The sequence below is a fragment of the Rattus norvegicus genome, chromosome 14, assembly GCF_021556685.1.
Source record: "Rattus norvegicus strain SHRSP/BbbUtx chromosome 14, alternate assembly SHRSP_T2T, whole genome shotgun sequence".
Lineage (NCBI taxonomy): Eukaryota > Metazoa > Chordata > Mammalia > Rodentia > Muridae > Rattus > Rattus norvegicus.
The window spans coordinates 20948797-21009744 of record NC_141547.1 but is presented as its reverse complement, the minus strand read 5'-3'; the positions used below and the strand labels follow the sequence as shown (position 1 = coordinate 21009744).

General features: G+C 37.5%; 1 protein-coding gene and 1 pseudogene across 1 annotated transcript; both read right to left on the bottom strand.

Moving 5' to 3' along the window:
* Positions 1-470: 470 nt before the first annotated feature.
* LOC148001273 (UDP-glucuronosyltransferase 2B2-like) lies at positions 471-22179 on the bottom strand. The gene is made up of 6 exons (XM_087584533.1): positions 21384-22179; positions 16945-17093; positions 15774-15905; positions 4965-5052; positions 2152-2371; positions 471-1099 (listed from the first exon to the last, which is right to left on the bottom strand). Exons 1-6 carry the CDS (start codon positions 22144-22146, stop codon positions 820-822), a joined length of 1632 nt encoding a protein of 543 aa, XP_087440659.1. The 5' UTR covers positions 22147-22179; the 3' UTR covers positions 471-819.
* A 15735-nt stretch (positions 22180-37914) lies between these two features.
* On the bottom strand, positions 37915-44364 carry LOC148001272 (kelch repeat and BTB domain-containing protein 8-like; annotated as a pseudogene).
* Between the last annotated feature and the right edge of the window lie 16584 nt (positions 44365-60948).

Sequence of the window (60948 nt, the reverse complement as noted above, 5' to 3'; positions counted from 1 at the left end):
AGAATGATTTCCTGTTATTGGTTTGAATGTAAAATGTTTCAGATAGGTTTATAAACTTGAGCACATTTTCCAAAATTTGTAGTGCAGATTGAGGTTATGGAATCTTAATTAAAGTGGTTAAAGCTTTTTGGATGAAGTACGTCACTGGACTAAGCTTTGAAAGTTCATAGCTTAGCCCTACTTCTTGCTCACTCTCTGCTTTCCATATATGGTTGAGATGTGACAAGTGAGCTTCCTCCTCTGGATGACTCCTGCCCTGCCTTCCCCGCTACTCTACATTCTAAGGAACTGTGGTCACAACTCCAAATAAACTGTTCTGCTTTTCCCTTGAGATGCTCTATGTTAGCATATTATGTAAGAGGAACAGAAGAGCCAACAGATTCCTTTAAAAGTGATATCCAAACTAACCACACTTTATCCCAGACAACAAGTAATTAGGTCTATTACAGAAAAAAAATTACATGCCAGTATTTATCGTGTACAAGTTATCTACATTTTATTGTATGAAAGCTACAGATTCAGTATTAGACAAAGAAGCTAATGGACACTATTCAAATATTTTAAGGTTAATACTTTGATTATTTGGACTCTATCAAGAATAATTTTATTCTGCACATTTTTCTACAATGTAACTTTTACATTAGGTGGTTTTAAAATTTAGAAATGATGGATTTTTGAGTACATATCAGTATTCACGGAGTTATATGTCTTCTTACAAAGGTTATCTACCTTGATAAAAAAATTAGTAATTTTTAGAAGGTGGTTCATAAATTAGAATGACGCTGAAATTTCATTCCTGTAGTGCATTGTCAATGAGCTCTACTCATTCTTCATTTTCTTTTCCTTCTTTACAAAGAATCGGTACATGAACAAGAGACATTTTACAGTAAGAGCTGCAATGACTGCAAAACAGGTGAGCAGGAATCCAATCACATCCAGAGAGTGGTACTGGTACCAGGGAAGGTTATGTCCAAGTGGTCTCAGGTGCTTGGCCCCTTTGTGGCGCATGATAAACTCAATCCAGAAGACAGCTCTGTCCAGGGGCTTCATAGGCTGGTCATGGTGAATGGTTGACAACAACATAACATTTTTTTTATAGCTATAAGTGATAAAATGGTCATCAATGGATGGAATGAATACTACAAAAAACCCTGCTCTTACCCATTGAGCCTAATTTTTGATATTATTGCTGACCTTCAATTTTTGTTAACATTCTGACTCTAGAAAAGTTGATGGAATTTCACAAAGAAGCATGATGCAAGTGCATTTGACTCTACTGTTGAAATAATTATTGATGGGTACACAAGTAGAGGGTGACATAGAGGCCTGAGTTACCACTCCTAAATATCAGTTTGATGTAGAAAAACAGGTAAGAATTACAATGGTTTTAATTTCAAAGCACAGGAGCAAAACTGTGTCTTTCTTCTCATTAAAACATCCTCATTCATTAGTATTCATATTACAGTCATTTACAATTTAAGATTCAACTTATCTCTTAGAAGAATATGAAGAGTAGAAAGTCCTCAGAGACTGGGAAGGGGTGTAAATAGAGAAGACTGTGTGAATAGGGTTAAGGGAGATAGCAGATTTTGAGGGATCTAATTAGGGAATTGGGAAGAGGAGAAGAGGAGAGAAATAGAGACAATAACAACAGGAATGTATGACAAAAAAAAAGAATTAAACTATTAGCTACTTATACCTTACATTCTATTCCAGGTCTATGTACATATATAATTTTAATGAACTTTGCTCATCTAACCGGATGGTTCTCCTTCCAATAACCATGGAATTCTTAATAAAAAAAAACCCACACAAGAAATGAAAGATTTCTTTTGGGGTATTGTCCAGGGGTGTCAAAAATACTTCTTGGCCAAGTAGTGTGGAAGGTAAAGCAGAAGGGTTGCACACTTAAGACTACCATGATTTAAATAGCAAAATAACATAAGGCCTTACAAGGAATTTAAAAACAATGAGTAAAGGAGAGTATAATGTTTGTACTGAATCGTGCCCTAATATATGTCGGTTCATATCAGTATAATTCTCGTTTGTTTGTCTTTGGTAAGAAAACAATGAACGTATATATATGAATAAGCAAGTGATTGACTGATTGATTGAATGAATGAATGAATGATTATAGAAAGTTATACTCACAACGGATTGTCTATGACTTCCTCCAGTGCACTGAGCAAATCTGACTTTGACATTGTCCTGATATTCAATGAAACAGCTGCTCCTTTGGCCACCATGTGGGCAATATTATCAGGTTGATCTCCAAACAGAGGAATGCCAATCATAGGGATTCCATGATAGATTGCCTCATAGAGGCCATTGGCTCCACCATGAGTTACAAAGGCTTTGGTTTTTGGGTGACCTACAAGAAGATAAATTCAGATTAACATTGATTAGCAGTTTTGGACTTGGAAAGAGATATGTATACTAAGAGGAACTGAAAGGAGATGTTTTTACATAAAGATTCATAAAATCATAAGATCTCTAAAATATTTTTCTTTCTCAGAGCAAGAAGAAACTAAATTTCTGGAGAAGTATTTTTGCAAATTTGAATGTGGCTTGAGACTTGAGGTATGAAAAACCCTTTTTTGGTTGAACATATGAAGTCCCTAGTAGATAAAAATAGTGAGTGAAAAAATGGAATCCCACAGATTGTCAAAAGATCTTTACCAAAACTATCCAATAGAGGGGTAACATGCAAAATATACAAAGAACTAAAAAGCTTGGCTCCAGAGAACAAAATAACCCCATTTAAAAATGGGGTATAAAACTAAGCAGAATTATTAACTAAGGAAGATTGAGTGGGTGAGAAGCCCTTAAAGAAATGTTCAACATCCTCAGTCGTCAGGAAAATGCAAATCAAAATGACCCTAAGATTCCACCTCACACCAGTCCCAGTGATTAAGATCAAAAACTCGGGTGACAGCAGTTTCTGGTAAGGATATGGAGAAAGAGGAACAGTCCTCCAATGCTGGTGGGACTGCCAACTGGTACAACCATTCTGGAAGTCAATTTCGTGGTTCCTCAGAAAATATGACATAGTGCTACCTGAGCATACAGCTATACCACTCCTGGGCATATACCCAAAATATGTCTCAACATATAACAAAAAACTGTGCTCCACTATGTTCATAGCAGCTTTATTTAAAATAGCCAGAAGATGATAACAACCCAGATGTCCCTGAACAGACGAGTGCATACAGAAAATGTGGCACATTTACACAATGGAATATTACTCAGCTGTTAAAAAAATGACTTCTTGAAATTTGAAGGGAAGTGGAAGGAACTAGAAAATCTCATCCTGAGTGAGGTAACCCAGGCACAAAAGAACACACATTGTATGTACTCACTGATTAGTGGTTATAAGACATAGAAAGCTCAAAATTCTAATGACACATCTCACAGACCATGTGAAGTTCAAGAAGACAAATGTGGATGTTTCAGTCATACTCAAATGGAGTAGAAAATAATCAAAATAAGTAGAGGGTAGGAGGGATCTTGGAGCAGGAAAGGAGAGGAAGGGAAAGATTCTATGGCATTTCAGATATAGGAGGATATAAGGGAGATGTACAGAGGGCCAGGAATTTGAATTGAGGTGTGTAGATGCAACTAGTGAAAGACATTAGAAAGCACCAGGTTCCAGGGACTCAAGAGGTTTCTAGGAACAAACAGGGAGGACATTAGCTGAAATAACCAACAAAGGGGAGAGAAAGTCTGCAGAGACCATATTCAATGGATAGCCAAGGCCTCTGTTTGAGGGATGGGGCCAACCACCCACGTCAAAAATCTTAAACCAGAATTCCTCCTGTCAAAAGGAAAAGCAGGGACAATGAGTAGAGCAGAAACTGAAAGAAAGGGCATCCAGAGTCTGCTCCACCAAGGGATCCATCCCCTCAGCAGACAACAAACCCAGGTACCATTGATATGACAAGAACCTGATATAGCTATCCCCTAGAAGGCTTTTCCAGAGCCTGACCAATACGGATATGGATACTTGCAGTCAACTATCAGAGTGAGCTTGATGACCCCTATGGAAAAGTTAGGGCAAAGAGTGAGGGAGCTGAAGGGGTTTACATCCCCATAGGAAGAACAACAATATCTACCAACCAGACCTTCATAAATTCTCAGGGACTAAACCACCAACCAAAGATACAAACAGAGTGTTCCATGGCTCCAGCTGAATATTTGAGAAAGGATGCCCTTATCTGGCATCAGTTGGAGGGAATCCCATTGAGTCTGTGGAGGCTTGATGACTCAAGATAGGGGAAAACTAGGCCGCTGAGCCAGTAGTATTTGAGGAGATGTGGGAGCACCCACATAGAGGTATGAAAAAAAAATCAGGGAATAGTGGTTTTGTGGAAGGGAACATGGGAAGGGGAATAACACTTTAAATGTAAATAAATAAAATAACCAATTTAACAATGTTTTAAAGTTGACCTTGGTTGCTCTGAGTGGATTAAGAATCATTCTGTTGTAAACCGAGGGAGTTATTTAACCTTAACAATCTGCATGTTGAGAGTTAGGCACTGGTAAACACATGTTTATGCAAAATGATTAAAATGTAAAGTCAGAAGGAGAAAGAAAAAGGAAGTGGTGTTAGGATTGAGTCTTTTAACAGAAAATAAGGTATGGGACTGTAACCTCTTAGAAACTTATGTGTATGCCAACATATTTCATTATAAAGTTGTTGTGCAGAAATCAGAGTTTTGATATTTGTTTCTAGTTAACAATAATTAATTAGAATAAAATCCCCTTGACTTAAAAAAAGAGAAAGATAGGAATAAGAAAAGGAAGAAAGAAATGAGGGATAAAAAGACCAAATCCATGTCAGAACTTGTTATCTTAAATAAATAATCCATGAAGTATGTGTGATACGAAGAGTTTGAAGTTAAAAGAAATAGCTACAGTAATCAGTCACTCAGTCATGATGTTGCATTTGATTTCCAGAGACTTACCCAGGATGTCATTCTGGGGGAGCCACTTGTAGACTCTGGTATTGGGTCCTAATGTTGCTGGGGTTTTGCCATCAAATTTCCAAAGAACCTGTTAAATGTTAGACAATTTTGTTGGTGCAGTCATATTTAACATTATAAAGACAGAGCAGGATATATTTAGGAATATAAGTGTAGAGACATAAATATGTGTATGTAACAAGTAATGGAAAACAGAGCTCGGTGTATTTGAAAAAGACCAAGGGGGCACGTTTATGGGAGTGTTTGAAAGGAGGAATGGAAAGGCAGAAATGATATAATTATAATTTCTAAAAGAGAAACAATTTTAAAATGTAGCATTTTTTTAAGGATAGAGAAAACTGCTCTGAATACCTCCCATGGGATAGATGAGAGGGTCAGAAGCAGTAAGTACTGAGAACTCAGAAGACTCACACAATAGTGTTAGCATTTTTTGTGTTACACTCGCACAGGTAACCATAATCTCCACTTTTGAGGAAGAAATGTTTAGACAAATGAGACAGTTAATGATACAGGAAAATATTAGTACGTTGCCATGGTGACATAATTCATCTGCAAAGAGTATTGGCAAATTTTTAATAATTTATTTCATCTAAATGATTTTGACATCTCTAATATTCCAGTCTTAATATTGTAATAAAACTACATTTTAAACACTGTGGAGTTTTATATTTGTTCACTTATTTTATGTAATCTTATTGAATTTCAATTTTTTTGTCATTGATTGTGTGTCATTGATTTTTGTTTCCCATTCAGAAATCTCTTTGCCCATGAGTACTTCGAATTAATAGCCAACGTGTTGGATCATAGGACTATGGAGTCATCTAACTCATCTGGAAGAACCCTTCCATATTGTAGTGTTGGAATGGTCCAGGAATGGAGTTGTGTGAGTAGAATTCTTAGAGCATTGAGAATACTCTGAGAAAACAGGACAAGAGTCTTGCTACCATGTTTCTTTGAAATAAGATTTCTCTTGTTATGTGTCTGTGCCATCTTCCTATGTGCACCAGATAGGAGTTGAGTCTATATATTAGTATCCTGACTGGTCCTTGTGATTGTATACAGCTTGAAGACCTATGATCTTTACTCATATGACATTTCTTAAGCCTCAGAGTATGCATTGTTTGAGGTTGTGAATAAAGTTGGCTATTTCATGAGAAGTTACTCTGATTCACATATCAGCTCCATTGTACCTAGTCTCACTCTACTCTTGAGCTATGACAAGTGGTACTGAATGGGGATTTAAAGTTGGGTTCATATCAGGAAATTGGGCACACTCACAGTAAGAGTTGAATCAGCATATCAGGGCAGAATACATAGAGATCTATACTTGATATTGGTCTTAGGGACATTGATTTAGACTGTTATCAAAATACTTTCTTTACAAAGATTAGGTTAGTAATCACCAAGAAGTGATGCCCAAGTTCTTCCATGAATATAAACATGACAACAATGTTTTAAAAAAAATTTTTTTAAAGTTCATGTGGCAGAGGATGGTCTAGTTGGGCACCAATGGGAGGAGAAGCCCTTGATCCTAGCAAGGCTAGACTCACTAGTGTAGTGCAATGTCAGGACAGGGAGGCGGGAAGGTGTGTGTTGGGTCAGGGAACACCCTCATAGAAGGGGGGGATGTGATAGGTGGTTTATTGACTGGAAACTGGAAAGGAGATAACATTTGAAATTTAAATAAACTTAAATAAAAAATATTAAAAAAAGATCAGGAGCAGATTTCCCAGTGCAGACAAAATACAAAGGAAAATAGCACTACTGGGAACTGCACAGGTGATCAAATCCTGAAATATTTCCCTGTTTAAAGAGGATTTAGGAGAGCCTATGGACAAAGCTATTACTGCATCCTAGGCAAGCTCAGACAATTCAAGGGAAAGAAATTCATCCATCCATTCCTCTCGAACCTTGTTAGTGGTTCCTAGTAAAGTTTCAATAAAATCAAAATGTTTATCAGGAATTAGATATGGATATTGTGAAAGATTTTAAATGGGCCTGTGCTTCCTATGGACCTATTGCTCGATACCACTGTGACTAACTTTGGTTGGGGCAATGTGGCAAAAACTCTGCCTTATGGTTTTCATTTAATTGCTAAAATACTTCTTAGCACATTTCAATTTCCTCACTGGTAGGTATGGCTTGAAGGTAAAGCCCATTAAAACATTCAGCAGTTAGGACTGAGGGATAATCCCAGAAATATCATAGATAAAGGCTGACAAGGATTTTTATCAACAAATTACAAGTTGTAAGATATACCTCCTTCAGTCCCCTCACATTAGATATGCTACTATGGCTACCTGCATGAAAACTAATATGGAATCAGACTTAGTATCTTGAAATATAGAAATATGTAAGATACCTCTGCACCTTATGCCAATTTCAGAGGGAGATTCAGAGATGCTATTGAAAAATAAGTAAAGGTAAAATAAATTCTAGAGTTCTTAAAGAGTTACTTCAGATAATTACAATGATGATTGGCAAAGTTTAATTAAGTTTCAAAGAGAGAATGTTATCGACTTTCTGAAGTTATGAAGCTCTGTACGGACTTACAAACCTAGAGGGAAATCACCTGTTTGAGGAAAGTTTGTTCTACAAAAATTGACATTGTTAAAGTGACCACTTTAAGAATCAAAGTAAGTTGCCCTTATAACAGTTCAGTGCTCAGAATCAAGAAGACCTGGCTTATACTCTGTATGCAAAAAGGACAAACATTAGGATAAGGAATGATGAAAGAAATATGGTGAGTATGGCAATACATTGCTTGGCAAAAAAAAAGAAAAACAATGCCAGCCTTATGAGGGAATCCTAAGACTAGACAATGTGAGGATTTAAATCTAAAGAATATAAAATTTCTGCCAGCTTCAGAGTATACCCAATCTATTATTTTATTACAAGCTACTACTCAAGCAAGTGCTGCACTGGATAGTCCTTGTACTAAAGTATTGCCATTTCCCATCTCCAATGCCCTATTAATTGACAGACAGGTTATTGGGGAACGAATCTGCCTGGAATAGTTGTATTACTTTTGGAGTCACAGTAGTTTATCATGGTTTGTAACTTCCAAATATGATAAACAGAATGCTTAGTTGACTTGTGAAATCTTAATGCTGCCATGTGGTCTATTTGAGCTTTACAGCCATTACCTACACTGACACCTATTAGTAAAGATTGGTCTTCAATTGTTATGAATTTGAAAAACTGCTTTTACACTATACCTATTCATCTTAATAATAAGGTATGTTTAGCCTTTTCTGTTTCTTCACTCAACCCTTAAGAACCACAGCTGTAATATCAATGTCCTTTATTACCTCAGAGGATGGCAAAATGCACTCTGATGCCTCAATTTTACGCTGTAATGGTTATAGACCTATGAGGCATGCCTTCTCTTATGGTTATATTATTCATTATATCGATGATTTTCTGATAATCACCTCCAAACCAAAAGACCTACAATATGTACATGGCAAGGTTCAGAATGTGCTACATAAATATGGAATAATTATTACTCCTGTCATGGTACAAAGGTCAGACATTGTAATATCTAGGTCAACTAGTAACAAGAATGATTGTTGGTAACCATGAAAAGAACAATTTAAAAACATTGAACAACTTTCAAAATTATTAGAGAGTATTTATCACCTACATACTATATTTGAGAATACCTAATTGTATTCTTTAAATAGAATTGTATAATTCTATTTAACTCTGGCTGATGGCATTAGAAAATCCATGATTTCATTTTCAGAGTCAAAATTATTACATCTATTTGAATCAAAGTAAAAAGGCATTTATTTATATTGTGGAATCCTCACTGCCTTTACACTTATTTTTTTCCACTAAATTTTCTCCTATATGTATTAAACAACAAAATGAATAAGCCTTTGGAATGGATCCATCTACTTTATAATGGCCATAATATTTTACTTGCCTTTCTCTTCTTGGTCAATTGGTATATCATGGGAGGAACTATTGTCAATACCATATCACACATAGAAAAGTTATACAAATTTTACAAGAATATACTATTTATTATCCATTTTGATATCATATTCATAAAGCAAGAGTTGACAAAAAAGATAAAAATAAGGAATTAGAGAAAATAGATGCAATTCACTATGCTCTTCTCTCTTGGATGTGTACCTGCATATGTGCATTGATATACATTCTAAATTTCTTTTGGTTCTACCACTATACTCAGACAATTCTTTTGCAATGTACATTTTCTTATCTAAACTTTTGAAGATAAGGAGTGCCTACATTAATAGAAACTGACAGTGGACTAGGCTGTAGCAGAAAAAATTAAAACTTCTGTAAATGATGGAATATACATCATATTTTAAGAATTCTTTATGACCATCATGGCCAGGGTATAATTGAGAGAACACATGGAATGTTAAAATAACATTTTTTTTTCTTTTTTGTCATCTTTAGTAACCTGGCTATTTTTTTTACTTTTTTTTTCTTTTCTTTTTTTCGGAGCTGGGGACTGAACCCAGGGCCTTGTGCTTGCTAGGCAAGCGCTCTACCACTGAGCTAAATCCCCAACCCACATGGGTATTTCTTATTTGCATTTAGATTGTTATTCCCTTTCCCGGTTTCCAGGCCAACATCCCCTTAAACTCTCCCCCTCCCTTTCTTTAAGGGTGTTCCCCTCCCCATCCTCCCACCATCCCCGTCAACAATCTCGCTCACTGGATTTCAGTCTTGGCAGGACCAAGGGCTTCCCCTTCCACTAGTGCTGTTACTAGGCTATTCATGGCTACCTATGAGGTTGGAGCCCAGGGTCAGTCCATATATAGTCTTTGGGTAGTGGCTAGAAGATCTGGCCTTAGGTCCTAGAAGATCTGGTTGGTTGGCATTGTTGTTCATATGGGGTCTCGAGCACCTTCAAGCTCTTTCAGTCCCTTTTAACATTCCTACAACGGGGGTCCCTTTCTCAGGTCTGTAGTTTAATGATGGTATTCGCCTATGTATTTGCTGTATTCTGGCTGTGTCTCTCAGTAGAGATCTACATCTGGTTCCTGTAGAAAGATATTGTGTAAATTTGGTTTTGTCATGGACTATCTTGGTATCTCCATCTATGTTAATTGAGAGTTTTGCAGGATACAAAGTAACCTGGGCTGGCATTTGTGTTCTCTTAGGGTCTGTATGACATCTGTCCAGGATCTTCTGGCTTTCATAGTCTCTGGTGAGAAGTCTGGTGTGATTCTGATAGGTCTGCCTTTATATGTTACTTGACCTTTTTCCCTTACTGCTTTTAATATTCTTTCTTTGTTTTGTGCATTTGGTGTTTTGACTATTATGTGATGGGAGGAGTTTCTTTTCTGGTCCAATCTATTTGGAGTTCTGTAGGCTTCTTGTATGATTATAGACATCTCTTTCTTTAAGTTTGGGAAGTTTTCTTCTATGATTTTGCTGAAGATATTTACTGGTCCTTTTAGCTGGCAGTCTTCCCTCTCTTCTATACCTATTGTCCTTTGGTTTGATCTTTACATTGAGTACTGGATTTCCTGTATATTTTGGACCAGCAGCTTTTTACATTTTACATTATCTTTGACCGTTGTGTCGATGATTCTATGGAATCTTCTGCTCCTGAGATTCTCTCTTCTTTCTCTTGTATTCTGATGGTGATGATTGTATCTACGGCTCCTTGTCTCTTCCTTTGGTTTTCTATATCCAGGGTTGTCTCACTTTGTGCTTTCTTAATTGCTTCTACTTCCATAAAATAACAATTATTAAAAATATATCATCATGGAGGACAGCAAGAGATCTCCTTGAACTTTCCTAATATATGCTCATTTTTAAATTTACCTGAAGGTGATAAATATTCAGGAACACAAATTATTTCTCTACATAGTATTCTGGATTTCCTTTAGACAGGCCTAGGTGATTACAACTACTTTCACCTTGGGAGGCCAACTGTCTCAAGGTTTGGCAAAGGATATGTATCTGCCATTGCAGATGTTCCAATGAAACAATTTGGATTTCTCTCAGGCTCCTCTAGGCCTGAGTCATGAAGGACAAAAGTGCAGGTGAGAAGATAGTGGCAGTCATGATGAAGATAGAAATCCTCCAGCTAAAAGGTAAAAAGATTCATTGACTCTGCCACCAGAAGTAAAGTCTATCTACATTGGCCTATTAAGAACTATATGTATCAAACAAGAAGTTAACTGTTGTCATTTTCTCTCCTCACCTGAGGATTTCTGGTGAGTCCATCTGTTTATTCCCATGAATCTGGGGATATTCATGCATCCAAATATAACTAAATTTGAATGCATATTAAAATCTCTCTGGATATTCTGTGCTTAAAAATGTCAGAAATGAAGAGATGTGAGAAAAGACTCTGAACATAGAGGAAATTTTTCAGTGCTTGTGAAAACATTCTAAGAAAACTAGACAAGGGTCATTGACCATAGTTTCTTCAAACCCAGAAGTTACTCTTGGATTGTGATTTGGCCCTCTTCTCAGCTCTAGCAGAGAAGAGTGGGTCTGCTTCAGGTTAACCACTTCAACTTCCTACTGTATGCCAGGCAGTGTTTAAGCTGTCCTTCATGTTTCTTTTGACAAAACCTTGGTTTTATCATATACATCTCATTTTATGATTGAACGAAGCTGGAAATCATGTGCTATGGACTCATATGACCTTTTGTGACCCTCAGAGTGTTATTCTCTGAATAAAGTTGGCTAATGCCTCTGGCTTCCACCTTTCTATGAAATGGTGACAGTGTAGGACTCAAACACAGGTATTAAACCTTCTGTACCAAATTCAACCGAGTAGACATATAGGATGATGTCACAGGTGAGGCAGGTACAGGATAGAAGGAGGCCTGTCATTGGAGGAGAAGGAAGGATGGGTGGGAGAGAAGTTTGAAGGAAGAGGAGGAGACTAAGGGAGAGAGGAGGAGAAGAGGAGACGGAGAGAGGGGAGAAGCCATGGCAGGTGATGTTATGATTCTGCTCTGTGTATTTACAGGTTGTTATTAATGTTCTCAAGGGATGGATGGTACTGGGCTTTGTATGTTTAAGTGGGCAATTATATCTTACCAACTGGATCTAAGATTATTGTGTTGTGTGTTCTTTTATGTGGGGGTTTGAGTGTAGGAAAGTGTGGCTGGGATGTGTTTCCGCCAAAATATCTAGCAAATATCTTGGGACACTGTGGCGTGGGCCTAGCGGGGTAAAAGACAACTATACTCTTTATTATTTTTATATTATTACAACAACAGATGGCACACTAATGTGATGGGCAAGAATGCACTAGTAATCCTGAGAGTTGAGAGAAAGTTTTTATTTTCTAAGTAAGAGGAGGCTGGTGCCATGTTAAGTCATGTGATATCTTAAGAGCAGGAATTCAAACAAAGAAAGGCGAAGCCACCTGGACTGGCAGGCTGTTGGTCCCCTCCTGTGTGATAAGTAATGGCAGATCAGAGAGTCAGAGATTAAAAGCTGCTTTTTAAAGAAAGTTGTTTAGAAATTCTTTCAGGATACTCATATTCTTTTTAACGTGGACTCCACGGGAATTTTGGGTTGAAATCCTAGTTAGACAAGCTATTTCTTAATTACAGGTATTATTAAAAGGGGATTGAGTCTGTTTTTAGAAAGAAAAGAGTAAAGAGATTACCTGAATCAGGTGGGGATTTTCATCCATGGTTCAGAATTTAGATAGGGAAAAATTAGTCACTAACTCCAAGTAGAGAGTTGTGATGAAATGTCTGTAACACCAAGGAGAGTGAATGCAAGCATATATTTTAGAAGTTATTAAGGTTAAAGAAAAATCTGTGACTCCGGGTAGAGAGCTTAACAGATGGATATATTTTGGGTTAAATTCCTGATCTCATAGAGGACAAAAGCCTATCAGACTCATTGTTTAGCTTACTTCCTTTTTAAAAAATTGTTTAATTTTCATAATGGGTGTGACTTTGAGTTTTATAATTATATTATTACTCTGGGAGAGAGTGCAAGATACAAGCTTTTCTGGTTTCAGTCTAAGGAACACAGTATTTTGGGAGAAAGATTTTGTCTTTATATTTTTAAAACCTGTGATTAGGCTCTGGAAACCTCACAGAGTCATACTGATCAGATTTGATAGAGGTAGACCGCCTGAAAATTTTATTCAGGAGAATCAAACAAAAAGATATCTCGATTCTAAACCTTTGTCTTCAGAGCTGTATTTTACAGAGTGTGCCTATTTGGAATCCTGGTCACAAGGATTTCAGCTGAGTCCAGTCAGGACACATCAGCTACAGCATTTGCTTCATTCTTCCTACCCCCTACCCCTAAGGATATCTCAACACCCATGTACAGCTTGAAGACGTTATAGAGGAGTCGTCGCCACAATTCCCTGGACTTTGGGAGGCTGAAAGTGTTTTTTCTAAAATTGTTTTTATGAGGTACTTAAAATTGGTTGTAATTTAACAGGGAGGAATTAGCTAGATTGAATTGTACAGTCATAATCTCATTTGGTAACTAAGCCGAAATCATATCTTTGCTTTGGTATAGAATTTATTTGTCAAAAGAGTTTAAAAGTACAAGGTTTAGGGCCAGTCCTTCTATTGATGTCATTACAAACATCTGAGTTGATTACACATGTGAGGTAAGGGCCAAATAGCAAACATATTACTGACTTTGTGAGAGAACTTTCAAGATATTATTTAGATATAAAGACAAGAGTACATATTGTCTTATATAAGTAGATGGTTTTAAAAAATGTCAGAAATCCACAAAATTGAGATTTAAAGTTATTTATCTTTTGCTGAGACATATCTGCTCCTAACAGTTCCCCTTTGGTGGATTTAATGAAGAATGTGAACATCTCTACCTCCAGGTGATGCAATACTTTGTGGCTAGGCAGCCACTACACAAAACTGCCTGTTTCATCTGCAGACTAATACTGTCCAGAAATGGACAAATTATGCAAATAGTTGACTGATAAACTCTGCCAAGACAGGGTGATCAGCCCTTTAAAATCTGCATTTCTAGAGTCTGTCAGTTGATTTTGGGCCAGAAGGCTTGTGCTCACATGTTGCTAACAGGGGACTGTGCTAGTGGAGATTTGTCTCTACAACCTCTCAGTTCTGGAAGCCGTGTTAGGCTTCCTATGTGTATAGATATTTGGTCATTCCCAGATTTCTGACAGGGTTGAAGACATAGTCTCATAGCCTATCAGGCTGTTTAACGCTAAATATACATATTTTATTGGATAGTTATCAGGTAGTATACAAGCTAGCCAAGATATAATACAGATTTTAAGCTTTTCTCAAGCTGGAATGGATAACTAAATGTTCTGTTTAACTGATATAGTGTTGGACTGGGTGTTAGATATATTTTATGCTCTTAATTACAAAATGATAGTAGTTGTGCTCAGCTTATATTTGAGAGAAAAGTTTTTTTTAATTAGACAAAAGGGTGAAATATAGGATGATGACACAGGTGAGGCAGGTACAGGATAGAAGGAGGCCTGTCATTGGAGGAGAAGGAAGGATGGGCGGGAGAGAAGTTTGAAGGAAGAGGAGGAGACTAAGGGAGAGAGGAGGAGAAGAGGAGATGGAGAGAGGGGAGAAGCCATGGCAGGTGATGTTATGATTCTGCTCTGTGTATTTACAGGTTGTTATTAATGTTCTCAAGGGATGGATGGTACTGGGCTTTGTATGTTTAAGTGGGCAATTATATCTTACCAATTGGATCTAAGATTATTGTGTTGTGTGTTCTTTTATGTGGGGGTTTGAGTGTAGGAAAGTGTGGCTGGGATGTGTTTCCACCAAAATATCTAGAAGATATCGTGGGGCACCGTGGTGCGGTTCAAGCAGGGTAAAAGACAATTACCGTTTTATTTTTATATTTTTACAATAACATAGACATGCAACCCTTTGAAGAGCAGTTGCTGTGGACCAAGGGTTCAGAGCATGTTGGCATCATCTGCACACCTGAACTCCATATAATGACTAGGACCACACATTTACATTGATATCTCTTTTTTCATTTCCCTAAGAGTTTCATATAATGTTTTTTTCTTATTCATCCCTCCTTACCCCAATCTTCACTAAATCACCCTCTTCCTTACCCACCCTACTACTTAAGTTCTTAAAAATCATCTATCTTCCTACCTCAGGAGTCTGAGGAATGGGGATTTCCGGCTATTGAAGCCACTAACCTGAGTTGCAGTATGAAAGTGTGTCAAGTCACAGTCTCTGGGAAGCAGCTCCACAAGGGTTTGTGTTAAATACTCCAATAAATTGCCAGTGCATTGTGAAAGGCCAATGTATTAATTTGACCTGTGCAGTATTAACTATGTATGCTTTTATCATCAAAATTAAAATCAAACAACAAATTTTAAGGAGCCATTTGTCCTCTCCAAATATTTTCCCATGAGTGGTCATCCACTAGTGAAGGGTTGTCTTAGATTTGTTGTGTTTTCAGTTGCACAAGTTCTGTACATGTTGGTTTTGGTTCACAAGAACTAACAATGGCTGCAACTATTATCATTTCATGAGAAATCAAGAAGAATTTTCTATATCAACCTATGCCCTTCACAGTCATGACCCTTGTCATCAGAATGCCACCATTTCAGAATGTACCTACAGAAATCACAAGATTGATATTCAAGGCACTTGTAGTCAAAAATATCCTCTGTATTGTGACATCTCTTGTGTGTTTCTGTTTGTAATTTGGCTTGGTAAATTAGACATTAGCTAAACCTTTAGGTTTCACACAATCACTGTTAGAATCAGACTTTCTGAGTACTTTTACAGTCTCAGTTTACAGTCACCTCCCATGGGCACTTTATCTCACCTTTTGTGGAATCTGGGCAAGGGCCCATGCAATTGCGTTGGCCTTTTCTTCTGTCATGTTGCTGACCATTGACCCCAGAGAAAACACCACCACACCGTGCTCTCCAGAGCTCTGGACAAATTCTTCCATATCCTGTGAATAAATCACTTTCTCGGTCACACAATAGCAATTGTAGAACAATCACTTATGAAAGCTTTACAAAAGAACTCTAGGAAAATAAAAATTGAAGTATTCTTAGGAATGTATAGAATCATACAAAACATTTTAAAACATACAAAAGACAGAACTGGCATGGAGAAACACAGGCAGCAGTATGTAGTATACTCATACTTGTTCAACAAATGTTCTCAATGTTTTCCTCTGGTGAATTGAAAGCTAACGAATGCAAATATATTGTGTGAACTATTGGTAAATTTGTAACTGAATTACATTTTTCATCCAACAGAATTCACAAATGTCGCATTACTGTTCAGTTTTCTCCTATAATGGCTGATTTAATACTCTTAGCTAGAGTTTAATTAAATGATATCTATGCTGTGGTATGTACACATGTGACAGTTAATGCACATTTCCTTCTATGATAAATAAAATGTTTTGACTCTTTATAAAATAATCATAACTGTAATAAACAATCACATAGTATGTAATAATTTTTGATATTGTTATTAATGAGCATATTTTCTTAATTTCTCCAAATTCCCTGCATTTGTTTTAGCTAATGAAGGCCATGATAAAATCAGAAGTTCTACTCTATTAACTTTAACATATTATTTCTGAGATTGTCTCTCATTGAACATGAATCTCACTATTTTAACAGGTTAGTATCCTCAGTTTTAACCTGATTCTGCAACTCAGTACTAAAGTCATACATGCTGTGCCAGAATACTCAACTCTGTATATGGGCACTGGAATTCAAACTCATTTTCTTATGGTTGCTTGATAAAGAACTTTACCCAATTGCTAATCACTCTAATAGCCTACATGACTTAACTCACTGATATATTTTTCATGTCTGTCATCCTCTTTTCTGGGTTTATTTAGCTCCCATTTAGCAGGACTTTTAATTCCACTTCCCACATATCTCTATTATTGGGAGAAAAATGTAATGAAAGATGTAGAACATTTCATCCGAAATGATATGAAATGAAAAACACAAAAAGAATGTATTTACCTTAGGCAAGGGTTTAGCAGGTTTGCAATGGAGTCCTCCAATATAGTCAACATTTGGTAATGTTGGGTGGGGAAATTTCAAATCCCAATAGGATCTAATAAGCCATATTTCTACTTTGCTCATTGTCTCATCTACGGTGGTGGGTCTTCCTAGATAGGGAAAATGAGCAAATGAGACAGAGAAAATTTGACAGAACTGTCTGCTGAGTATGAAATCTATTTCCTTAAAATGTTGGAAGAATTTATGTTTTATGTAGAACATGTGCATGTAAAATGTAATATTTTAATGTATAATATAACTTATATCAAAAACTGATTTATAGATCATATAAATACATGGTAACTTGTATTTATTTTTAAATTAATCTGTAAGTCTTATTTTATGCTTCCTCAATAATATAAAACCATAAATATATACAGGAAATAAACCTCTTGGCCAATATGTGAATATGCAATCAGTGTTTTCTCTCCAACACTTCAAAAAAAAAACCTAAGTAAATATAAGCAGACACTCCACGTCAAAACTTTCATCTTGATGTGCACCCTAGCCAGTGTATTCAGTGTCCTGATAGTTTGTAAGTAGTCTTTATTCCTTATATGGAATTATAATGATTATAAATGGCTAAATCTATGACTAATGCATCTAGTCTTGTTTAATTTTAGTATGTTTAAAGCATTTATATTATAAAAGAATCAATATGTTCAGAATTATAAGAATAGGAATTTTGTTCATCTGGAATAACAAAAAACCCAGGATAGCTAAAGCTATCCTCAACAATAAAAGGACTTCAGGGGGAATCACTATCCCTGAACTCAAGCAGTATTACAGAGCAATAGTGATAAAAACTGCATGGTATTGGTACAGAGACAGACAGATAGACCAATGGAATAGAATTGAAGACCCAGAAATGAACCCACACACCTATGGTCACTTGATTTTTGACAAAGGAGCCAAAACCATCAAATGGAAAAAAGATAGCATTTTCAGCAAATGGTGCTGGTTCAACTGGAGGGCAACATGTAGAAGAATGCAGATCGATCCATGCTTATCACCCTGTACAAAGCTTAAGTCCAAGTGGATCAAGGACCTCCACATCAAACCAGACACACTCAAACTAATAGGAGAAAAACTAGGGAAGCATCTGGAACACATGGGCACTGGAAAAAATTTCCTAAACAAAACACCAATGGCTTACGCTCTAAGATCAAGAATCGACAAATGGGATCTCATAAAACTGCAAAGCTTCTGTAAGGCAAAGGACACTGTGGTTAGGACAAAACAGCAACCAACAGATTGGGAAAAGATCTTTACCAATCCTAAAACAGATAGAGGCCTTATATCCAAAATATACAAAGAACTCAAGATGTTAGACCGCAGGGAAACAAATAACCTTATTAAAAAATGAAATTCGTAGGCAAATGGTTGGAACTGGAAAGTATCATCCTTAGTGAGCTAACCCAATCACAGAAAGACATACATGGTATGCACTCATTGATAAGTGGCTATTAGCCCAAATGCTTGAATTACCCTAGATCCCTAGAACAAACGAAACTCAAGACGGATGATCAAAATGTGAATGCTTCACTCCTTCTTTAAATGAGGAAAAAGAATACTCTTGGCAGGGAAGGGAGAGGCAAAGATTAAAACAGAGACTGAAGGAACACCCATTCAGAGCCTGCCCCACATGTGGCCCATACATATACAGCCACCCAATTAGACAAGATGGATGAAGCAAAGAAGTGCAGACCGACAGGAGCCGGATGTAGATCGCTCCTGAGAGACACAGCCAGAATACAGCAAATATAGAGGCGAATGCCAGCAGCAAACCACTGAACTGAGAATAGGTCCCCTATTGAAGGAATCAGAGAAAGAACTGGAAGAGCTTGAAGGGGCTCGAGACCCCAAAAGTACAACAATGCCAAGCAACCAGAGCTTCCAGGGACTAAGCCACTACCTAAAGACTATACATGGACTGACCCTGGACTCTGACCCCATAGGTAGCAATGAATATCCTAGTAAGAGCACCAGTGGAAGGGGAAGCCCTGGGTCCTGCTAAGACTGAACCCCCAGTGAACTAGTCTATGGGGGGAGGGCGGCAATGGGGGGAGGGTTGGGAGGGGAACACCCATAAGGAAGGGGAGGAGGGAGGGGGATGTTTGCCCGGAAACCGGGAAAGGGAATAACACTCGAAATGTATATAAGAAATACTCAAGTTAATAAAAAAAAAATCAAAAAAAAATGGGGTTCAGAGCTAACAAAGAATTCACAGCTGAGGAATGCCAAATGGCTGAGAAACACCTAAAGAAATGTTCAACATCTTTAGTCATAAGGGAAATGCAAATCAAAACAACCCTGAGATTTCACCTCACACCAGTGAGAATGGCTATGATCAAAAACTCAGGGGACAACAGATGCTGGCGAGGATGTGGAGAAAGAGGAACACTCCTCCATTGTTGGTGGGATTGCAAACTGGTACAACCATTCTGGAAATCAGTCTGGAGGATCCTCAGAAAATTGGACATTGAACTGCCTGAGGATCCAGCTATACCTCTCTTGGGCGTATACCCAAAAGATGCCCCAACATATAAAAAAGACACGTGCTCAACTATGTTCATTGCAGCCTTATTTATAATATCCAGAGCTGGAAAGAACCCAGATGCCCTTCAACAGAGGAATGGATACAGAAAATGTGGTACATCTACACAATGGAATATTACTCAGCTATCAAAAACAACGACTTTATGAAATTCGTAGGCAAATGGTTGGAACTGGAAAACATCATCCTGAGTGAGCTAACCCAATCACAGAAAGACATACATGGTATGCACTCATTGATAAGTGGCTATTAGCCCAAATGCTTGAATTACCCTAGATGCCTAGAACAAATGAAACTCAAGATGGATGATCAAAATGTGAATGCTTCACTCCTTCTTTAAAAGGGGAACAAGAATACCCTTGGCAGGGAAGAGAGAGGCAAAGATTAAAACAGAGACTGAAGGAACACCCATTCAGAGCCTGCCCCACATGTGGCCCATACATATACAGCCACCCAATTAGACAAGATGGATGAAGCAAAGAAGTGCAGACCGACAGGAGCCGGATGTAGATCGCTCCTGAGAGACACAGCCAGAATACAGCAAATACAGAGGCGAATGCCAGCAGCAAACCACTGAACTGAGAATAGGACCCCCGTTGAAGGAATCAGAGAAAGAACTGGAAGATCTTGAAGGGGCTCGAGACCCCATATGTACAACAATGCTAAGCAACCAGAGCTTCCAGGGACTAAGCCGCTACCTAAAGACTATACATGGACTGACCCTGGACTCTGACCTCATAGGTAGCAATGAATATCCTAGTAAGAGCACCAGTGGCAGGAGAAGCCCTGGGTCCTGCTAAGACTGAACCCCCAGTGAACTAGAGTGGTGGAGGGAGGGCGGCAAAGGGGGGAGGGTCGGGAGGGGAACACCCATAAGGAAGGGGAGGGGGGAGGGGGATGTTTGCCCGGAAACCGGGAAAGGGAATAACACTCAAAATGTATATAAGAAATACTCAAGTTAATAATAATAAAAAAAATAGTAATTTTGGGCTAGTTTAGCTGTCAGATATTTTCAAGAGAAATAAGGACATGACTTCAAAACTTCAGCACGTGTGTCCATGCTTCTGTTGAATTTAGCCATTTGCAATCGAATTTTGGAAGGGACTCAAAAAAGAAATGTGGGACTGGTAGAAACATCAGTGGCACTTCTAAACTTGGGAAATACCAAAATAGCTTCCAAGATTAGGGAAATTTTAAAAAAATAAATAAAGAAAATATTTTATGATCTATCTTTTATTTGTATGCATATCTGCAGGAGCATAGGTTAAGTTTAAACCAGTGCCTGTGGATCATCAAAGGGCAGCATTTCTCTTGAAACTGAAGTTATAGGCAGGTTTCTGCCATTGGAAATGAGTGATACTGGGAAGAGAGCTCAGGTACTAAACTGTATAGAAACAATCTCAACCCTTTGTCCATGTTTTCGGACCCTACATTTTCATTTTAAATGAAGACACTGGCCTAGGCAAAAGAAAATAATTTCTTCAATGTTATATATACATATTGATACTGTGAAATATATCATTCTTGAATCTTCATGAAACAAGATTTTCTAACTGCTTAGAAACTTATTAAAATACAGGATGAGTAAAGAATCACCCAGAGACCATCTAGTTTCATCTCTATGCAACGGTATAGCTAACCAAAATGTCTTGTATGAGAAGAGTTACCTTCTTCCATTTGATGAATTATATGAGCTTTTACAAGAGTTTGTGACTTGGATGGCTGCTATCATTATACATTTGATCACCTATAAAAGATTACTTCACATTGTATTTCATGGACATAAGTCTTACACACATGTGAAACTTAGGTTTTCAGTCTACTGAGCAAAAATGTAACTTACCCAAAATCTCACTGTAAAACGTGTCCCATTCCTTGTGTCTAAGTCTCTCGAACCAAAAGTCGAAATAAAGCATACATATCATATTTTTTACCCTGTCTATGAATGTCATTTTGCCAGCCAGTCCCGACAAAATTACAGGCACATAAGATGGAGGGAGTATAAATTTTCCAATGGATTTTTCAAGTTTGTGGCCTGGAGAGAAGCTAAGACTGTACAGAAAAGGAATGTGGAGCAGTTCAGCTATCAGATCCCCACAGGAAGCCACAGGATCTGCGAAAAGAACATCAAACTTGGATTCCTGTAGTTTTGTCATGAGCTGCTTGTTTGAAACAGCGTCTTTACAAATACTTAGATAAAAATAAGAAAATTCATAAGCTATATTTTGAAGGATAGGAGAATATGACAAACATGTATCTCTTGGCAACTCATAAGTCCACACATCCAAAACTTTTATGAAATGATTTTGCAGCTCATCTTTACTGATAGATGTAGGAAAAATGTCAAACTTAAGGTCAGACGATTTTTTCGGATCAAGAAAAAAGTAAGCAGAAGGTTTCAGAACAGTGACTTCATGGCCCCTCTGTACAAGTTCTTCGAGGATTATTTTTATATTCATCCAGTGACTAAAGTCCATCGGCCACACCAACACCTTCCCACAGTGCCCAGATTTGAAACAGTAACTTATCTGTAGCAGGAACAGAGCAGAAATCCACTTTCTGGGCATTTTGAACATCAAAGTCCTTCTGGTCACAGTGTGTTCCATTCTGTCACTGCTTGATCTTTTATCCGAAAAGCTTTATACAAGAGGTTAAAATATAACTTGCATTGCTCAAAGCTGGTAATAACAGATACCATGGTGATAGGAAAAAGAAATAATGACTTTTTTCTTTGTCTTTATTAATTTGGGTATTTCTTATTTACAATTATTATTCCCTTTCCCGGTTTCCTGGCCAACATCCCCCTAACCCTTCCCTCTCCCCTTCTATATGTGTGTAACCCTCCCCATCCTCCCACCATTACTGCTCTCCCCGCAACAATCTCGTTCACTGGATTTCAGTCTTGGCAGGACCAAGGGCTTCCCCTTCCACTGGTGCTCTTACTAGGCTATTCATTGCTACCTATGAGGTTGGAGCCCAGGGTCAGCCCATGTATAGTCTTTGGGTAGTGGCTTAGTCCCTGGAAGCTCTGGTTGCTTGGCATTGTTGTTCATATGGGGTCTCGAGCCCCTTCAAGCTCTTTCAGTCCTTTCTCTGATTCCTTCAACGGGGGTCCCATTCTCATTTTCATGGTTTGCTGCTGGCATTTGCCTAAGTATTTGCCATATTTGGCTCTGTCTCTCAGGAGAGATTTACATCCGGATCCTGTCAGCCTGCACTTTCTTCATCCATCTTATCTAGTTTGGTGGCTGTATATGTATGGGCCACATGTGGGGCAGGCTCTGAATGGGCATTACTTCAGTCTCTGTTCTAAATATTGACTCCCTATCCCCTCCCAAGAGTATTCCTGTTCCTCTTTTAAAGGAGTGAAGCATCTGCATTTTGTCATTTTTCTTGAGTTTCATGTGTTCTGTACATTCAAGCTAATTTGAGAATTTGGGCTAATATCCGCTTATCAATGAGTGCATACCATGTGAGTTTTTCTGTAATTGGGTTACTTCACTCAGGATGATATTTTCCAGTTCCATCCATTTGCCTATGAATTTCATAAAGTCATTATATTTGATAGATGTGTAATATTCCATTGTGTAGATATACCATATTTACTGTATCCATTCCTCTTTTGAAGGGCATCTGGGTTCTTTCCAGCTTCTGACTATTATAAATAAGGCTGCTATGAACATAGTGGAGCATGTGTCTTTGTTGCATGTTGGGGCATCTTTTGGGTATATGCCCAAGAGAGGTATAGCTGGGTCCTCAGGTAGTTCAATGTCCAATTTTCTGAGGAACCTCCAGACTGATTTTCAGAATGGTTGTACCAGTCTGCAATCCCACCAACAACTGAGGAGTGTTCCTCTATCTCCACATTCTCTCCAGCGTCTGCTGTTTCCGGAGTTTTTGATCTTAGCCATTCTCACTGGTGCGAGGTGGAATTCCAGGGTTGCTTTTGATTTGCATTTCCCTTATGACTAAAGATGTTGAACATTTCTTTAGGTGCTTCTCAGCCATTTGGCATCCCTCAGCTGTGAATTTTTTGTTTAGATTTGTCCCCCATTTTTAATTGGGTCATTTTTCTCCCTGCAGTCTAACTTAATGAGTTCTTTTTATGTTTTGGATATGAGCCCTCTATCAGTTGTAGCATTGGTAAAGATCTTTTCCCAATCTGTTGGTTGCCTAACAACAGTGTCCTTTGCCTTACAGAAGCTTTGTAGTTTTATGAGATCCCATTTGTCGATTCTTGATCGTACAGCATAAGCTGTTATTTTGTTCAGGAAATTTTCTCCAGTGCCCATGTGTTCAAGAATCTTCCCTACTTTTCTTCTATTAGTTTGAGTGTATCTGGTTTGATGTGGAGGTCCTTGATCCACTTGGACTTAAGCTTTGTACAAGGTGATAAGAATGGATCGATCTGCATTCTTATACATGCTGACATCCAGTTGAACCAGTACCATTTGTTAAAAATGGTCTTTGTCACATTGGATTGTTTTAGCTCCTTTGTCAAAAATCAAGTGACCATAGGTGTGTGGGTTCATTTCTGCGTCTTCAATTCTATTCCACTGGTCTATCTGCCTGTCTCTGTACCAATGCCATACCGTTTTTATCACTATTGCTCTGTAATACTGCTTGAGTTCAGGGATACTCATTCCCCCAGAAGTCCTTTTATTGTTGAGGATAGTTCTAGCTGTCCTAGCTTTTTTGTTATTCCAGATGAATTTGCAAATTGTTCTGTCTAAATCTTTGAAGAATTGAATTGGAAATTTTAATGGTGTTGCATTGAATCTATAGATTGCTTTTGGTAAAATGGCCATTATTACCATATTAATCCTGATAATCCATGAGCATGGGAGATCTTTCCCTAATCTGAGATGTTCTTCGATTTCTTTCTTCAGAGGCTTGAAGTTCTTATTTTACAGATTTTTACGTGCTAGGTTAAAGTAAAACCGAGGTACTTTATATTATTTGGGACTATTATGAAGGGTGTCGTTTCCCTAATTTCTTTCTTGGCTTGTTTCTCTTTTGTGTAGAGGAAGGCTACTGATTTATTTGAGTTAATTTTATACCCAGCCACTTTGCTGAAGGTGTTTATCAGGTTTAGTAGTTCTCTGGTGGAACTTTTGGGGTCACTTAAATGTACAATCATATCATCTGCAAATAGTGATATTTTGACTTGTTCCTTTCCAATGTATATCCCTTTGATCTCCTTTAGTTGTCTGATTGCTCTGGCTAGGTCTAGTCCCTGATTTAGTGGGATTGCTTCAAGTTTCTCTCCATTTAGTTTAATATTAGCTATTGGTTTGCTGTACATGGATTTTTACTATTTTTAGGTATGGGCCCTGAATTCTTGTTCTTTCCATGAAGTGGTGTTGTATTTTGTCAAATGTTTTCTCAGCATCTAATGAAATGATCATGTGGTTTTTATCTTTCAGTTCTTTATATAGTGGATTACATTGATGGTTTTCCATATATTAAACCATCCCTGCATGCCTGGGATGAAGCCTACTTGATCATGATGAATGATTGTTTTGAGGTGCTCTTGGATTTGGGTTGCCAGAATTTTATTGAGTATTTTTGCATCGATATTCATAAGGGAAATTGTTCTGAAGTTCCCTTTCTTTGTTGGGTCTTTGTGTGGTTTAGGTATAAGAGTAATTGTGGCTTCATAGAAGGAATTTGGTAGAGCTCCATCTTTTCAATTTTGTGGAATAGTTTAAGTAGTACAGGTATGAGGTCTTCTATGAAGGTCTGATAGAATTCTGCACTGAACCCATCTGGACCCGGGCTCTTTTTGGTTGGGAGACCTTTTAAGATTGCTTCTATTTCTTTAGGAGTTATGGGGTTGTTTAAATGATTTATCTGTTCCTGATTTAACTTCAGTACCTGCTGTCTGTCTAGGAAATTTTCCATTTCCTCCAGATTTTTAAGTTTTGTTGAATATAGATTTTTGTAGAAGGATCTGATGATTTTTGAATATTCTCTGATTTTGCTGTTATATCTCCCTTTTTATATCTGATTTTGATAATTGGGATACCTTCTCTGTGTCTTCTGGTTTGTCAGGCTAAGGGTTTATCTATCTTGTTGATTTTCTGAAAGAATCAGCTTTGGGTTCTGTTGATTTTTTTTATAGTCTTTTTTTTTCTATTTCATTGATTTCAGCTCTGAGTTTATTTCCTGCGTTCTACTCCTCCTGAGTGTATTTATTTCTTTTTGTTCTAGAGCTTTTAGGTGTGCTGTCAAGTTGCTGATATATTCTCTCTCTCCTGTTTCTTTCTGCAGGCACTCAGAGCTATGCGTTTTCATCTTAGCACAGCTTTCATTGTGTCCCATAAGTTTTGGTATGTTGTACCTTCATTTCTATTAAATTTTAAGAAGCCTTTAATTTCTTTCATTATTTCTTCTTTGACCAGGTTATCATTGAGTAGAGCATTGTTCAACTTCCATGTATATGTGGGCGTTATTTTCTTATTATTATTGAAAACCAGCTTTAGCCCGTGGTGTTTTGATAGGATGCATGGGATTATTTCTATCCCTCTGTATCTGTTGAGGCCTGTTTTATGACCGATTATATGGTCAATTTTGGAGAAAATACCATGAGTTGGTGAGAAAAAGGTATTCCTTCACCTTTTTGTGTTTTCCTGTAATTCTTTCAAGTATTTTTTCATTTCATCTCTATATGCTTCTGCTTGTTTATTTGTGTTTTCCTGCATTTCTCTAAGGGAGTTCTCTATGTCTTTGTTGAAGTCCTCCATCTTCATGATCTAATGTGATTTTAAATCTAGATCTTGCTTTTCTGGCATGTTTGGGTATTCGGTTTTTGCTTTGGTGGGAGAATTGGACTACGATGATGCCATGCGGTCTTGGTTTCTGTTGCTTGGATTCCTGTGCTTGCCTCTTGCCATCAGGTTGTCTCTGGTGTTACCTTATTCTGCTATTTTTGACAGTGGCTAGACCATCCTATACGCCTGTGTGTCAGGAGTCTGTAGACCTGTTTTCCTGTTTTCTTTCAGCCAGTTATGGGGACAGAGTGTTCTGCTTTTGAACGTGTAGTTGTTCTTGTCTAGTGGTCTCCCGTTGTTCTTGAGGGCATGTGTCCTGAGTCCACCAAGCAGGTCACTTGGAGGAGAATAGTTGGTCTTACCTCTGGTCTCAGGCTTGAAGTGGCTCCTCTGGGGGCTGCGTTTCAGCTCTCCATGCCGGCAGCAAGAAGAAAGTCCTGTGCCACCTTCTCCGAGGTCCCTGTGCACAGGGGGCCCAGAAGGTTCTAGGCATTTTCCTCTAGAGTCAGAAATGTGGGCAGGGAGTAGTCTCCTCTTGCTTCCCAGATGCGTCTGCCCCTCTGAAGGTCTCTCTATCCCTCCCACAGGATTTGGGTGCAGGGAGCTGTTTGGCCTGGTCCCTTCAGATCAGGGCAACGTCCGGACTGCCTGAATAATGATTTTAATTATTCTGTTTTCATAAGAGGATTTAATATCTCTTTTATGATGGAGTGATCTCAATAAGACAAGATGTAATTACTTCATGTTCAATTATTTGTGGCACATAGATTTTAGAATATCTCACAAAACTAGTGACATCATAATGTGACTGGTCTCTGAATTCTCCTCTATAAAGAATTGAAAGCATGTTAGTTTACATAGTTACATGTTAGTTTACATCATTATTTCTTCCCATAATGAATTAAAATTTTTTCTATCTATGTTGATCAATGTATTCATATCATCCAATTCAACAGTGTAAGTGTATGTCAATGTTTTATGGCATAATTGCAGTCAATCATAAACAGTCTGATGATAAATTTGCAAGAATTTCATGAGACATAGTTACTCACTTAGTCCTCCCTTCATCAAGTCACAAAACCTGGAAAAATAAAACAATATTACATTGGTCTCTTCCATAAAGGGCCAAGTTATGAATGGATATGTTGAGATTCCACAATATCGATGTGACGGCTAGAATTTTCTGAAGACTGAAAAACTGTTGCACATACAAATCCCATTACTGTGCACAAAACCTGCCCAAGATTACAGACCATAATCCCAGAATAGATAAGGGACACATTAACTCCCATCCCTGCCTGAGGAGTTACTGGCAAGTGAGGGCAACTATGGATGAAGTCAGGATCTTCAGAATGTGATGACTAACCATGCTTCAGGAGATGGCTTTATCCTGTTTTTGTAAATAGTTAATGGGGAATTTCTACCTATTCTTGACCATTCAGTTCCAAAATAAAAGATATGAAACCTTTATAATTAAAGTTAAACTTAACAGCACTATAGCTGGCAGATATCAATGTTCTATGCTATTTCATCTACATCTCTTTCAATAACCCTGAGTTACAACTTGGCAGTTTCCATTTGGGCTGCTTTTATTCCAACTAGGCAGCAATCATGCTTATGTCCTTATGGTTTAACAACCCCAAAGCAGCATCTCCTCCTCCTCCTCATCCTCCTCCTCCTCCTCCTCCTCCTCCTCCTCATCCTCCTCCTCCTCCTCCTCCTCCTCCTCCTCCTCTTGGTCTCTGCCTCAGACCTAAGCCTGTGAACCAATTATATGCCCACATCTCTTCTGCCCAGCTGTAGGCATCGTTATTGATGAATGGGTGATAACATGGGGGCAAAATTACGTAGGCATCACATGGTATATGTGAGGAACTCTGCGTGCTTGGTGGCAATCAGACTTTAGTGTGCAATATTTAACATTACAATACAAAGGAACATTCCAAAACTTAACATTATACCTAGCCACATGCTGATAAGACAAATTGGACTCAATTTGTTTGAAAAAATACATATGAAATTGGGAATGAAAAGTGGTGGAGTACAGTGGGAAATATGGTGGGTATGGCAGAGCTGGTAATTTGATCAGAACATATACTATTCATAGCTGTAATCTCAAACTAAAATAATTGTCTTTTAAAAGGAAACAGATCACAAGGCAGCTACTATCTTGACTCTGATAATAGATAAGAATAAAATGAATCTTAACCTGGCATATCAGAGTATGCAGGGACTTTTAGCAGCTTTTTGTTGTGTCCTGGATGGGAGAAGATGTTGTCTTTCAGAGTCTGTGTGGTTGGTTTAGTGAGATTCACAGCTAGCACACTACTGCATTTGAACAGAGTAAAATTACCCAATACATATTTTTTCCTCTATCACCTGATCTTCCCGCATAGATCAGGAGATGTCTTGTAAATTGTTTTTGACCAACTTACCCATGGCTCCTGAATCTTAGATCATTCTATGCTAAAATCCAATTATCTAACCAGATGTACATTCACAACAGTATGCAGCACATGGGAAACTACTCTATGTGTTTCATTCTGTAGAATCACTTGTAAGATAATTTAATGAATATGACCTCCCCTGCTACCATTACATCATCCATTGAATACTTTTTAAAATTTCTTCATGTTAAGAGACTTACCTGTTATTTCTCATCTTCTGGCAAAATGACAAATTATATTTAGATATTCCAGCATAGAGAGAGCCCAAATATTATCTCTATAATTCCATAGGTATTTCTTAATCAATTTAAGTGATTAATTAAAATTACTACCCTTTTACAAATAAAATCAATAGAGTTGACCTGTTCTATGGACAAATCATGACACAGTGATGTAAAATCTATGAAATAACAAGACAACATTTGTGTCTGAAGGGCAAGAAACTGTCTGCCAACAAACTACTAAGAGTAAAATTGATGTATTTACTTATAAAGATTTCAAAATTATGAAATGTTAGGCAATTTTGCTTTACTAGAAAATACTATTGAGCAATTTGACAAAATTAGAAATGAAGTACACATAATGAATGGCATATCTCCAGAGATGTATCTTAGTAAAAAGAATCAAATGTACACACAGTAATAATTATTCAGTCAACAATATGAATTTTGAGTAGCAAGTATTCTGGAAGTGTTCAATTGTTAAATTAAAAAATAGGGCTGGAGAGATGGCTCAGCCGTTAAAGGCTAGGCTCACAACCAAAAATATAAAAAATAGATTATTTTCATACAATTTATCCTAACAAATTTTGCCCTCTCTTTACTTCTCCCATTTCTCTCTCATCCTCTCCCTTCTTGATCTGCTCCCTCTCTGTCTCTCATTAGAAAAAACGGCAAGCTTCTAAGATGTAACAACCAATCATGACAAAGGAAAGTGTAAGTTGAAGCAAAACTATCATATTGACGTGGACACAGCAACCCCACAAGAGGAAAAGCATCCCAAGAGCTGGCACAGGAGATATATTCTAACTTGCTCTCCCAGTCAGGACTCCCATAAAACTAAGTGAATAATCTATGCTATATATGCAAGAGGACCTGTTGTGGATCTATATAGTACCTGTGGTTGCTTCTCCAGTCTCTGTGAGCTCCTCTTCCCCTTGCTTATTGATTCAGTGGGACTTATTTTTCTGGTATCATCCAACCACTCTGACTCTTGATACAAATTCACTTCAAGAGTAACAACATATGACCTGGAAACAAAACAAACAAACAAAAAAAAACCCAATAAATATGCAAACTGAAACAAAATTAGTTATGCAGTTACATCTAATTAGAATTCAGTAAGAAACATTTCAAAGGGGATTAACAGTTTTGTATTTTTTAATTAATTATTATTTATTCATTCACTTTACTTCCCGTTTACTGCCTACCTCTGGTCCAAGCCTTTTCACAATTCTTTCATCCTCCCCTTCCCTTCTATGCAGTTAGGAATCCCATTGGGTATTCTGCCCACCCTGGTACATCAAGTCTCTGTAGATGTGCATTCTCTCCCACTGTGGCCAGACAAGGCAGCCAGCTAGAACATAGCCAATGGACAGGCAACAGCTTTTGGCATAACCCCAGCTCCAATTGTTAGGAACCCACATGAAGACCAAGCTCCAGTTCTGCTACAAGTGTGCAGGGAGACCTAAAATTCAGCCTCTGTATGCTCTTTCGTTTGTGGTTCAGTCTCTGAGGGCCCCCAATATTTCAGGCGATTTGACTCTGTTGGTCTTTCTGTGGAGATCCTATCCCTTTCCAGTTTGCAATCCTCCCCTTGCTCCATCTAGTGTTTGACTGTGGGTATCTGAGTCAGATGCTGGGTAGAGCCTCTCAGAGAACAACCATGCTAGTAGGAAGATATATGATAGCTTTATCTGATTTTGGTTGAATTTAGTTGAATTGATTTAAGTTTTCCTCCATTTAATTTGATGATGGCTATTGTGCTGTGTGTTAGGTTAGGCAATGTGCTTTGTATCCCTTATCTCTCTGATACTTTTAACATGAAGTGGGTATTGGATTTTGTCAAAGGCATTTTCAGCATCTAATGAGATAATCAATCATGAGGGTTTTTTTTCTTTGAATTTGTTTTGCAGAGTTTAGTCTTTTGAATTAAGACATTCTCTGAATGTCTTAAGTGTCTCTGTCTTTTGTTTAGTTTGGTTAAGTGTTTGTCTATGTTCTTAAATACTAAAGAACCAACTCTTGGTTTTGTTGATTCTTTTTATAGTTTTCTTTGTTTCTAACTGATTTATTTCATCTCTGCACTTGATCTTAGCCAAAAGGCCGAGAAGCGATGATTTATTTCATCTCTGAATGTATTTCCTGCCTTCTACTCCTCTTTGGTGTGGTTTCTTTTTCTCATTCCCCTCCTCCTTCTCCTTCTCCTCCACCCTTTCCCTCTCCTCCTCCTCTTTCTTCTTCTCCTCCCTCTTTCTCTCCCTCTTTTCCATCTCTTCCTCCCCTCCCCTGCCTCCTCCTTTTTCTTCTATCTTCTTTCTTATTCTTCTGTCTTCTTCTCTAGAGCTTTCTGGTGTACTTTTAAATTGGAGGTATGACAACTTCCTACTTTCTTTGCGGAAGCAATTAATATTATGAACTTTCCTCTTAGCACTACTCTCATCATGTCCCACGAATTTATGTGTTTTGTGCCTTCAATTTTTTAGAATTCTACAAAATCCTTGGTTTGTTTCTTTATTTCTTCCCCGACTCAAAGACCATTGAACAGGGAGTTGTTCAATTTCCAAGAGCATGTAGGTTTTTGTTGTTTCTGTTGTTGTTGAAGCCCAGCTTTAATCTATGGTGACCTGATAAAATACAAGCTATTGTTTCAATTTTCTTGTATCTGTTGAGGCTTGCTTTGTGACTGACTAGATGGTCTGTTTTGGAGCAGGATGGATGAGGTGATGAGATGAACACATATTCTTTCGAGTTTGGGTGAAATATTCTATAAAGGTCTATTAGGTCCATTTGCTTCATAATGTCTGCTGGTTTTTTGACTTGGTTTTTATATGTATGTCCTGCTTATTACTGAGAATGGGGTGTCCCCCACTATTAATGTGTATGGCTCAATGTGTGATTTAAGCTTTAGCAACGTGTATTTTATAAATGTGGGTGTTCTTGTGTTTGGAAAAAAGATGTTCAGAATTGAGATACCATCTTGGTAGATTTTTTTTCCTTTGATGAATATGAAGTGTCCTTCTCTGTCTCTTTGGTTTAATTTTGGTTGTATGTCTATTTTAGTAGATATTAGAATAACTACTACAGCTTGCTTCTTGGGCCTGTTTGTTTTTAAAACTATTTTCTAGCCCTTTACCTGAGGAAATATCTGTTTTTATCGTTGCAATGTGTTTCTTTAATGCAACATCCATTTTGTTAGTCTTGTCTTTTTAACTGAGTCCATTCATATTGAGAGATATTAACGACCAGTGATTGTTAATCCCTGTTATTTTAATAATTCCTGCTATTTTGATGTTGGTGTGTGTGTGTGTGTGTGTGTGTGTGTGTGTGTGTGTGTGTGATGCTTCCTTTGTTTGTGCTGGGTTGGAATTGCTTATTTCCTGTGTTTTTTGGGGTGGTATTTTTCTTCTAATATTTTCTGTAGCACTTGATTTTTTGGATAGGTGTTGTTTGAATTTGAATTTGCCTTGAAAATCTCCATCTACGGTGATGGAGAATTTTGCTGGGTATACTAATCTAGGTTGGCATCTGTGGTTACAAGGTATTGCCTTGGAGCTGAGACACTTCATCTTCTTTTCCTAATACCCATTGGTTAGGTCTTCTCATTGTATCCCAGATTTCCTAGATGTTTTGTGTCAGAAAAGTTTTAGATTTGACATTTTATTTGACTGATGTATCAATTTCTTCTACTATGTCTTCTATGACTGAGGTGCTTTCTTCTGTCTCCTATATTCTATTGGTGATGCTTAACTCTGTAGTTGCTGTTCTCTAGGTTTTCCATCTCCAATATTCTCCCAGTTTGTCTTTTCTTTATTGTTTCTATTTCTGCTTTCCGTTCTTGGACAGTTTTATTTCCATCATCGGTTTAATTGTATTTTCCAGCATATCTTTAAAGGATTTATTAGTTTCTTTTTTAAGATCTCTATCTCTTTGATTGCATTTTCTGGCTTTTCTTTAAGGGATTTATTCATTTCCCTTCTAAAGGCCTTTATCATCTTTTTAAGATTGGATTTAAGGTCATTTTCTTATGCTTATTTTGTGTTAGGCTACCCAAGGCTTATTGTCATAGGGTAGCTGTGTTCTGAAGGTGTTATAGTGTTCTGGCTTTTGTTCCTGTTTTTTCAGTTTGTTTGTTTTGAGGGCCTTTAGCCATGTTGATGGCTTTGGCCCTCAATTTTCCTGCTGTACTTAAGTATTGAAATGAGGATTAACCTGAATATTTCTGGTGTGGCAGGCCTCTGGTGGCTATCTTTGGGTTGTTTGGTTCAAGATCAGAAAGTCAGTATGGTTCAGGCTCTGCATGTCTGATGAAGATGGGCAGAAGGTTCAGAAGAGCATGGAGGTCCAGAAGGGATAGCAATCTGCTAAGGGTAGCTTGACATGCCACAGAGGACTCAGTGAGCAGGGAAGATGGGTGCGGGAATGGAAGATAGCCTGTATGGTTCAGGGTCTACAGGTCTGATGAAGGTGAGTGGGGAGGAAGCATGAGAACGGATTAACAATTTTAAATAGAAAGTTTGAGCAGAAATCACAAGTATAAACACATGCCAACGAGGCAAGAACATGTAGTTCTATTCAAAATGTGTTGCTAGATGTGATGTGAAGGTTATTAACCATTGTTGTTATGGCAAGACAACATAAACAAAATTCTTCCAGTTCCTCAGGCCTAGTAGCATTAAGGGAACTCTAATCAAATTCGCTGTTATGATTGCACATTTCTAGACTGTGAGGCGATGCATATAGAAACTCACTAAATTTGCTTGAAAAACAGCACAGTGCATGCCATTTATATTCTACTATATAATTCTAGAAATGTTCAAAATAACTCGAACCTTGGACATTTTAAAAGGAACTTAATTTTGGCACCTGACACTACCATGCCTCATTCATCACTGTCAGTGCCTTCTGGACACATTCATCCACTTACCTCACAAATACTAGTATGAGATATGGTAGTAAGATCCACCTGCTTCTGGCCACCATGAGCAGAACAATCTCCTCTGCCACGTCTTCCCCTGCATGAGGTGATGAAGCTCTGAAACTCTGAAACCATTCCAGATCCAATCTTTTGTTGAAAATGGTAAAATTGAAGTCTTAATACTGATTTGATGGTTTTGACATCACAGAGGTTGTGTGACTGTGGTTGAGACTTGTAATCAAATTTCAAGTGAGTGGGGATGCACAGTCTGTGACTCAAGTCTCCACTGAGTGAACTGGCTTAAGAATGAGCAAGGGGATTTGAGTAGAGTGGAAGAAACCTCCATGTGTAACCACAGGGGGCTGATCTGGAGAACACCTTTATATGGCATACAATAGTCAGGACTTCATATGGTATAAGATAGTCAAATTTCATAAGACATATAAAAATAGAACTTCATGTAGCATAAAATAGGACTGTAGGTTGGAATATATATATATATATATATACATATATATATACAATCTATATATATATATATATATATATATATATATCATACCAGTCACCATAGGCATGATAGTTATAAAAAGCCAGGATTTCTCTGTGAATAAGGGTAAATATAAAATATCTGACAACAATAAGAATACATTTCCTTCATCTAATGAACACACTCTAGTACTGGGGAGACAAGCCTGAAGAAAAGAGAAAGAAGAAACAGTAGACAGAGGTAGGGCATATCAATTTCTTACAGAATATGTTAATGATAAAAATCTCCGTAAGACTAAAAAACCAAAACTCCATAAGGATGAGAAGACTGAACATTAAAAGAGTTATTGAGAGAGTCACAACAGGTCATTATAAGTAATCAAAAGCAAAGGACTAAAATAACATTGGCAAGCATACATCAGATTAATAGGCATTGGAAGAACAGGAACTCAAAGTTCCTCAAATAGAAACCTAACAGAGCAAGACAGGCGACAGTATCTAGAGAGTTAAAGAGAGGAAATATTATAAATATCGGGAGAGAGGATATCCAAACAAAGTGCCTTGTCTTAAAAACACAAGTGAAAATGATATCTTTTACGAGTTTAATGAGCATTAAAAGATTTTAATGAGTGTCTTTATCATTGAAAACTGCAATTACAGAGTTGATGTGAAGATTTAGTCTCTGAACTTGATTGGTTTTCTGCCTTTGAATGTTTACAGTGAGTATTGCCTCATGTCAAGTCCATTTTGGTAATGTGCCCAGATTCTTGCTAAACTGCAAACTGTGTTTTAACTCTCACTTTTGTGAAACCACAATGTGGGAGAGTAAACAGGAGCAGGGGAGGTGTAAGTGTCCAAGCAGAGAAAACGCTTGGTGTTTGCAGAAGGAAAATATTCAGTAGCTAAGTGTATATCTTCAGGCATTCTTTTTAATTTTTTTAAAGTAGGATTGGCATTTGTTAGATCTTTAATTCTGCTGTAGCCATTGTGTCTTTTACTTAAAATTTCATACTATGAAAATGTACATTTCATTTCTATACCTAAACCCACACATATCACTGATCCTTAGTTTCCTAGAACCTTTTCTGAAATCACTTTAAAAGGCAAGATATTCTGGCTACGTAATGTAAACAAATAGTTCATACAAAATTCAATAGTATATATTCTATTCCCATAGCAAATTCTAAACATTGGCTTTTATACACTATTCTTAGATGATTCCCTCAACCTACAGTTATGACAAAAGGATCGAGTGTTGTACAGATCAACACAATAAATCTAGTAGCAAATATATCTAGTAGCATTGGCCACAGTGTTTGTTCTCTTACATATCATACGGTACATACATATTGCTAATTCAGTATTCTATGTCATGTCTTCAAGTAATGAATTTTCCTAAATACTGAGATTGTCGAAGTGCAAGGAAACCTTAGATACTCAGAAAAGTTTTCAAAAATAAATTACATGGTTATTTCTTGTAAAAAAAATTATCTTCACTCTCATTAGCATTACAAAACTATAATGTAATTCGAAAAATTCAGAGAAATAACCCTAAAAAGCATGAAAAAAAGAAAACACAAGACAAACCGTAGAAGTTAAAAAAATATTGGTTGACAAAATTTACAAAGAGATTAGGAAAAGCCACACACATCCAGCTGTGTAGCATACATACACACTCATTCTGTGAATGTTGTCCACTTGAACTGCTTCAAAGAACTCTCCCTGTGTAAGGCCATAGTACAGCAGTCTACAAAGTTTAAGGAAAAGGATGTACGTGATGCAACAGACAATGTTTTCCATTTGTTTCACACTATTGATCACCTTACACTTTGTATAATATGTTTTTCCCCCAATATAAACCATGCCAATATTCTTCTAGAGAATCAAACTGACTCTCTCTAAGAAAACTTCAACCTCTCAGAGGCAGGGGGTGGAGGTATGTGATAGGGGATTTATGGGAGGGAAACTGGAAAAGGGAATAACATTAGAAATGTAAATAAAAATATCCAATAAAATATGCTAGTTATAAAGTTACGAATTTATAAGTTGTATATTTTTGGCTACTATGAGATTAAGTATAATTATTCAAAGATCATTAAAAGGGACTCTGACTAAATAACAGTTTTATATTTAAAAAGAAAAAAAAAAAGAAAACTTGTTCTGAGTACAGGCTCTGTCTCATGTTTAATATACTTTATCAGTTAGAGTAGGAATAGTAATGAGTATGTTATCAACCTAAATGCCTGCCTTAGGTAAAAAAGGAGTGTATGTTAATATTCCTAACCAATTTTGAGACACTTATCAGTTCAATATGAAAAGTGCTATAGTACCTAGAGTACAGAAACCTATGACTCTGTTCACTCACTCATCCTTCCTTCTATGTCGTCTTCAGCTACAAGTGTTTCAACATAAAAATATTCATTACTGTTGAGGTCAAAAATAGAGAGGTTTTAACTGTAATAGGAAACTTAGAAGCCACTGAATTATTAGACCACTCCAAGACTCTTGTTTCTGGAAAACAGAATTTTATAAGTAGGTGTTAAAACTTCATGGTATTAGTTAACTTTCACGATACTAACAATGACTGGAAAGGGAGAGGATGGGCAAAGAGTTTGGGCAACAAAACACCCCATGTTAGTGCAAATTTGGAATTGTAAAACTAAATCCAGTTAGAACAATGGCCAACAGCCATATCCTATCACCCAAATAGCAGACCTCGTGGAGTCACCAGGTAAAGTGCCACGACCATGGAACTAGCATGCTAATCTGAAAGAGAAACATAGACTCATAAACCATTTAAATCTATCTAATGACACGTGAATTAACTTAAACGAGCAGCAGTCACCTGCAAATCTGAGCCCTTGGAATTTTAATGGGACAGTGTTAGCACTTGAAAAAGTTATGGACAGAAAACTGCCACTTTAACCTTGTAGCTTAACTTAAAAGACACATGAGAAATATGAAACAATGTGACTAAAAATTCATTCTGAAAACTGAGTTTTCCTTCAGTCTGACAGAGCACATTTAAGTCCTGTACACTTCAAAACAGTACACTAAAAATATACATGATATAAAATGATATAAATAATAAGACTGAGGATCTAAGTTACTGCTTTTCTGTGTTAGAGAGATCACAGCTAAATAATTGATATTGCCTCATATTGTTCCTGGTATTTAAAATGAAAAGTCACATTAACCAGTTTGGATTTCTTTACCCAGGAATACTCTGTTTTTCAAGAGTACATAGTTGTCTTGAATTCACCTGGTTTCTCAGCAACTATTTATCGCAAAATTCTATGGTGACACTTTTAGGCCATGGATAGAAAAATGCTGAAAATTGCACTTTGTTACCTTTCCTGACCAAAACGAAAATATCATAAAGGTAAAAGCAAATCCCTCCCAATACCACAATCTCTATGAGCACCCATTTCTGAATACAAAAGTGTTAGCTTTCTTCAATGTGGACAGCATTTCCTAAACAAGCTTCCTTAGTCTGAGAGTCCAATGACATGCTTTGGCCTGCTACATATTAAAGACCTTTCTGAAGACACTGAGGATAGAGTTTAGCCACTGAACACTCAAAATGGTGGCCAACCTATCTGGGTTCTCATACACTTTTATTCACGGGTCAGCAATGTCATCATACTGGGAAAGAGAATTTTATTTCCTGCTGGTTCTGAAAATATGTTCTTCAACAGTCACTTGAGTAGCTTGTACAACTAAATGAAGTTTATTCTGGAAAAGTATCAGCTTAAGGTATGGCTTTATAGACTGATCGCAAGGAAAGTCCTTTTTCAAGTCCATTTATTTAACTCAATAACGTAGGCTTCAATAGTAAAAAACACACTCATGATCTCCACAGGTTCCAGCTATGTAGTAAATTGAGTATTTGTACACAGCTACTAAGCCCTGGATTCTAGGCACAGTCAAAGGTATTAAAAATCCCCAGGAGTCTCTTTGAGCCTCATTGAAGAGGAAAAATTCTCCCTGTGAAATGTAGATTTTTTTTCTTTGTGCTTCACAGCTTTATGAAACTCCACTGCAGCCGGAATGGCACAAACCATCATCCAGCAATTCTCCCTGCTATCATAGCACTCCACAGACTTCAGTGAGTTTCTTCCATCACTTTCGTAAACATGTCCTCCAATAGCATACATTTTACCACAGCAATATACTAGTTTGCAGCCTATTCTGCCCCTAAGCAAGGATGGCTTGGAAAGCTATCTATTGATGGAATGGTCATACATCCAAAAATCATTTTCTGCTTTGTGATCAATGGACACCTCACTGCTGCTTGACTTGTACCCTCCTGCAATGTATATGTCATTATCTGGTGATACAAGAATCCCAACTTCTCTTAAGTCATTTGGTGGTTTGCATAGTTTAAACACCCTTCCTGTGACTATATCTAGACAAGGCACTATCTGCTTCTTCCCTGAGTGCTTGTGTGCAGCATCAAAACATATGATCATCTCGGAAGCCATCATTCCAAACCTCTGTGTACAGCTGTTGGTGTTGGATGGTCCCTTTTCTCCACAACTTTTGACTATGGCCTGTGCAGACTGAGGAGGAATTTTCTCAATAGATGCATCTTCCATTAGAGGAAAACATCGACATTTGGCGAAAATTTCTATTTCATTCTGCTCATGTTCAAAACACCTTATAATGCTTTCATAAACATGTTCTTCCCAGTCTACAGTTAAATCATCACTACCTAGTATGCTTCTGAGTTGGTCTTTTGTCAGCTGGAGAAATGTAGAGGGCCGCTATAACATTCTCCACCACAAGATGGCGCTGGCTTCCACTGCGCCCCACGTGGAAGGCCAGGATAGCTTCCGCCATTACAAGATGGTGCTGGCCTCCGCCGCGCCAGCTGACTTCCTTTCAGGAAGTTAACTGTGTGCGCATGTGCAAGAGTGCCTTTGTGCCAGGTCTTTGCCCACTCCGGGGCGTGCCTAATGAGATCATGGGTAAGCGACCAATCAGGTGTGTATGCGCCGCGCTAGGGTGTATATAAGCCGCTCCATGCAGGCGCGCACGGTTTCTCCTTAAGATTGAATAAAAGTTTGGCTGCAGCAAGGATTCCTATGTCCCCTTGTGTTTTCTTGCTGGCGAGAGGTCACGCGAGACATTTGGTGCCGAGAACCCGGGATAAACGCCTCACCATCGCCGGCACCGAGGAGAGCCTCCGTTCACGGAAAGGGTCCAGAAGCTGCGGGACGTGGGTGAGACTCTGAGAGACAATGTTTAGCCTTGATCTGTTTCACCTCACTCTTTTGCTAGATGCGGTGGAAGCCTCTACTATTGTTTTGGCAGCCCTCGGTTTTTTCCTATTGGCCTTTGAGTTTCTAGCTACAATCAGGCAGCATCAGAGGTCGCATGGGAGCCACCCAGCTGTAACAGCAAAGCAAAGAGCACGGGAGGAGGGGGGACAAGGCGGCGTGTCAGAAACAGGGTTGAATAAAAAATTAAAGAGCTCAAGGAAAGGTAACAAGAAGACAGTCCCCTCCAATGCGGAGGTGAAAGATTGGGGAAAAAAACGCCCCGGGAGAGAAAAAGGGAGGAGAGAAAAGGAACACAGTATTTTGGGAGAAAAACTTTGTCTTTGTGCTTGTAAATGGTGTGATTAGGCTCTGGAAGCTTGGCAGAGTCATACTGATTAGACTTGATAGAGGCAGACCGCCTGAAAATTTATTCAGGAGAATCAAACAAAAGGACATCTCAATGCCCATGCACAGCTTGATGGAGTTAATGTAATTGGGTTGTGAGTGGAAATACTCAGGACTGTGTTTCACTTCCATACCATTTGTGAATGTCAGTTGTGCTGCTCAGATATCCCATAATATATCTCAGTATCTTACAGGAATTTGGTTTCAACACGCTGATGGACTAGTCCAGGAATTGAGACAATCCATCATCCATATTGACTCCACTCGAGTGGATAGTCACCGTGAAATGGAAAATCCTACCTCTCTGCTGACACCATCTGGTTTTTTCCCTCTTTGTCTCTTATCTGTCCTTGGTGCACCAAGATGTCCTCATGTCTGTCAGTTTATGTCTGTAGTTCTTGCTTCTCATTGTTTAAATGTTTTCTGCTTCATGTTCAAAAGAAAAAATGGTAAAAACTTTATCTGCCAGTCGTTCACATCTTGATTTGGTTTTAACTCATTTCAAAAAGGGACAAATGAATAAAAAACAGTTTTAATCAGGCCTTTAGAGCCCTGTACCTACAGCCAGGAGTCTAGGTTAGCTGGAGAAGCTGCCCAGAGGCTAAGCATCTGCACGAGCTGATCTTAAAGGTGCCAGCAGCTTCTCAGCTTCTTTGGTACAAGAGTTGACAGCTGTTTCTCTTAGAGAAATCCCTGACTTATTATTTGACTCAACTGGTGACAAGGTGCTTCTCTTAAAATCATAGATAAAAAGGTAAAAATGGTGTTTAGTCTAAATATTAAAGATATGTGTAGCCACTTCAATTTGTTTCTGATTGGTTTTAAATGTATAAATATGCTCTACTTGCCTTGGTCATAGATTGTTGGCTTTTAAGTTATTGGATATGGTTAAAAAGGTATAACATTGGTAACAGAAAGTTGACATAAAGCTGGTAATTTGGATGGAGTCATTCTAGACAACATGTGGAATGAGCCAACCCAGGAAACAGATCTAAATTGAGATAATATTTTTATGGAATTCTTATCCTAGAAACCAGGCTTCTAAAAGAATTTAGGACAATGTCTCTTTGTTGAGGTACTGGAGACTACACCAGTACCTCATATATAGGAATTGGCAGTCAAACTTTGTACTAGATTGTTGGAGGTCAAGTTTTGCTTTCCAAAGTTGTGATTTGCCCTGAAGCTATTTGTATTTTGATGCTAATTCCACTGCCCCAAGAATAGCTGCCTAGTCAGTACTCAGAACTCAGGTGACTGCCCAAAGTGGTGGTTGTGCTCTGGTGTTACAAGGAGAATTTAAAGTTTGTGATTAAGGATTGCCAATGTTACATTGTCTAACTCAAACTTATTTTTAATTAAGAAAAAATCAAACAGGTAGAGATTGTTACAAGATTTATGAAAGATTTATGAGGTTTTGGAAATTGTGAGAACATTACAGCCAGCCTGTTTACTCCAACTGCCATTTCAAGATAGATTTAGAGGATTGATTTTGAGTTTTCATTTCGTGAGCTTGCTCATAATTTTAGAGAGCCCATAAAGTGATATCATTAAGAATGGCTAATAGCCTTATATTATGTAATTTTGTTGCTTCTTCAATGTAAGAAGTTAGAACTTTAAATCTTTCAGTGTATATGGAAATTTTTACTACAAACCTTTGCTCTCAAAATGAGCTTTAATATTTGGGGAGTAGCTGTTGCACCACTCCAGAAAAGAATATTTGAAACTAATTTTAAGCTTCTAAGGATATGTTAATTGCCAAAATACCTCACCTTACCAGAGGACTTAAGCCTTTGTTATCCACATTGGAGGTAAAGCTTCAGTTGTGTTAATACAAAATTGTAGGCTAGAGACATGGAAGTATTTTAAAAAGAAACCTGGTGAAACATCTTATTCTAAACAACAATCAAATTGGTTATTACAAAATACTGATATTTGGCCTATTACATATACAAATTTTTCAGGCAAAATTGATAATTTTACTCTTTACATGCTTTTGTACTTCCTGTATATTTGTGCTTACAACCCATAGGAAATGCGCTTACTGTATTTATAGGTGGTTCATCTAATGAAAAGGCTACATATATCATTGGATCACTTGTTTATTCTCTTGAGTTTCTGTTGCTTCAACACAGATTATTAATTTCCGTGGTTTAGCCACTGTTTTTAAATCAAACTTTCAATTCACATACCGATAGCCAATGTGTGGCTTGTGGTTTACAATTGATTTCAATTACTTAATGCTTTATTAGAGACAGGTTTTCTACTTAAAATCAATGAGTGATTTCAGTGTGAATGTCTGACAACTCACTGTCCTTTCAGTGCTCTGGCTCAGACAACTAAATTAAACCTTAGGCTCATACCTAACTTTGAAAATGGTAATAGAGTTGATATGAAAAGAAGAAGACTCCATTTGCTTACTTTAAATTCTCAGCCTCGCCCTGCCAGCTCAGGGATTTCTAGTAAGACTGAAATTGGACAATATTTACAGGATTTGACATTTCTAATTAATGCTTATGTTTAGGTAAATAAAGTTTGTGAGGTGCTAGAGAAATGGCTTAGTGGTTAAGAGCATTAAGTACTGTTCCTTAATAGACCATTTAAGAACTCAAACTGGATTGCCTGGGCTCTTTAGCAAGAGAGGACATTGAACCAGACAGATTATAGGCCTTACATAGAAACAATTAGTCAAAAAAATCTGATTCTTTATATATCCAAAACAATAATGCTGGAGACAATAATTTGGTATACAAGTCAATTTATAAATACAAGTGCTCAGTGTCCTCAATTTAATCCTCGAGGACATACCTTAATAAATAATATCTTTACTATATCTTAATAAATAAAAAGGGGGAGTGATCCGTGTATGCTAAATAATGCTCCTTTTATTTCAATTTTAAAATTTGGATGCCAAAGTTTATGGCACCCTACAACTAGGCATACTTCTGCTGAGGTGAAATAGAGAGATCCACATATTGACATGATCCTGTCCAGATATTGTATATGGGGAAGAAGGAATGTTTGTGTTTTTTCTACAGGATGCTACAAGAGTATGCCTGCTGCCAGAGGTGGGTGCTGAGACTTGCTGATCCTGGTTGCATAAAGATTCAGCTCTCCTGGTTCGGGTCCCTGGAGTCATTCCTCTGCCCTGAGAGGAAGATGGAAGATTCCGCCTCACCTTTTGTCATCACAGAGATTTTGGCGTTGCTGCAGTCAGTGTTACCACTGCGTGTGTCCCGTCTGAGTTCTCTGCTCTTCACCCCATGGAACTGTGGATCCATTGCACTGGGATGAGAGAGACCCAATGATTCCTTTGATCAGCCCTTCCACATCGCTGAGGTTTCCTCATTGCACGCGATAGGGTGATCATGATTTGTTATAAATAAAATAATAAGGGGGAGATGTAGAGGGCCGCAAGAACATTCGCCACCACAAGATGGCGCTGGCTTCCACTGTGCCCCACGTGGAAGGCCAGGATAGCTTCCGCCATTACAAGATGGCGCTGGCCTCCGCCGCGCCAGCCGACTTCCTTTCAGGAAGTTAACTGTGTGAGCATGTGCAAGAGTGCCTTCGTGCCAGGTCTTTGCCCACTCCGGGGCATGCCTAATGAGATCATGGGTAAGCAACCAATCAGGTGTGTATGCGCCGCGCTAGGGTGTATATAAGCCACGCCATGCCAGCGCGCGGGGTTTCTCCTTAAGATTGCATAAAAGTTTGGCTGCAGCAAGGATTCGTATGTCCCCACGTGTTTTCTTGCTGGCGAGAGTTCGCACAGGACAGAGAAACTCTTGTTCTTTGGTGACACACAGGAAATTTTTATGGATGTATTCTTTTGATCGATCTCCAAGTTCCTGGTGACCATAATGATCGGCAAACATAAAGACTCCAATAGAATTCTGTGGATCCAAATGGCTAATCATATATTTAGCACACTGGTCTTGTATGGAAGGAATATGGAAGATGCTAGCTGTAGTGAACAGAGCTTGAACTTTGGCCTCTGTCAGAATAACTAGAGGTATAGGCATAATTCAATACTAAATCCATCGATTCAGCTTCAACACCGATGATCCGCATTTCTTTCTGAGTACTTTCTGTAAGGTCTCTAGTGAACATGGATCTGAAGTAGGATATGACTGCAGCAAGAACGTTTCTGTGACAGGAATCATTTGCCCATGATCCACTTCCACTACAATGTCTGTCAACTGTCCTTCATCATACATTGTTTTGAGTTGCTTAAGAGTACTTCAAGCATGGAAAGGGTTCGTCGTATCGTTGACTGTGTCTGAAGATGGAATCCCATTCAGAGTTGGGGAAGACTTACCTTTAAATCTGCTGAAGTAGCTATTTCTCCAAGGGGCCCCAGCTCTGGTTATTTAAAGAGGTAATGCCATTGTGTTTCACTTGCTCCCAGTTTCTGGCTTTACTCATCTTCAGGCATTCTTAATTTGCTAAATGTGTCCTGCTGTTATTTGGACTTAATTCTTGCTTAAGATAATGATGTTTACAATGTGCAGGAGGTGGGTATAGATGTAAATGTGAGATCCTCTAGTCTGTATGACAAAATAGGAGTTTTTCCTAAGAGTAAAATATAAAAATTAAGGACAAAACTGTGTAAGCTTAAACTGACATTGCACATGATTCTCTGTCCATACCAGTATTGTCTTTGGCTGCTCATGAATAGGCAGCCATGTTGCTAAGACTTTATTGTGAGTTATAAAGGTAAACATTTAGAATGTAAGTAGGTATTATGCTGGATTAGACAGGAGAGAAAGAAGAATGAAGGAAAGAAAAGGAGAGAAAAAAACCTCCAAATCTAGCCTCCCTTACTTTGTTTCCTCTCTGACCAAGACCATTAATATTTCATTTAACCCAAAAACCACCCACCTCACTTTCTTGGAATGAGTCATCACTCTCTTGAAATTACTTCCTGAATTCTAGTGGACAGGCATCATTTCCTTTGGGGAAGCTAAATAAAATTGGGATATTGACCAGTCTTAAGAAAGCCAGTTCTAACATTTATTATCCAGTGTCTGTGTGCTGAAAAAGCTCAGGGTTAAATGAAACCCTGAGTTTTAACAGTCTGAGACACTGTACCAGAGGAGCTCTGCACCTTCGAAGCTTTCCTGGAAGCAAGTTTTGGTGAAACAGCTCATGAGGTCCTCTGAGACTAGATGAAGCAAAATGCCAGAAAAATATGTCTTAGTTTCTCAGCATTCTTGTAGCATCCTCAAGGCTGAATCTTGTCACGGCCTTTTTAACTTCACTGGTGTTTATTAACATATGAACTTCCACAGGTAATAAACATTTCTTATCAGCATACCTATGGAATGTATGGCGTGCACAGTCAGCTAAAATGATTCTCTGCTCTCTGTTCGAGGAGGTTGGGCTCTTTCTTTCATAAGTTAGTTTAAATTGAATAACCAGACTGTAATATGAATTTTTATCTATGCAATTTGGAAGGACGGCATGATAAGCCCCAAGGATTCTAGAGCCAAGAAGATTTATTGACTCTGCTTAGCTAAAGTCCTGGCTGGAGACATTTTCAATTCTCAGCTGATCTCAGTGCTGTTCCCTTGAAGAAGGATCAGCAATTCTGTCACCTGTCCTGTTAGTCTTTATGATTTCTTTCATATTTGCAGTCAAGAACACGAGGGTATTTTTCCTGGTCAAATCAGATTTTTATTAATTTTGAAAGAATCCATAGTTTTTCTTCTTTTCAAAGAAGAGCATATTCTCCTTCTTAATATAATATACATTCTGAGATTATCATATACATAGGCTCATCTAAATCATCAGTCCTTCCTAAAATGCAGTGTACTCTAGCAGTCATGTTATTTGACTCATTGACATTTAAAAATTTTAAATCCATAAAGCATTATTCAATTTCTCTCTGGGATATTCTTTGTCCCCATTCTATTCTATGAGCATTTTCTTTAAGGTCCTGTTAGATCTCTTGCTTTGCCTGTAGGATTGTAACAGAAGAGATATCCGTAAGATTTTTTGATGCTATAATGTTTTTAAAAATGTTGCATGTTATTGATACATCTGCTAAAGTGTCATCAGCTTCAACCCTCAAAGACATTTCAAAAATAGCTGTCTTTTATGGATTTGGTCTAACGCTTATGTTATGTTAACTGGGTCCCAAAAATTATATAGGAATACTCAAGTCTGCATGTAAGATTCTGAGGGCGCCTGCAAACCCCCTCTCCCACCGCATTGGTTGTTAACGTTGCTGGCAGTCAATGGCTGGGCAGAGAGATAAAGACAGGACTTTAGATTTCCAAGGCAAGACAGGACAGAATCATGACTGGAAAGGACTAATGACCAGGTCTGAAAGGTGCAGAAGAGAACCTACCAATCATGTAAGAGCAGGGGAAGAGCAGCCCTAGGGACCCTCGATTGGGACTAGGGCAACAAAGATGGAATATAAATTTTAGTAAGTGATAACTCAGGAATATCAGAGAGGAAGTTTTAGCCATGTGGAGGTTTGGAAGTACCCAGCCATTGAGCTGTTTAAGGCATATTAAAATATAAGGCGCCCTCTCTCTCTCTCTCTCTCTCTCTCTCTCTCTCTCTCTCTGTGTGTGTGTGTGTGTGTGTGTGTGTGTGTGTGTGTGTGTGTGTGTGTGTGAACGTGCTGCACGGGGATGTGAGTGTCTTTCATTCAGGAACCCAGAACATTGGGGCAGGTAGTAAGGAACATGCCACCACCACCACTGGGGTGATTAGAGTAGCATTAATAACCTACTGCAAGAGTTATCATCTTTAATAAATATACACATCTTAGACTCACCGTTTTCAGAATTCAAGGCAAAAGCTCAATGGAATTCTGAATATGTATCAATAGTATGATGTATTAGCATGTGTATATAGTTTAAATTTTCAAACTCCACAAATGAAACATATAATCTATTGTATGACATTGCTCTATGGTGACTTTATTAAACTGAATCCATAGGTTTACCTCAATATATTGAATCTCTATGGGTTGCCACTCTAATTTCTTAAGCCTCGGTGGATTTTTCTTAACTGGAACTACCTTTTTTTGCTGATATTGTAGATTCTAGATTGGATTCTTTTGACGATTCTTTATTCTGATTTAAAGAATCCTGTAATATCTGTTCTATAATCTCCAATCTAGCATTTAATTTTTTAGTCTTCTTTTTCTCTATGTTTGCTTTGTTGTGTTTTTTTCTTAAAGCTATATAAAATTGTAATTATTACTGGACATATATTTATTTTTATGGTGACAGGCAAAACAAAACTTTATGGGCTCCTAATGCCCTCTTCTACAGTGTTTCTCAAATTTTTAACATGGAAAATATTTTCTTCTTTAATCTTTCTAACTGCATTTCAGTTTTGTTGTTGTTATTGTTTTTGTTTTCCTCTTCTTTCTTTCTCTTTCCTTTGGAGACTTTATTTTTATTTTTCTCTCTTTTCTTTGCAGACTTTATTTTCCATGCATATTTATTTATTCTTCTTTTTTGTTCTCTATAATTAATATGTTTTTGTACTTAATTTTCTCCAAAATCTTCCCTCTGGAGATTTCTTTTAGAAATGTTGTTTAATTCTCTTGTTAAGAATTTTATTTTATTATTTTCAAACTAAATACGTGTTTCTTTTCTGTTGTTTTCAAACTTATACATTAAGAGTTCAGAAATTTGGGGCTTTTCATTCCCACTGCAACTCTGAGAAAATATGTTTTCTGTGCTTTTGAGTGTTTGCAGTTTTCGCAGGCCAGATCGTGTTCGTGGTGGCTAGCTCCACCCTGTTAGCTCAGTCTATCAGACTGCCCTTGCCAGTTTTGGGGCTGGAACATTGTTTGCCCCTCCGTGAGAGCTGAGCCTCATACCTACAACATTGCTGACTCAGCCCATCCACCTCAGCTCTGGAAAGTTTTTCATCTGCTGGGCATACTTTGAGGCTCCTGTTCTCAATCTACTACCAACTCACAGGCCTCCTCCTGCTCTCTTAAAGGGATTTAGCCTCCTCCCAGCTGGGAAATTGTTCTGGGAGGTATTTATTTGCCCTTCTTATGTGGAGCTTTTCTAATACCTGAATCTTGTTTGAAGATTAGATTTTTAAAATTTAATGATGATGATGATGGTCGTGGTGATGATGATGATGACGACGATGATGACAATGATGATGATGATGATGATGATGGTGGTGGTAATTTACTTGTTCATTTTACATCTGGATTACTGCCCCATCCCAGTTACCATCTACCACAATCCTTCTTCCCATCCCTCCTCCCCTTTTTTCTCTGAGCGTAGGCCTTGCTCTGAGTATCTCCAGGACTATCCCAAAAGTTGTTGCTTGTATGTAGGCTATGTTCTTCTAGCTGGATTACACTGTCTGGCCTCAGGGTAAGAGGATACACCTGGCCTCACTAAACTTGAATTTTTAACTAAATTTGAATGACATGCCTAATGCAATGGACGTCATTTGTAACCATAGGCTTTTCCACTCATGCCGCAGTTAACAAATAATGACTTGGATATTTAATTGTTTATGAATAAATGCCTAGGCCATATGCTTGGGCTTGTTTCTGGACTAACTCATAACTTATGTAACCTATTTATTCTATTTTGTGTGTGCCATGTGGTTGGTTACCTCTCCTCGGTCTTATATGTCCGTCTCCTCTGAGTCAGGAATAAAATCTTTCCTGGGTCTGATACTTTCCCAGAATTCCTATCTCTTCCTGGTGGCAGGGAGATGTCCTACCTTCCAATCCTGCCTGAGCTCATTGTCATCAGCTTTTTATTGACAGGTGATACTTCCACACAGTATGTGATAAATTTTCTCTACACTGAAGACACCACGCCCACAGAGTGGTGCATATCACAACCCCATCTGAGAATATTCTTCCAGTAGATGAGGAAAAAGTTACCAGACACTCTTCTGGGAATTAGTTCTAAGAAGCTGTTCAATAAACAAAACCAGGGAGGAATAATAAGAAGAACTATGAATAAAAAGAATAACGAAAAATTAAAATAATAGAAATAATATGAACATCCCATTTTATATGTAATATAATTAAATGTGTAATGTTTGTGAAAAAGTAAATAAAAGGCCAGATGCAATCAACATGGAACAGTATTGGATTCCTGTCTTTCTTGAGTAAAACTGACCTGTAATATTATCAATATGTCTTTCTTAACTATTAGAGAAGTTGCCTGTAAACCAAATAGTAGTAATATTTCTTGGTACTTTACAAGAGTGTCTCAGGGTCCTTAAATTATATCTTAAAATTTTCAGTTTAACAATTTTATTGAACATAACTATTTTGTGAATGCACTTAATGTTGTTGCCTCAATTTCTCCTTCCTATGGTGTACCATATCTTTTACTCATTACAGTAGTTCAATTTAAAAAAATCATCTGAAAGACATAAAATTCTTGAAAAATTATTACCACTTTATCTCACATTGATTGACATAGTTTCTTCTCCACTAATGCTGCACTTTCCACATAACTCATGAGTTTAACTAAAATAATTAAGCAATTAGAAATTACTCTTTGTGTACCTAAAGGAAAAGAATATTAATATAAAAACTTCAAGAAAAGATATATATGATATTTTATACATGTTAATTATATATTATATAAACATATTAAAATTTAAAGGTGTATAGAGCACACCCTTGGAAAGGTGGTCATTTAGAATAAGTCAGATATTACAGTTGTGTTACAATAGCTTATTGTGTATTTACTAATATTTTTGTCCATTTGTTCAATCAATTGAAAGATACATTAAAGCATCCAATTGTGATTTAATACTTTTCAAAAGGTGATCAATTATATTAGTAGACACTTGCTACTTCAACTGATGATGTATTTTCTTGTACTTTGAAATTATAAGGATAAGTGTCTATCATAATTATAGTGCTATCTTTTCTGTTTCCTGTTTGCAGGTATGAATATAGAATGATGATATTTAATGATAACTGGTGGGACAAAGAATATTGACTCTTCTGCTCAATATTTGTCTAACCACTGTAGAAAGAGAATCCAGCTACTAATATGGTAGTTCTCGTCCACATCTAGTTATCAGGTGAATAACCATTGTGGCAGTTACAGCTTTCAATTCACCTTTGTCAGAATTGCTCTATGTTCTCTTGCTCAAGTATTTTATGTCCAAAAGAACCCCAAGCCTCTACTCATGCTTACCTTAAGAGGAGGGTACCCATTGCCAACATTTGAGATGCAAATAAATGAAAATTTTGAAATAATTTTATTTGCTCTACCTATTTTAATTTTCTCCATTTCAAAATTTGTTTTGCTAAATATCAAATGAAGACCCTGACAATGTTAATGATGCCCCAAATAGTTCAATATTTATCTTTATGAACATGGGACCTTTGAATATATATTATAACATATTAACACATCTTACACAAATAATGTAGGTGGGAACCTATTAGCATGTCTTTAAGACTTATCATGTAATACCTAATGTATTTAACAAATGAGTCAAATCAGAAAAGTATTAGTTGTGCAATGTGTTCCTGAAGTAGTTAACTAAATTTCAGGTGTTGTTTTGAAAATTAAATTTATTATTCTCTAAGCTTTGTCTCCTATCTCAAGGGTGGTTGGATATTCCCACCTTTAAGCCACATATTTAAATTAAAGATATTTTTGATATATTAAAGACACAACTTTATAAAGAAAGCATTTTGATCATCAGTATTTATTGTTCTCCTGCAATATAATTAAATGTTTAAGTAAAATAGAAGTGAATGAGTAAAACAGAACGGGAGAGAATTCATGAATTTCCTGCTTTCCTTAATGAGACTTAGCTGACAGGTTGCCAACAGGCATTCCCTAAATATCCTTGAAGGAACCCAGAAATTGCATAATGGTAATGAGTTTTTTTCATACTCTCTATGAGGGGCCTTTGCATTTGTAATTTCTCTTTTCTCAACTTCTCTTACTTTCCTAATTTGTACCATACCTCTGCCTATTGAGAAGGATCTGTTGTTTTCAAATGTCACCTTATTAGGCAAATATTTTTTGGCTAATTATTACAAGTTTATCACACAGTCATTGACCTTCATTCTTCTTCAGTCATGCTGCTTTACTGTCACCATGGCTCATGATTCTAGCTTAAATATTTCAGTAATATAAAGCTTACCCTTTTTGAGCCTACAAGTTATGCATGGGAATAGAAAACCTCGGAGAGAAGACATGTAAATTAGGTCAATTTTATATTTTATATTATCTTATACTTTGAGCTATTAAAGATAAGTATCTGAGGCTCTACATAATTTCTTTGTCTTGATAGAACATTGATACTTGGTGGAAATTAATTGACTCAATTTATTAATTGATCACCTTTTTAAAAATATTAAATCACAGTTGGATGCTTTAATGTATCTTTCAACTGATTAAACAAAAATATTAGCAAATACATAATAAACTAATATAACACAACTGTCATATCTGACTTGTTCTAATTGACCACATTTCTAAGGGTGTGCTCTATATACTTTAAAATTTTAAAAAGTTAATGTAATATATAAATAACAAGTATAATATATCATATATATCTTCTCTTGAAGTTTTTATATTAAAATTCTTTTCCTTTAGGTACACAAAGAGTAATTTTCAATTGCTGAATTATTTTAGTTAAACCCATGAGTTATGTTGAAAGTGATGCAGCATTAGTGGAGAAGAAATTGTCCACTAATCCAACATTGACATAATTACTGCAGAAATTGAAAGATAGCTATGTTAATATATCAATTATGAATATATTTCTGGAAAGCACATGAGTAATTATCAGTGTTGCTTCAGAAAGATGTCCAACACTATGTTCATCTTTGTCAAAATTTCTATGTACCATATCCCTTTCTTCAAGAGCTGCATTTCCAAAGGAACTGCATGGCTCTTTCTTATAGTATATAACCTTAAACCAGGACCTAAGTAGTAATACATGAGAGTGATAGGGTAGCTCCTTTATAATAACATTTATTAGAAAATATCTCAAATACTTCAAATAGGCCAAACTTTTGCCATACATTTCAACCAGGTTAATAATATGGGTTATATTTAATTGAGTTGTTGGCCAAAGAGGTTCCATGACAATCACCAAACAACTCTGGCTACTTCCAAGTTTATTGGTCACTCTTCACAAACTGATGGTGATGTCCTGTGGCTGAAGACAGTGTCTACATCATTCATTGAACATGTAAAAGTTACGCTTGTGCTTAATTAGAGCTTTTACCCTTGTAGAATAGTATTCATGTTACTGGGAGACATTCTGCATGCTAACAGAAGATAAGATAATCCCCAACCCAGTTACAAACACTGATCTGCAAAGGTAATTGGACTGCATAGTATGCTTATTCAGTAATTTCACAAACGTTGTGTTAGTAACCCACCATTCTTTGATAAGTTTTAATGCCCATTCTAGGAAGTAGAAAGTTCGTTCTCTGGCAGTAGATGGGTTGATAAGAACCTGAGACTGGATAAGGCATGGACCTGGGGAAAAACAAATATTGTTCTGTGCAAAGAAGATGATAATGATCCCTAATTATCTTCTACTATAGCCCACCATCAGTGTCTCAGCCATCATTAATCATCCTCTTGCAAGAACAAATACAGGGTCCCAAAACTGGGCAATATATAGAGAATGAAAGACTTTGGAAGACTCAATCCTAAGTGAGATGTCATCATAAAATTCTTTCCCTCAAGACTCAGGGAACTCTGTGAAAGTAAAAGCAGAAAGTTTTGAAGAGCAAGAGAGAATAGATGACATCATACAAACAGTGTCTTGCAGATACAACAGGATTGATGCACATATGAACTCATACAGACTGTGGAAGCATGCACAGGGCCTGCACAAATTAGAGCCAGATGAGTTCTAAGTGCTCGGAGGTGGACACAAGCTCCCATGCCTAAACAAGAAACTATCTCTAAATAACAAGTGTTGCAAAGGAAAATTGTTTTTTTCCCAGTAGAATCTCAGAGGACGTGCAAACCACATTTAAGTATAGTTTTCATGCCAAGCTGTAAATGACCAACGCAAAACAAACTCAGTGGTTGTTTTTTGTAGATTTTTAATTTTTATCTCATATTGCTTTGTTTTGGGCATTGTTGTATTACTGTCTTTTGTTTTTTCTTTTTATTGTGGTGACTAATTTTGAATTTTATGAATTTTGTGTATTTCTTTTGCTTTTTCCTTGAGGAATTTATTAAGTCTCTCTTTTTTTAACATAAGAAGTCACGGAGTTGTTTGAGTAGGGGGGTAGAAAAGACTTGGAGGAGGTGAGAGTGGGTAAATGATGCTCAGAATATATTACATGAATTTTTAATAAAAGAAACATGCCTTGAGTTAATTTAGAACTAAGTGTTCAATTTGCTATCTTATAGTGTACTTAGCCTGTTGAAGTTTAACCTGTCATCAAGAAAACAATGAAATCAACCTCAATATGCCAGGTAATCAGGTTCCAAAACTTAAGAATAACATGCAGCTTTAATATTAAACTATGTGGTATTCTATGCCTGTGATTCAGAGTACTATATGTGTGTACCATATATGTATATGTATATATTGTGGTATTCATTTTCTGCAAACAGGAGCCAGACTGGCATCAATCTTAACAGACAACAATATCTTAAATCGAGAGTACAACATATGAACATGGGTTGATAATGTCAATGTGTGGCTCTGGGTTTTGTTTTATGTCTCTTGATATCAATAAAGTAATGCCTTTCCTTGCAAAATTCCATTAAAGATTTCTGTTATCATATTCCTAATACTTTCCTATGCCATTTTGTGTTTTGTTCTAAATATAGAACAAAGTCCTTTGTAAGGAACTGACAGGAAATATGGGAAGGCAACAGGGGCAGACTCAGATAAGACACACAACAACCAGGCCAAAGACCACAAATTATAGATACACTGGAAGTACAGTAAGAGATGTGGGACATTTGAATTTGGGGCTCACTCTTATTCTAAACTATAAGAGGAAGCCTCTCTCTCTCTCTCTCTCTCTCTCTCTCTCTCTCTCTCTCTCTCTCTTTCTCCCATGTTATTGACACAATTATTGCCTAAGGACTTACAACATTTGGGATGCTAATAAATGCAGTTTGAAATAATATTATATGCCTTAGCTATTTCTATTTTCTTTTAATTTCAATTTTTTTTTACTAAATATTAAAAGGGAACCTAAAACATTTCTACATTTTCAGATGCTTTGATGTTGATCTTCATTAAATTGAGCAGTGGAATGTGTTTATTTTAAATAATTTATATAAAAATGTAGGACAAAACCTTCTATCAGTATTCCTACATTGTTTAACCTTTACTTGCCTGCATGTTATAAATAGGGGTCAATTTAGAAACTACTAGTAGTGAACCTTGTCCATGAAGTAAATGACCAAATTTCATATTTTTTTTCAAAATTAAATTCATGATTCCGCATTTGGTTTCAAATCTCTATAGTGTTTGTGTAGTCCTAGTTTTAAGCATTATGTTTGAAATTAAAGAAGCATATGTCCAAGATTTTAAAGATATAGAATGTTACCTTAACTATGGATTTAAACATGACTTCCAGACTGTTTGTTTGAAATATTTTGAATACAGAGAATTTGAAAGTTGCAAGAATCAATTGTGAAGAAAAATATAAATGCATAACTATTTTTCCCATTAACTAATGTATTTATTGTCTTTTTTTTTAGTTTTTTTATTAACTTGAGTATTTCTTATATACATTTCGAGTGTTATTCCCTTTCCTGGTTTCCGGGCAAACATCCCCCTCCACCCTCCCCTTCCTTATGGGTGTTCCCCTCCCAACCCTCCCCCCATTGCCGCCCTCCCCCCAACAGTCTAGTTCACCAGGGGTTCAGTCTTAGCAGGACCCAGGGCTTCCCCTTCCACTTGTGCTCTTACTAGGATATTCATTGCTACCTATGAGGTCAGAGTCCAGGGTCAGTCCATGTATAGTCTTTAGGTAGTGGCTTAGTCCCTGGAAGCTCTGGTTGCTTGGCATTGTTGTACATATGGGGTCTCGAGCCCCTTCAAGCTCTTTCTCTGATTCCTTCAACGGGGGTCCTATTCTCAGTTCAGTGGTTTGCTGCTGGCATTCGCCTCTGTATTTGCTGTATTCTGGCTGTGTCTCTCAGGAGCGATCTACATCCGGCTCCTGTCGGTCTGCACTTTTTTGCTTCATCCATCTTGTCTAATTGGGTGGCTGTATATGTATGGGCCACATGTGGGGCAGGCTCTGAATGGGTGTTCCTTCAGTCTCTGTTTTAATCTTTGCCTCTCTCTTCCCTGCCAAGGGTATTCTTGTTCCCCTTTTAAAGAAGGAGTGAAGCATTCACATTTTGATCATCTGTCTTGAGTTTCATTTGTTCTAGGCATTTATTGTCTTTATATCCTGATCAAAAGCCCCTCCCTCCTCTCATTACCACCCTCACATGACCTCTCCTTCCCACCTCCTCCCCTTCATCTCTGAAAATTGTAGGTCACCCCCAGAAATGCATAATTTCAAATGTTAGAAATTTTACATATAATTAATTAGGAATTGTTATGAATAGTCCTGGTTCTGCTTGTATTTTGATCTAATTACACTTCCCCAAGAGGGGCTGCCTAGGATGAGGAGTTCTCAGGGCACTTCCTGTGAACTTTCCCCTAATGAATAAAGATGTCTAGGAACTAATCACTGGGAGACCAGTAGGCTGGACATCCAGGTTGGAGAGGGGAAGAGAAGAGGCAGGAAAAGGTGACCTGCTATTGGACAGGGAGAGCATGGAGCACAAAATGTAGCTAGCAAGAGACCTCCAGTGTAGATGGTGGATTCACCAGGATCGCCACTGGAGGAGTTAGATTTAGAGTAGATTACAAAATTAGGATGCTAATTGCTGTGCCCAGAGATTGTGTTACCTGTTGATTCTAAACTAAGTTTATGTGGTGTTTTCCTTCACGTGATGACTCAACAGAGTTCCAGAGAAAGGTAAAGTGGTGGGTCAGCCCAGCTAGCCACAGGAATTTGGAAGCATGGGGCTGGCATGGAAGTGACCTGACTTGCTATGGGTGCGTGAGGCAATAGAGGCAGTGAGACCAACAGTGCCAGTGGCCTTAGAGTAGGAGGGTGCATTTTTATTCTTTCATGGTATAGATGACATCCAACGTAAAGTCAAGAATCCATTAGAAATTTAAGGTTCTGGGGTTGGGGATTTAGCTCAGTGGTAGAGCACTTGCCTAGCAAGCGCAAGGCCCTGGGTTCGGTCCCCAGCTCCAAAAAAAAAAAAAAAAAAAAAAACAGGAAGAAAAAGATAGAAATTTAAGATTCTTAGCCTTTACATAAAAATATAGTTAGAAATTTGGAGGTTTGGCAAGTTGGGTAGAGTCAAGTCACATGAAAACTGAAAAAACAGGAACCTTGAAACAAAAAGGGCTCTGAGGTCCCCTGCTGTGAAAAGAAATAAGATGGCTGTGCTGATTCAGAGAGCCAGAAAATGGAAGCTGCCTACTTCTTGGGGCAGATATTGACTGAACTGTGAATTTATAAAATTGGGACTGTTTGCTTTTAGGATAGATTTTTATACAGATTTCGTCCGAATCACATGGAGAATTCTGCCCAAGGTTTGGAACTAGGTTAGGGAAAATTAGTCACTAACTCCAAGTAGAAAGCAGTGATAATTGTCTGCTATGAATAGGTATTAATTAATAGAGTCTTTAGCTCCAGGCAGAGAGCATAGCAGATAGACGGTGTATTAAAGTCAATAGGAAACTCATATTCTTTGAACGTGGGCTCCACAGGATTTTTGGGATAATTACACAGATATGACAGATTAGGAAAAAGGCCCAAAATTTGGTTTATACAATAAGCAAAAGATTTTTTAGGATAGTAGGGAGATGGTATGAAAATAATGGTTTTAGGGAAGCTTTGAAGTCCTGCAGAATAACTCATATTCTTTGAAGGTGGGCTCCATGGGAATTTTGGGTTAATATCCCAACCTGACAAATTAGAAAAGGCCTAAAATATGAGTTTTGTCATTGCTTTACTATTTCTGTGAAAGAGAAGGCAGGATACAAGCTTTCCTGGTTGCCCACTGAAGAATATGCTGATCTGGGAGGAAGGTTTTTAGAAAAGGTGGTTAGTGTCTATCACCCTCCAGAATTGTAAGGATCAGATATGACAAAGGGAGAACCCCAGGAGAACTAGAGTCCAGAGAATCAAACAAAAAATTATCTTGATACTAAAATTTTGTTTCGAAATTTATATATTACAGAATGTAAAGCTTTGGTGAGCTTCATCATCAGACATGCTGAACTGACCTGCTTTAACTTGTGATCTCAGGGACTTTCAGCCGAATCCAGTCAGAACACAGACATCAGAGACTACAACAATCATTAACGTGGCCTTCTTAAGGCCAAACAACTACCCTATTTCCCCTACAGTTCCCCTCAATGATATCTCAATGCCCTAACACTAATCCCAACCCTAACCCTAACCCTGGCCCTAGCCCTAGCCCTAGCCCTAGCCCTAACTCTATAGCTGGAAATAGGTATGAAGAGTCGTCACCTGGACTTGTGCATCTGGATTTGGTTATTCTAAGTTGTCTCTCTGGGAAATCTAGAAATGGTCATAATTTGAAAAAGGAGGAAATAGCTAGAGTTGATTGTGCAGTCCTAATCTCATTTGGTAAGAAATCTTTATAATAGTTACTAAGTTGAAGTCATTATATCTTACTTTGGTACAGAATTTATTTTGATAGAAATTTAAGGTTTTCATTGGTACAAATTTCTTATTGATATAAAATTGGGGCTAATATTCTAATTCTTATAATAGGCATTGTGACCATACAACACACTTAAAAATAGAAGGCTTGGATTCAGTCCTTCTTTAACGGTTATTACAAACTGTTTCTTATATGATGAGACAGTATGAGTTAAGGACCAGATATCAAATTCTTGGCTCTGAGTTAATTGCTAGGGAGCTTGCTAGATATTTTATTTATAAATAGCTGAGAGTCATTGCAGAGTACTTTACATTGATAGATAGTTCTCAAAAATGTCAGAAATCTACAGAATGTGACAATTAATGTTAATGTATTCACTTGTCAATGAGACATATCTGCTCATATGAGCTCCCCATTCATGGGTTCAATGAAGCAGGTGAGCAACTCTACCTCCAGGTGAGGTACATTATGGCTAGGTGACCACTGGGCAGGAATTGCCTATTTTTCTTACAGATCTGTACCCTCTTGAGAGGACACAGGTTACAGGTTAGGACAGCTTAGTTCTGCCAAGAGAGAATAAGCCCGTCCTTAATAATTCCTGTTCTTCAAGATTTGTCAGATATCTTGGGCCAGAAGGCTAAAGACTGATGCTCCAGCTTCCTGACATACTGGGGCTGTATAGGTAGGCAGCTAGCTGTCTCTAGAGTTTGTCTCAGCTCTGTAAGCTCTTAGGCTTTCTATATTTTCAGATAGTACTGGTCATTCTCAGATTTCTGATGGGGTTCAAAGACTAGTTATAGTCTTATAGGTAACCCAGGCTATTTAGCATTGAGAGAATATATTAAGAGGATAGTGTTCACATAGTATATGAGCTAACCAAGACATAACCCATTAAGCCTTTCTTAAGTTATGATAGGTAGCAGAGTGTTCTAGTTAGCTGACAAAAATGATGGACTGAGTGTTATATTCAGGTATATTTTCTACTTTATAAATAACAAGATGGTAATAGTTGTGCTCAATTCATATCTGAGAAAAGATCCTTTTAATTGGACAGAAGTGGGAAGTGTTGTGAATGGCCCTGGTGTTGTTAATATTTTGATGCTAATTCTGCTTCCCCAAGAGATGCTGCCTGGGCTGAGGAGTAAATCACATACTCGGGTGAATTCCCGTGAACTTTCCCCTAATGAATAAAGATTTCTAGGAACCAATCATTGGTCGAGGAGTAGGCAGGACTTCTGGGTTGGAGAGGAGAAGAGACAGGAAAAGTGACTTGTTTTTGGACAGACAGAAAGAGCTAGGAGGACAATGTAGCTAGCAAGAGACCCCCAGTTTAGATGGCGGATCCACCAGGATTCACCACCAGAAGAGTTCTATTTAATAGAGCATACAAAATTAGGATGCTAGTTGCTATGCCCAACAATTGTGTTACCTGTTGATTCTAAGCTAAGTTTGTGCGGTGTTGTAACTCAACTGGGTTCCAGAGAGAAAGGTATGGTGGCAAGGCTTGGGATTGGAAGAAGTACACCCCAAAAAGAAGTTGGCATTTGGAAGCAAGGGGCCGATGTGGCAGTGACCTGCCATGGGAACTTAGCAAGCCAGGTGGAAAGGTTTGGTAGCTCAGGATCAGAGAGTCTGCTGGGCTCTCAGGCCAGGTCAGCCTGCCTGCCAGTGCCTTGCCAGCAGTAGCATGGGATTCTCAGGGTCAGAGAGTTTGTGAAATGAGAACAGGCTGGCCTGCTCACAAATGCCTTGCTAGTGGTTGCATGGATACTTATTTAATATTCCACAGCACAATAAACCTCCAAGAGTATCTTCATGTCTCAAAAATTTCTCAAGTGTGCGATTGTTACTTTATATAATTTTTTTAAAAAAGAAATGAATTCATTTTTTTAAACAGATAAGTAGTGACAGAGTTATATGTCTTCTTGCAGAGTAGACAAATAGTAAAAGAGTGTTGATTTTGAGATACTATATAATATAATATATTATACTGTATATTAATATAATGAAAGAACCATACATGTTTGTTGTCGCACTGTGGATAGCTGAAGCTTTTACTACTAAAAACGCCCATGGTTTCACAGTGTCTGAGTTTGGTGAGCTTCCTAGTTATTTCAGCGACGTACATTACAAGGAGCTTGGGGATCATGGTTTATTTCTATCTTCTGTCATCCACCTGAAAAGCTCTATCTTGAGATATAAACCTGCTGTTCGGTTTGAAAGTAGTTGGCCAGCTGCTACTCAAGTATCCTCTAAAATCTACCTGGTAACTGTACTCACTCACAGTCCTCAGAAGCTTGTAGGATACATAGAAACAACTCTCTAATGAGTTTTAGGTATTTTGAACTCTTCAGGAAAAAAAAGTGCTACAACCATTTTCCCATTACCCTTGTAGCAACCAATTGAACCTATGTACCCTCTCTTGGCTCTATAAAATAGCTTTGAAAAATAATTTAATGGCTTGATCAAAAACGTTCTCAAATACAGATAGGATACAACCCATCTGGTCCACTGTTGAAATCCCAGGGACTTTGCAGGCTTGCCTGAGTAAGTTTACCTGAGAAGGCTATCGCAAAATAGTTTGTTAATCTAGCAATCTTTTTTCAATTCCCAAAGTGTTTAGCAGCTTATTATCAGCAGGGTAGCCCAGTAAAGCTCGGTTAAGTAACCGATAAGATGTATCCACATACTCTGTACTGCAGGAAGCAGGACATTTGCTCACAAATCTTTATAAATTTGCCCTTGGATACTAACAAGTAGTTGTAGTCAGGTCCAATCCACTAATACTCAGACCTAATAGATCTCCAACACGAAAAACTCATCCATCAATAAAGTAAATTCTATCATTAGCAATATAAGAATCAAAAGAAAGATCATTCATGATGGCACTGTTGAGTATTTCTTCCCTAATAATTTATATCCTGTTTAGATTGAAAAATAAATATTTTGTCTGAATAATTAAAATAGTATTAAAATAAATATGACCTAGAATACTCTTAAAATATAAACCATGACAAAATGAGTTGGTAACAGGTCGACACTAAAGAAACAAATAACTATATACCAACAGACATCTAAGAAAATGAAATTGAGATATTTCCTAGAAAAGAACACCAAGTAAGAAAGTTTAAGGAAATGGTGAGTTACAATTTTGACAAAGTGTAGAAGGAAGTACCTAACAAGTCTGATATATTTACAACT

Coding starts and splice junctions, on each gene's coding strand:
- LOC148001273 (XM_087584533.1), bottom strand. CDS start 22,146: ATGGAACACACTGTGACCAGAAGGACTTTGATGTTCAAAATGCCCAGA. Junction 17,094..21,383: donor GTTTTACAGTGAGATTTTGG/GTAAGTTACATT, acceptor TTCCCTATCTAG/GAAGACCCACCACCGTAGAT. Junction 2,372..4,964: donor CCCCCAGAATGACATCCTGG/GTAAGTCTCTGG, acceptor ATCTTCTTGTAG/GTCACCCAAAAACCAAAGCC.